The sequence below is a fragment of the Pollachius pollachius genome (assembly GCF_949987615.1).
Source record: "Pollachius pollachius genome assembly, chromosome: 9".
NCBI lineage: Eukaryota > Metazoa > Chordata > Actinopteri > Gadiformes > Gadidae > Pollachius > Pollachius pollachius.
In genome coordinates this window covers 7671496-7735265 of record NC_136942.1, presented here as the reverse complement: position 1 = coordinate 7735265, position 63770 = coordinate 7671496, and the positions used below count along the sequence as shown (strand labels likewise).

The 63770-nt window shown below is 45.2% G+C and overlaps 3 protein-coding genes across 4 annotated transcripts in view; all 3 read left to right on the top strand.

Moving 5' to 3' along the window:
• Positions 1-3200: 3200 nt before the first annotated feature.
• LOC307080163 (LHFPL tetraspan subfamily member 3 protein-like) lies at positions 3201-24415 on the top strand (the record flags this gene model as incomplete). The annotated part of the gene is made up of 3 exons (XM_079742795.1): positions 3201-3627; positions 23173-23409; positions 24390-24415. 3 exons carry the CDS (start codon positions 3201-3203, stop codon positions 24413-24415), a joined length of 690 nt encoding a protein of 229 aa, XP_079598921.1.
• Positions 24416-26950: 2535 nt separating this feature from the next.
• LOC307080256 (tripartite motif-containing protein 14) lies at positions 26951-32200 on the top strand. The gene is made up of 7 exons (XM_079742898.1): positions 26951-27260; positions 27716-28617; positions 28984-29079; positions 29392-29640; positions 30100-30122; positions 30597-30751; positions 31138-32200. The coding sequence occupies exons 1-7, from the start codon at positions 27020-27022 to the stop codon at positions 31695-31697; spliced, it is 2226 nt and encodes a 741-aa protein (XP_079599024.1). The 5' UTR covers positions 26951-27019; the 3' UTR covers positions 31698-32200.
• A 9247-nt stretch (positions 32201-41447) lies between these two features.
• LOC307080100 (tumor protein p53-inducible protein 11-like) overlaps positions 41448-63770 on the top strand; it is a 28618-nt gene continuing 6295 nt past the window's right edge. The window contains exons 1-4 of one of the 2 annotated variants that reach the window (XM_079742710.1): positions 41448-41581; positions 44771-44870; positions 58309-58448; positions 63321-63379. In XM_079742710.1, the coding sequence (XP_079598836.1) occupies positions 58320-58448; positions 63321-63379 (188 nt within the window). In that variant the 5' untranslated portion in view covers positions 41448-41581; positions 44771-44870; positions 58309-58319. The remainder of the gene's footprint in view (positions 41582-44770; positions 44871-58308; positions 58449-63320; positions 63380-63770) is intronic. The other variant, XM_079742711.1, reaches the window with a different exon arrangement.

The window sequence follows — 63770 nt, the reverse complement described above, 5'->3', positions numbered from 1 at the left end:
TGTAAATTCACTGTTTGCGTCAAGAAGTAAAATACAGATTCATACTTTTTTTGCAAAATGAATGAATTAATTTTAATGCCCATTGCCTATAGTTCTAAATCTGTGTATGTTATGTACTAAGGAGAGACTGATTATTTGTAAGTGATATGAGTACCAGAAGTTTCAAATAAATTGAAGAGTATTTTTTGTTTTTCTATTCGATTGTATTTTATTTTATTGATTTTATTTCACCTTATATTGTTTTGTGTTGTTACATTATGATTTGCATCTTCATGGACAACGGGTGGAGTCATTTGAATCGTGTTCGAGAGATAACATTAATGCTGCAATAGCACCATCTTCAGATGAAAACATATAACGGTAGAATAATTTGTGTGGCTCCTAATCTTTTTTGCCCAGTGCTTCCGTTACATAGTTTGATTATTTAAAAACTAAATCAATATCTTGAGCAGGTATTGAAGCATTTGGATCCACAATACGCTGTTTGTATTGATCGAGATATTAACAATTCTGGCCCCACTTTATTTAAATAAACGAGAGAATGTCCTTGTCATAACCTTCCAACTGACGTTGAGAGGTGGTCTTAGCAGGCATTAGAGGACAACTTCCGTGCCATTATGTTTCCTGTCCCTATAATTGAACTATAGGAAACAAGTTAAACCACTAACAAGATCAGAAAGCTGACTGTTACGCCCTCACTGCCCCCACGTGAAATCAATGTTTCCTTTTAAATAGATGGGTTCACTCTCTGGGGCTCCGAGTTATTTCCCCCCCGAAATAGGCCGTTAAAGCGCAGGCCGTTTAAAGCAGTCACTATTTGTCCCTCTGTCTTCTCTGTGTGGGAGGACTCCCACACATGATAATAGTTCATACAAAGTCAGGGTGTTTCCACACAAGACTGGAGAGTTATGAAACCAGGAACTAGACGTGTGTGTTCACAAGGCGCCTTTGGTAAAATAATACAATAACATATCTGTCATGTTTGAACTCACACCGTCGGAGGCAACTGCACTTACAGCCTGGTTAATACATGAGTAAATATTTGGATGGGGTTTACAACAAATAATGTGATATAGTCTGAGAATTCTACAATATTTATCCCATATCCATTACAGAAATAGCTCAGATAAAATCCCTTCTTGCTGTAAACAGTAAAACATTCCTTCATAGAGAGAAAAAGCCATTTAGATTTAATGGCTCTGGCATCCACACAAATGCTGGATTAGATGTAATCATGGCATGGATTTGAGTGTGTGTGTGTGTGTGTGTGTGTGTGTGTGTGTGTGTGTGTGTGTGTGTGTGTGTGTGTGTGTGTGTGTGTGTGTGTGTGTGTGTGTGTGTGTGTGTGTGTGTGTGTGTGCGTGCGTGCGTCCCTGTGTTCATGCATGCGTGTGTGTGCCTTATTCACGTATTTGCTTGTACTCACGCAACTAACATGAATTCATGCAGTGCTATCAATGGTCTATTTTTAGAATCCTAAAACAACACGTGACTTAGTGTACTGGCAACGGTCAGAGCTCACCGATAAAGATGCTTTCGGTAAGATTCGAGAGTTTTAAATAGAGAGAGAGAGAGAGAGAGAGAGAGAGAGAGAGAGAGAGAGAGAGAGAGAGAGAGAGAGAGAGAGAGAGAGCAGAAATAAGCCGGGAGCGTTCTGAAATCTAAATGTGCTCAAACGGAGGCAAGTGTAGTCAACTCCTAATTATCACAGCACATTTCACTCAGTAGAAGCTGACGGATGACCGTGCCATTAATAACCAATCAAATAAAAGCTTTTAAATCTTACATACAGCACCTTTAAGCGACCAACGTGGTCTGCCGGCTGTGGTCATCTTGTTTACCGCCTGAACCTCCACCACCCATTCACTGTAGGAGTGGACTCGTCTACACTATAGGCCTACTAGTAACTCCTCACAACTGCTATCTCTTGATAACCTGAGGACACCGGGATCAGACGATCAGCCATACATCGGAGTCCAAACCGTTGGATCAATTAAGTTTTGTTCTTGTGGACGTGATCATTAGCCTATACATGTTAGGTTAATTTAAACTTCTTAAAATTCTCTTCCGACAATAACTTTGAGGTTTAATGCTAACGACAATTTGTCAACTTGTTATGGCACAGTAGTAGCCATTCATGGCAATAGTATTGGTTCCCCGATCTATTTCGCCCCACGAGCTGGAAGAAAAACATTAGCGGTTTTGCGCCAAACAGACTGACCTGCCCACTAGCAGCCTAGGCTATTACAAACCGTTCTCATCACAGTCGTCTATCTGATCACATCATCACCAGGGTTTCCACAGCGCTACGTGTTGCCGCTGCGCCATCCTGTCGCTAGGGGAGCAGGTGTCGCTCGTTCTCTCATCGTTGCGTCTGCATCCCCCTCTCCCCCTCCCCTGTCTGTCTTCCCCTATCGGCTCCACTGGCCCCCACACGACCACACGACACAAACACGGACTATTCACTATAACGTTCAACGGTCTAGAGAAGGGGGGTCTGACTGACACATGTGAACGGATCACGTTCGATGCTGATGCGCGGGAGCAAGGCAGACGCGATCACCCATCCCTCCGCCAGGGGACATAATTACGCAACATCTGTGCGTCAGGGTTCGGCTCGACGACAGTGTTGCCAGATTGGGACAAATTTCCCGCCCAATCTGGACATTTTGTTTGCCAAATTTCCCGCCAGATTGGGCGGGGAATCTGTCCCAATCTGGCGACACTGCTCAACGAGCTGAACCGGCCACAGGATCCTCCCGTAGTCCGAGCAGTGTTTGTTCCCCAGGCAGCCCTGCGTGTGGATGGAGGCTCCTTAGGTATTCTAAGGACATCACCATCAGCGAGTGGCGTGCGTAACGTCGTGCGATGCGCACGTCCGAGTGCCACGGCCAGACGTCGGTGGCGCTCCACAGAAGCGGCAGGGAAGAAGCGTGTTGCTCGGTGCAGGGCTCGCTTCTGAGGGGGGGTTTCTGCTCTCGAGACTCGAGTTAATCGGAATGATTCTCGACTCGTTGTTCCTCGCGGTTGATGAGCTGCTGATCGCGTTCGTCAAACGGCACCGTTTCATGTTGCAGAGCCAGGGTTTATTTTTTGCGTGAGTCTTGCACCGTATGCATGGCGCATCTGTAGCTCGTCCGCGGATTGTACGCTCATCGACCGTGCAGAAACCTCCTCCTTAAGTCTCACGTTTCCCTACGATGATCCCAGGAGCTGCCGCATCAATGTTACCCTCCGCGGAAGCTGCGAAACTGTACCAAACCAACTACGTCCGGAACTCCCGTGTGATTGGGCTGCTGTGGGCCATCTTCACGATCCTGCTAGGCATCGTCAACGTGACGATCTTCTCGCAGCCCTACTGGATCGGCGATGGCATGGACACGCCACAGGCCGGCTACTTCGGCCTCTTCCACTTCTGCACCGGGGATGGCATAGCCCGGGAGCTGACGTGCCAGGGGAGCTTCACCGAGTTCGCTGCCATCCCATCCACCGCGTTCAAGGCCGCCTCCTTCCTGATCGGCATGTCCATGATGCTGGTGGTGAGCTGCATCGGCTGCTTCAGCCTCTTCTTCCTGCTCAGCACCTCCACCGTGTTTAAGATCTGCGGCTGGATGCAGGCTGCGTCTGGTAAGTGCTTGTTGTTTTGTTGCCGGGTTAGACCTGTACGGCGTGTCCTTTGGTGATAAGATGAATGGCATCGTGTAGGCGTCTTTTTTGGGGGGATGTTTTTGGGGATGTTTTGACGCTGCTAGTGACTTGGCCGTTACTTGAGGCAGCTGTAGTGGACCGTAGCCAGGGCGACCGCTGTCCATGGTGCTGATGAGGGGTGCGGGTGTTTCTGGGTCTCCGCGAGACTCCCTCGCAGAAATTCATCACACTGTTTGAGCGTTTTTGTCTAAAAGCAATCAATGTGTTAATGATGAATGGCACTTTGAGTGCTGTGGTGAGCGGTTGTCATAAGTAGAAAAAATCGATGTGGGTCAAATGTTATCGTATGGGCTTACAACTCACAATACCAGACTGCGATAGCTCAATAACAGAAAACCTCTCCCTTCTCAGCTGTTTGTTATGCTGTAGTAGCTTATACACCTCGACATGACTTTAAAACCCTTCTGAGATATAAAAAAGATCACCTGTTCAAATAAAGGTTTTCAATGGCCTGCACACGGACATGTTTTCAGCTGAGGTGGCGAGATGTTTACACATGGTAGATCATACCTAAATGCATGATAAAGGTCACCTATACATGTGACCCGAATGTGTGGTCACCTGTTACACCTACTTCCTGGTGACCGGGACAAACAGAGAGGACAGGAGTATGTGCAACAGTCCAGCTTGATGATCTTGCTGGAATAAAGGTGTGAAGCCATTTGAGGAGAGCAGCGCTCGGCCATGTGGCTCCAGGTGCAACAGGAAGCCAAGGAGGAATGACACCGGCACCTGGACCGCTAATGAGCAGAGCTGCCTGGCTCTGTCCAACATCATTACACTTAGCTCAAGGTTAAACTCATGCTGCTGTCACTGCTGCTGCTACTGCTGACACCCCCAGTGGCAGTATCATCATAGCATCACCACTATCATCACCAATACTACTACTAGTATCACTACAACCAGCACCACCACTACTAACATCACTATCTTCACTATTACCACCGCCATCATCGCTAGTCTCGTCACTATCAACACTACTACAACCACTGTCATCACTAGCACCACCACTATGCTCACTAGTACCATCACTATCATCGTTTTTACTGGCACCAACCCCACCACATCCAAGGCCTCCACCACCACCACCACCACCTTCACCACCACCACCACCACCACCACCACCTTCACCACCACCACCACCACCACCTTCACGTCCAGCTCCATCCCCACCACCACCACCACCACCACCACCACCACCACCACCACCACCACCACCTTCACGTCCAGCTCCACCACCACCACCACCACCACCACCACCCCCACCACCACCACCACCTTCACGTCCAGCTCCATCCCCACCACCACCACCACCACCACCACCACCTTCACCTCCACCTCCACCACCACCACCACCACCACCTTCACCTCCAGCTCCATCCCCACCACCACCACCGACAACCACAGAGGCAAATGCAAAAATAGAAAGCGGAGAGAGGGTGTGTCAGGGAGGGTGAGATTGAGAGTAAGAGACACAGAGACAGAGTGACGGAGAGGGAACATGAAGATGAGATGGGGAATGAGACACAGGGTGAGACAGACAGACAGACAGAGGGTGCTACAAAGGGAGACAGAGGTTGTGAAGGAGTGAGATAGAGGGCAAGAGAGATGGATAAATAAAAAATAAAGAAACACAATTTCCTTGGCAAAGGTCCGACTAATGTCTTCATTGCAATTAATGAGACTGAAATCCTTTTTGTGCCCATTTTCCAAGGCTAGCATTTTCAGATTAGACGTTTTCAAAAGGCACAGCTTTGTGTTGGTGGAAATCGCTGGTGCTTGCTTTTCAAGGCCAATACGGAGGAAGAAAGAAGCATTGTGGTGCATTTTTATCTACCAACTCATTCTCTGCCTTACTTACTACTACTTACCTAGGTTGTTTTTTTTCAACTCTCGCCTGGTGTTGTGATTTTCATCATACTGAATGGTTAATTAGTTTGTTGTTGTTGTCTGACAGTATCACAGCTTCTACACGGATATGCTTTCATGTCGGAATGTGTACGTGCCTTCAAGAGGCGCTCACAACACAAACTCAATGGCAGGGGCATGAGCCATGTTACTTGAACAGAATGAATGTCCCACACTTTTAAGATAAATCTGCCTCCATGAATCCCATTGAACAGCGTGTAAACACGGTTGTAAACAGACGCTCATCAGCCCATATTGCACACAGAGAGCGAGATCAGCAAAGGCTAGTTAGAGTCAGCATTGCAAGCATACGCCCACGCACGAACACACACACGCACACACTCAATTGCACGCTCGCATACACACATACACATACACAAACACACACGCACACACGCACACACACTCCCTGGTATGCAGTTTCCAGGGGAAACCAGGGTAAAGCCGCTGAATATTTGATGAGGGACGACCCCACTAGGAACACATGCGCTAGAAGCTCTCAAAATGTCTACCGTAGGGGAAGGTACTCTTGGGATCTTTCACCCTGCCTCACTCTCACAATTCAATGGAGCTGTGTCACGCAACAACACATCTGCTCCCGCGTGTGTGTGTATGGGTGTGTGTGTGTTTGTGTATGTTTTGGTTTTTTGTGTGTTTTTGTGTTAATGAACGACAATCTGGCATTGTCATATTTTCTCTGTCGCTTTTGTTTTTCTGTTGTCGTTGTTATACGCAACGCTCTCTTTCAACTCCTACTCGACTTGTGACTTGTGATGTGGAACTTACAAGCTCTGCCTTTTCAAAACTATTTTTCAACCACATTTCTTTCTTCTTAAAGAGTGCAGTATGTGCTTATCCTTTTATCCCATCCCCTCTCTCTCTGTCTTTCTGTTTCCCCCCAGCTCCTTCTTAGCCCTTCCGTTCACAGTCGGTGAGGCCAATTAACAGAGAGAAACACAAAACCAACCTTAGCACTGCCCTGAGAGGCACTACTAGGTCATCCATAATTACTCCTCCATTTTATCACCCTCCAGGCAGATCTTCATTCATGGTGCGTCCAGATTGGGTGTGTGTGTGTGTGTGTGTGTGTGTGTGTGTGTGTGTGTGTGTGTGTGTTTGTGTATGCGTGCGTGCGTGTGTGTCTGTGTGTGTGTGTGTGTGTGTGTGTGTCTGTGTGTGCGTGCGTGCTGCCTAACAACTTTAGGTTAAGATGACTGCTAATAGATGTAATGTGGGACATTAAAATGTGTGCAATACAGTGGTCCTATTTTACTTATCCAGGTTGGTCTTTCCTATCTGTCTAATGGAATTCAATGTTTTTCTCTGAAAGACCAAAACATTTGTAATGTTAATGGAAACAGTTAATGAGAAAGCTACTTGATTTAAAAAGGCAAGGCAAGGCAAGGCAACTTTATTTATATAGCACTTTTCATACACAAGGCAGACTCAAAGTGCTTCACATATAAACATTGTCATACAATAAAATAAAATAATAGATAAGTAAAAGAAAACATATGCAAAGAAATGAGTAAAATAGAAAGTGCAATGTATTTAAGATCAGATCAACAGTCTCTGGTACCCAAGTCGGGACTCCAACCCGACCTAAAGGAACTTGGTCCTTTCTCTGGGACTCCAACCCGACCTAAAGGAACTTGGTCCTTTCTTTGGGACTCCAACCCGACCTAAAGGAACTTGGTCCTTTCTCTGGGACTCCAACCCGACCTAAAGGAACTTGGTCCATTCTCTGGGACTCCAACCCGACCTAAAGGAACTTGGTCCATTCTCTGGGACTCCAACCCGACCTAAAGGAACTTGGTCCTTTCTCTGGGACTCCAACCCGACCTTAAGGAACTTGGTCCTTTCTCTGGGACTCCAACCCGACCTAAAGGAACTTGGTCCTTCCTCTGGGACTCCAACCCGACCTAAAGGAACTTGGTCCTTTCTCTGGGACTACAACCCAGATTCTAGGACTCTAACCCAGACAGAACTTGGGTCTCAAACCCTTATCCTTTCTCTCTGTTATCAGATCATGTATCTTTCTGGTAAAAATAGAAAATAAAGGGAAAGTTAAAAAGGCATTTTAGTAATAAAATAGAAAATAAAGTCAAAGTTAAAAAAGCTTATAGTAACTAAATCCTGCATTCCCATGCTTCGTGTTTACTCTGGGGATAATTAACAGATTGGTCTCAGAAGATCTTGGTGGTCTAGAAGGCTTATGTAGTGGAAGCATATCAGTTAAATATTTTGGGCCTAAAGCATGTAGGGATTTAGAGGTTAGCAACATGATTTTAAAATCAATTCTCTGACCTACATGAAGCCAATGTAACGATTTAAGAATTGGTGTAATATGTTCAAATTTTTTGGTCTTTGTTAGAACTCTAGCAGCAGCATTCTGAACAAGCTGAAGCTTCCTTAGAGTTTCTTTTGGGAGGCCTGTAAGGAGACCATTGCAGTAAGAGACATGAGCCCTCTAAGTCTTGCTGCATTTTTAAGGTGATAATATGCAGATTTTGTAACTGATTTGATGTGACTGTGGAAATGTAAATCTGAATCCATGATAACCGGTAGATTTCTGGCTTTGATTGAGGTTTTCAGGGACAGAGAGTGAAGGTGTTGGGTTACTTTAAGCCTTTCCGTTTTAGCACCAAATACAATTATCTCTGTTTTGTCCTCATTTAGTCTAAGGAAATTTCGGCACATCCAGTCTTTCACTTGCTCAATGCACTGGCACAGCAGATCTATGGGTCATTTGGTGATAGCGATACATAGATTTGCGTGTCAACAGCATAGCAATATTGTTATTTTGCCCTAGTGGGATTTGCCCTAGTGGGAGCATGTAGATGTTGAAAAAAGAGGGTCCTAAGATCGAACCTTGTGGGACTCCACATGTCACGTTGGTTGATTCTGATACAAAGTCGCCAATGGAAACAAAGTAGTTCCTATTTTGTAGGTAGGACCTGAACCAATTTAAGACTGTGCCTGAAAGCCTCACCCAGTTTTCTAACCTGTCCAAAAGTATTGTATGATCTACAGTGTCGAATGCAGGACTGACGTCTGGTAGCATTAGTATTTAGGTTTTGCCAGAGTCTGTGTTAAGACGGATGTCGTTTACAACTTTATTAAGGGCGGTCTCAGTGCTGTGCATGGGTCGAAATCCTGATCTGTAGTTGTTAATAATAGAGGCATCTAGGCTCTGCTTTTTAAAAAGGGGTTTAATAACTGCAGTTTTCAAGGCTTTTGGGAAATTGCCTGACTGTAGAGAGTTGTTAAAAAAAGCAACACTTATGCTAATTTGGGCAACTTGATGTTTTTTTTATGCATATATTTGGATGACATGTCTCAAATGAGAATCAGTAACACATTTTGAATCATTCAACTTTATTTAACGGAGCATGGGTTAAAGGCCTATTTGCTAGTTTGTTGAACCGTGGGCCCTTCTGTTTCAGTGCATGCTCTGCATAATCAGGGCCCCTAATTAGACACACTAGCTGTGTTTGAAATCGTACCTATTCACTCACTCACTATTCCTTATATAGTGTTTATGATATAGTGAACTATATAGGGAACGAACAAATGGGAATTCGGAGACTACGCTAAACATTTCTAAACGTTATTTGCGTCAGTAAATGACATTTAGAAAACATGACAGTATTGCATTGAGGTATACGGGAGGTATACGTTCCCTGGTGCTATTTTGCAGTTTCAGAAAACAATTCCGCCGCAAACCAGGAAATACCTGGTTTAAAGTCAGTGGTGCGTTGTTCAGATGCTATTTTAAGGGCGCATGCATAATGTTGCTTGTGCACCTTGCGCATACACTTTGCTTCTCTCATCTACCTAGCTACCACACATTCTTGGTAAATTATTTGGGAAAGAACAGCTGATACAGCGGTAATAAGTTGTACTTTTAAATCAATACATCTGCAAACACCATACAGCAAACACATATTTTCTTGACACAGACATCGTGTACAAGCCCATAACTTTTAGGATTGATGAGTATTTGATCGTGAGAAAACATTGTTTGTATTTGTATTTCTGAAGTTGTGGAAGAAAACGCTATTCCATGTGTGAATTAGGCCATATTGTTTGGCCATAAACTGAGCCATTTGAAGTTTGAAATTCATGTGGTCATGCAGACTGCAAACAAGCTGTCAAAATATCAACTCGTCAGATTCAAATGCGCTCATGGCTCTTAAAGGGGATTGGAGATGGCACTCTCATTGGTTTATTGCACGTTATGCCCAAACCACACCTACAGGTAATAAGGCTACTTCAGAGCAACCCTTTTTAGATTTGCGCCAGGCGCAAGAGTCATTTATGCGCTGGTAAAATAGCAACATCGGCATAGAACCGCCCACAAAGCTACTTGCGCTTGGATAAAATAGGGCCCTTACTGTATCTATCTGTCTACAAACACTCTCTCTCACTCACTCTCACTCTCTCTCTCTCTTACACACACACACTCTCTCTTTATCTCCATCTGTTTTCTCACTGACAGTATCGCATCCTTTCACCACCACTTCCTGGTGGTGGAATAAAGGAAGACCACTGTCTATCTCTATTTCTCAAACACTCTCTCACTCACATTCTCTCTCTCACTCTCACACTCTCTCTCACTTACTGTATCTCTCTCTACAAACACTTTCTAACTCTCATTCTCTCTCCCCCCCCTCTCACTCTCTCTCTCTCTCTCTCTCTCTCTCTCTCTCACACACACAAACTCTCTTTATCTCTGTCTGTTCTCTCACTGACATTATCGCCTCCTTTCACCACCACTTGCATCTCGTCTCGCGCTCCATTAGTTCTGCTGAGAGGTGTGTTTTTAAGGGGCATCAAAGCCAAGTGGAGAGCAGAGGCTATGGATAGTGCCCAGATAGTACCCTCACACACTTTTTCAGGTCTAACTGCACTTCAGTGCCATCCTTCTGAAAGCTGAATCAGGGGGATTTCTGTATATTGATTAATGCTTTTTAGTAGTGTGTGTGTGTATGTGTGTGTGTGTGTGTTTGTCTGACTGTCTGTGTGTGTGTGTGTGTGTATGTGTGTGTGTGTGTGTGTGTGTGTGTGTGTTTGTGTGTGTGCGTTTGCGTGTCTGTGTGTGTGAGCTTGTGTGTGTGTGTGTTTTTGTGTGTGTGTGTGTGTGTGTGTGTGTGTTTGTGTGTGTGTGTGTGGGTGTGTGTGTTCAAATTCATTCATGTGCACATCAGCGTGAGGGAAGCTTTATGGCTGTTTTTCCTTGTATTGTAACTTCAATGAGTGAATACTTTAACCTTTATGTCTTTTTTCCTTTTCATGCCATCTTGTGACTGAGTCAGATTGTGTAAAAGTGACATAACTTGGCACATTTCACAGGAAAAAGGTTAATGCATTCACATATTTTGCCTGCTCAGACGGCGGTTGTGTCGTATCGACTGTAATGACAAGCTGTAGCATAGCATAGCCGTTCTGATGACTCTGCAGGCCATTACCAGCTCGTCTTTGTACAAATTCTGACCTGAAGTTTTGATTTTCCTTCAGTTCTGTTTAATATCAGCGGAGGCCTTTCAGACACCGACCTTGAAAAGACATGAAAATGTTTGACTCGTTTTGAATGATAATGAGGCAAGAGAGGAGGACTTAACATTTGAGGCGAAAGGGATCATCATCTCCCACACAATATCACACTGACCTTCAACAAGCACGCCAGTTCACAGAGGTAGAAAAATAATTCACTTGCAGAGGGATTGTGTTTTGTCAGTATGAGAGTGCACACAGACAAGTAAAATGCCACAAACATGTCATCAATTTTCCAACATGTTTAGGAATAACCATTGTAAGAATAAATCATTTTGCGAGAAAACTACAAAAACCTCATGAATATCACTGTTTATGTGCAGACACATAACCATGAGGTTATGTTTTTGTTTGTTCCAACTCATCCACAACTTCCCTAAACATGTGTGCATAAAGTCTGCAGTGACCCCACTAATCAACCTGTATCTCTGTGGAAAGCAGCCAGGACACAGCAGCAGTTTGAACTGTTTTAATCCCATCGGTATGCTCACCTACTGTTGGAACAGTGCCACTGGATGGGAATGTGCTGCCCGCTAATTATATGTATATATATATATATATTTCTTTTTTTCCAGGAAATCAAATGAAATGGATCACTGATCCATAGCCCATTAATCCAAACCAGATTGGATGATATATATATCGGATTATATTATAACCTGAATTATTGTACTTCTCTTGTGTTTCTGTGCCCCACGATTTTCTATATGTGTGTTTTCCTCTTTCTGTCGTTCATCTTCCTATTTTTATAATATATATATTTTAATTCCCAACTAATTAGCAGGCGTTTGCATATATTAAGATTCATCAAGATACAGGTCATTAAAAAACAAAGGGGCATCCTGCTCAAGAAGAGGGCTTACACTTCCGACAATGGGGATAAAACCCGGACACAGTTGGAACTCGGGCACCCCACAGCCACTCCAATATCCTGTCCCTGCCTCTCCGTCCTCCGGTATGGCCCACAGCGTTTGATCGCTAACCGAAATGGACAAAATATAAATGGAAGCATTAGGGTGTTAACAACCTGTCGTCTCGTTTGACGACTAATTACAGTGGGGAACATGCAGGTGAGACAGAAGGCAGCTCGCCCTGCTGTTCGCCGCCCTGCCAACACCTCAGGCGGGGGAGAGGGCGGCGATGTTGTGACGGTTCATTTGCACCTTTTTAACACTTTTAACACATCCCGTGTTTATGAGTTTATAAATAGCCACACTCGTACTGTTCACCACCGAGACCAGAATCAATGCTTTTAATGGTGTGTGGTTAAGAGCTTGAGTGCATTCAGAATATCGATTGTTCGGGGGTGTTGTGTGGATGTTATGACCAGTACTGTAAAGTGAACGAGAGGTGAAACGCTACCGAAGCCATTATTGCTCTCTGGGGGGTCTTCCTGATGCCTTTACCAGTCCTGTTGGGTCTGGACCACCAATTGGCCGCAGTCTAGAGCCTCGGTCTTAGAAGTGGCCTCAAGTAGACGGGAACAGAGGCTGGTGTATCCCACGGACGAAGATGATGGACGATGAAGGCAACAACAAGGACGCTGTGACCCAAAACTGTAACTTACAAGGGTCAGTGAGGGAAAGAGAAAGACAGAGAGAGAGAGAGAGAGAGAGAGAGAGAGAGAGAGAGAGAGAGAGAGAGAGAGAGAGAGAGAGAGAGAGAGAGAGAGAGAGAGAGAGAGAGAGAGAGAGAGAGAGAGAGAGAGAGAGAGAGAGAGAGAGTGCAAATGCAAATGCATATGCCGACATTAATTACATTCTAGCAGTGTCGGCATGCACCTCTTGGATCATGCATGCACAACACTAACTTTGCATACATCTATACATCTATCATTCATTTCCTAAGGGGCAGAGCAGCGCGTGCCCTTACTTAACTTCCCCCCCCCCCCTACGCAACACATTCACATTCAGACAGAGCCCTGGCCCGTTCGGCTGTTCCAGGCGACAACCTTCTTTTCTGTGTTTCATTTCGCTCTTCTCAATATAATCGCTCATCAATATTCAGCGTCCTCGGCCAGCAGGGCTCTGTTATTCCGAGGCGCTGCACCCCTTTGGCCGACGGCGAGCCAGCCCCTCGCCGGGCCCGACGCGCTCACAGAGAGCCTCAAAGGCTGCTTTTGATCCCCAAGCACGGCCACGGCCAATCCTCGTCCTCGCTCAAGGTAGGGGGGGCATGGGGGGGATAGGAGGGGGGTGCATCTGTGCTCTGTTACATAAGCCCCCCCCCCCCCCCCCCCTGCCCCCACCAAGACCCCCACAAACCCCCACGCCCGGTTTCAACGGTTCCTCCGCTCAGCTGTGCTGTGCTCACTGCGGTCCACCCCTCACCCCCACCTCCCCTCTCACCCCTCCACCTCCCACCTCCCCCCCGCCACCCTCTGTACACCCACCTATGCACTCCTCCCCCCTCCCCCACACCATCAACCCCAGGACCCTTTGTTCACCCACCTAGGAACCTCTCACCCCTCTCCCTCACCCCACCATCACCCTACCACCCTGTATACCTACCTATGCACACCCCCCTCCAGCCCTCACCCTATCATCACCCCTGCACCCTTTGTACACCCACCTATGCACCCCTCACCCCCACCTTCATCCCCAGGACCCTTTGTACACCCAACTATGCACCCCTACCCCCCTCACCATCACCCTCACCACCTTTTGTACATCCACCAATACACCCTCCACCTCCTTTTCCTTTAACCTCTACTGTCAGAGGGGGAGCGGTGTGATCAACCCAGCGCAGCGCTGTGTTCCCTTCAACCCTTTGGTCCTTCGCAGCGCCCCCCCCCCCCCCCCCCCCCCAGCCCAGCCACTCTGCTCCACAGACACATGTTGAGCCCGGATAAGGGGGGTTGTCATTGTGATGGTGTTGAGGTGTGAGTGAATGTCTCGCCGCAATGTGTTTTCAAACCCCAGCGAAGCGCGCTCGCTAATGATATGAATGCTGATGAAGGGGTGGGTTTAATTAGGCTTGTGCTGATATGAGGGCGAGCAAGAGAGAGAGCGGGAGCGAGAGAGATAGAGCGAGCGGGATAGAGTGATAGAGAGACAGAGTGAGATACAGAGAGAGAGAGAGAGATAGATAGAAAGAGTGATAGAGAGAGGGAGAGAGATAGAGAGTCAGAGAGAGAGATAGAAAGAGTGATAGAGAGAGAGAGAGAGAGCGAGAGAGTCAGAGACAGAGAGAGAGTGAGAGCGAGATTGGGTGTTGCTCTATTTAACCCCGCGCTGGAGACAGAGGCTGCTGTGCCCTGCCTCACTTTCGGTTCTTATTACCAGTTTCATATCAGAGGAGGAGGTCTTCCTACATCCCATAAAACTCAGTATGCCGGAGTAGCATACTGCTTTAGCTGCAGGGATACTGGTTTGGAACAAGACAAAAAAAAGTTTCTCGTAAGTGTGAAATGTTTGAAAGATTTCTGTAACGCTTCCAAGAAGTTCCACTGGCACCGGGGAACAACAGAAGGGTGATGAAGTAAGACATCCCTGTTCTCCTGCAACACTCTGCTGGCTCTGATAGGTAGGCTGCTGTGGATCCCAGGGCAGGAAATAGCTGCTGAGGGTGTTGACAAAAGAGAGGCCCCCGACCGGTTAGATACTCGGGGCTCTCAGCCTTGTATCCAGTTGGGGGCCCCATAGGACCAGGAATAGAACGGGACAGGGAGACAGCTCATGATCTCCTCTAGCTCGGAGTGCAGCTCTCGTATCGCGGGGCAGATGGCTGAGATCTGAAGTTCGGAAAAGTCTGACGTTTTCTAGCACTCTACACACCCTCCCCCCCAACACACACACCTGCAGCGCTGATACTTTTGACATCTTTGTTTATTTCTCTCTTTATATTTCAAACAGCCGCGCTGAGGTGGTGGTTGCTGTCCACAAATGTCTGGAAGGCAGTGCATGGATCATGGGTGGAGCTGTGTAGATTCTCCCTGGTTCAACACAATTTGTGGGATTGTCAAGGTTTAAATGACAGCTATTTAGTTATTGCTTAATGTTTCGGTTGTTGTGAGTTTTATGTTATTTTCAGCACTATTTCTATTCCCTTCCTTCTCTGTTTGTATTGGTGACATCTTGTATATTTGTTTTTTCCAAGTTTCCTTCTTTTTAACTATTCTGACTAAAACTCACCTTTCTACATGCCAATAATATCACTTCCACTGTTAAAAGGGTGCTTTCACTGTACCCATTACAAGTTGAAACCTAACAATCAGATTATTGACTGCGTTCAACAGCATGGTGCACATTGTATGGTCTCATTCGTCTCAGCACTATGAGGGACATTGCCTCGACTCTCAAGTCTAAGTGGTAAGACTGCGGTCCTGTCGGGTAGCTGTGGATATGAATCTTAATTGCCCAGTGTGTGAACTCTATAGCCTGCCTCTCTTCACAAGAGCCAGTGTGTGGATGTTGAACAACACACCAGGCAATGAACACCATTAGATGTAATTTTCTCATTACGGCCGCTCATCATAATCATAATCATTATAATTTGAAAGATAGAACAAAGACTGTGTCTGTATGAACCAGGGAAATATCTCAGCTAGACGTTAGGTAGCATGTGAACAGATCTGGATACAAATCTAATGACAGGTTTCTCAATTAAAAAAGATTGCTTGCTGGATGCAGGTCTAAGCAAAGCAGAAACCTAGTCTGGTGTCAAACCCTAACAGGCTGTTATTTTTTAACAGAAAAAGACCATGTCTTGCCTGACAACCAGAAATCAGTCCTGTGGATAGCAAGGTGTTCTGGAAGTCAGCCCTTTTGTTTTTAATGAGCTGGAAATTTCTGTGTGCTGAAGCAAGATTAATGACGTCTTCCTTTCTTGCAGAACACCAGAGTCTTAATTACACGTTTCCAGCCTGTAGGGTCCGTGCGCTTCCTTTGATCCGCTCAAGTAACAAGGATGGTGCGGATTTCATTGAAAAGCACTTGAAGCTAACTTCGTAACTCGTGGTGGAGTGACACACACACAACCTTGAGGTCAAGAAGATGATAGTACAATACAAATATAAATATAGCATGGTCATTCAAATTAGCTGTTGCATGGCCATCTTCAGACAGAAATCAGGAATCTTTGTTTCTGATTGTAAGCATTTTGCTGCTACTCTCTTGAGGAGACTGAGGAGTCCACACACATATTATTGAAATGGGTCTTTATTTGGGTTCAAAGTCCAGATGGCTCGAAGCTGAATAATCCCCAGTTTGGGTATCATCTGTTGACACCTCAGACCCAAATCCTTCCCTTCTCAACTAACAACATTGACCAAGGCCGTGTGTGTGTCCATGTGCCTGTGTGTGTGTGCATGTGTGTCTGTGTCTGTGTTTGTATTTGTGTGTGTGTGTGTGTGTGTGTGTGTGTGTGTGTGTGTGTGTGTGTGTATCCGTGTGTGTTTGATTTCTGTTTTGCAGCTGGAAAGTGGGTGCTAAAGGTCTTGCCTACCTGGTGGAAGACACACACACACACACACACACACACACACACACACACACACACACACACACACACACACACACACACACACACACACACACACACATGCACAGGTCTCTTCATCAGGCTGTTCTTTCTGAATAAATAGAACTATGTATAGTGCATAAATAAATCATCTGTGGCTGGAAGTTGTAGAATTGTAGATAAATTCTCAATCTATATCCGGTCCTGTTCATTACAAGTAACACTAGGTTAATATGCTGACCTTCATCATAAGTTTTGTGTGTGGAGAGCAAAATGGGAGCTGTAGGTTGGTTTGCTTTGGCACGCACCATCTGCCCCCTGGTGGTCAGATATCAAGTAATACTGCTTTTGACCTATGATTGACAGGTGCCCTACATGGCCTTATAATGGTAATGACCGTGGGGAATACTGACGGAGGCTCCATCATATAACCATGATCCATGGCGCTCCACGCTTGGTGAAATAGAGAGAGATGATGAAGGTCTGTCTTATTCACAGATGCATTATTCATGCATAGCTTCTCCCAGGCAATTCAGAGCTTCCAAACAGCAACCTTTAAGTAAAAGGTCAGCAGATTTTCTACCTCTGAAACTCACCTGACTCCCCTTACTTATCCTGCATATTCTGCGGGCAATTACGTGTTCACGCCATTACCTACGGTGGAGAGGAAAGGAGGCCAGATTGGCCTCCTAGACTCTTATTCAGTTTTTTATCAGAGTCGCACCAGGGGCCTTTTAGATATCAGAGTGGTTTACTGAACATAAGCCAGGGACCGTTTTTATGGGCCCATGAAGCAGTATAAAATGGGTTCATTTGTGTTTGTTTATTTCATTGACTTACTGGGTCCTCCTAATAAAAATTAATCTGCCTCATACTGGAGGTCCTTGCACTGGAGGTCAGGCGATTCAGCTGAGGCTTTGACCTAACATGGTTAAACTGTAATGGAGGATCACCGGTCATTAGCCTTACAGCTCTATCACCTTGAGGTTCAAAGCCAACTATCTATCGATGTCCATTCATTTGGATGCGTAATTAAACAAGCAAACTACTGATATAAGCAACTTGTCTTGCGAGAATGCTGGAAAGGTAGAGAATGAAGGGAGTGGAATCTGTAAAGTGTTATTTCTGTGTCATAATGACACTTGACACCTGGTCTGAATCCCCACCAAATCTCACCAAGTAAAAAGCATTGCACAATCAATGTCAGCAACACAAAAACATGGTGGCTATTGCTAAAAAACTTCCCCAAATACCCAAGCCTAGATATGGCAGTGGTTTCTTTCTAGTCACTGTTGTTCCTTGTGACTTTTCTCTTCATAAATTCACACTTGACGTTGTTGCAGCATCGCAGCTTTTTATGACGAACCATGTGCAATAGGGACGTCTTTATTTTAGTTAGCGCCAACACCTTTTCCAACAACACAGTTCGGGTTTGAAGAACACTAAACTATACATATTCATAAGAGGCCCTGCTGGGATGAACACTAGACACTGCACACAAAACTCACATCTGGCCTTTTCTGTTTCAGTCGTCCTGTTGAACAACCACTGTCAACTCAGCTGTGTGAGCTTATACACCGGAGAGGTGGTTAGCTAGTAAACACTCTAAACACAGGGTTGTTAATTATCACCAAGAAGACCCAGGATGGTTCTCAACACATCCACCAGTGGACCAATGCTGCACTAAGGCGCGGTGTATGCATTGGTTTTGACACCAGCTGGTGGTGGGGATCCTGCTGTGCACTATAGAGATACTTATGCCTTTCGAGGTTCAAGTGCCTGCTAAATATTTCCCTTTATCAGCAATGCGATCGTAAGCAATGAGTCGTGGAGAAGGGATTGCTACTCTTGACACATTTGTTTCTATATAGGTCAATATATGTACATTTTGTGTGTTTGTGTGTTTGAATGTGTCTGTGTGTGTCCGTGTGTGTTTGTATGCGTGCAGCAGGGACAGGTCCCCTATGCATTTGAGGGATTTTAATATGTGTGCATGCAAAATTCTGTTTGTCAGAGGGAAAGAGAGCAAGTGGAAATTGGAACCACACAGGAATATGGAAGCAGAAAAAAATGCTAATCCTATTTCATGCCTCCTTAGATGTGCAGCAGCGGAGAGAGTGATGGGAAGACCAAGGTTATCTTGGCTGCAAAGAGAGAGTCCCGCACACGCACACACGCATAGACACAACTAAACACACACAGACACACGCACACACAGACACACAAACACATGCAGACCCACAGACAGACAGAAGCACACACACAGACACACATACGCAGACACAGTCACAAACACATTGTGCGCTTGCAAACCCACACTCACACACACGCACGCACGCACACACACACACACACACGCACATACACACACACACACACACACACACACACACACACACAAACACACAACCACATGTACATACTTGCATATCCACACACATTCAGCACAAATTCATTCGTATTCAAAGGCTGCGCTACGGTGCCTTTTTCTAGTTAGGCTCCAAAAAAAGACAGCGCTGGGAATACAAATGCTCAACAACATACCATCACATTACTGTGGGTAAAATGCTATCAGGAGATCCTCATGCCGTTGTGGAGCAGCTACAGAGCCGTGACTCGTGTCCAATCCAACGGGCACCGCTCAGCGTTGACACAGCCAATATCGGCACACAGGAGTCAGTCTGATGAAGCGTGCATTAACGGGATTCTTTTCAGGAAACTGAAAAGAATCGTGCTGAATACAAACCGCCGTGTCACAGGATTTTGGACCCCGTCCAACCCGGCGGCCAACCTTGTTCCTGCTGTGCCCTTTACACTGAATGAGTGTGTCTGTTTGTGTGTGTCTATGTGTATGTGTGTATTTGTATGTGTGTGTGTGTTTGCGTGTGTGTGTATGTTGGCTCACACTAGCTCTGCCAGGGGTTATGTGTGTGTTAATGTGTGTGTGTGTGTTTGGGAGTGTCTGTGTGTGTGTGTATGTGTGCGTGCGTGCGTGTGCATGCGTGTGTGCGTGTGTGTGTGTGTCTATATGTATGTGTGTATGTGTATGTGTGTGTGTGTTTGTGTGTGTGTGTTGGCTCACAATAGCTCTGCCAGAGGTTATGTGTGTGTGTGTTAATGCGTGTTTGTGTTTGGGTGTGTGTGGCTGTGTGTGTGTGTGTGTGTGTGTGTGTATGTGTGTGTGTGTTTGTGTGTGTGTGTTGGCTCACAATAGCTCTGTCAGGGGTTATGTGTGTTTGTGTTTGGGTGTGTGTGTGTGTGTGTGTGTGTGTGTGTGTGTGTGTGTGTGTGTGTGTGTGTGTGTGTCTATGCTCATGATGTTCATCCTGGTCCTGAGCCCTCCCCAAGGGGAAACAGGACCCCTTGGACTCCCCCACATGAACTTCCTGTCTTTCACCTTTTACTCACACCACTTTATATCGCTTCCATGTCCTCCTGTGTGGGCCTTTGGTGCCCTTCATACATACTGATGTCCACGGCCCAGTGAGCACCAGGCCAGGGAGAGCAGAGGAGGAAGAGCCAGATTACCTGTATTTCTATGATGAAGGGCGGTTGTTTTTCAGCAGGTTTATAAGTGGCGCTGCAGATTCGGTTGTTGGGATTGAGGACATCACGCCTTTTCCTTTTAACACCATCTAGTGATGTTTCCTTTGAGCAGGGCGGTTCAGAGGATGCAAACGTATACAGAGTTGCACCGACAACAACGGCTGTGTTCCATCACCCAGATGGGAATAAACACTTGTTAATGTAGCGCCTTTGTGTCAACACATATGCTCAACCATTCAGGGGCACACTTCAAACTGAACCCATTCATATCAAACATCAACATCAAACTGTTGTTTTTATTTAACGCTCACTGGACAACTAACAAGTAAAATATTTTAAGTTTCATTAATGCAATCCAGGTCTAATCCAATCCATTCACGTGTTCTGAATCCTGCCAGAAAAAAACACAAAGCCACAAATTTTGACTTTGTTCCTGCGACCGTGTAAAATTGACTTCTACACGGTTTGTTGTTAGTTGGCTATAGGGATGAACATTAAGCAATAGTTGGTATTCCAGGAAATGCTGAATAAGCCCCTGATGATGTCAGTGGATTTGGGGCAGCACTGGAGCAAAGACAGGAGCAGGTGCTGGCGGGCAGCTGTTTCTGTATGGCCCTGGATTCACTTCTGTAATGGACAGATGTGCCTCCCAGCCAATCCCAGGCCACGGTATTGGAAGATGGTGCTGGCTAGTACTTAGTTCTTTAGCCAGTTATTCCTATAGGGAATGTTGTGTGGCAGATGTTATATAATGTGCTGTATAATGTAGGGAGATTATTCCGTAGGTGTGCACTCTTTTCCCTCCCTTGTTCTCTCGCTCAATCTGCCCCACCTTCACTTTTATCAACCAGTTTACCCAACAGTTACTTCAAGGTAGCCTCTATTCCTTTTATTTATTCATTCTTCTCTTCTTTGTCACTTCCTCTGCCTCTATGTCTCTGACCCACCTGCTCTGGAACACTTTTCTTGTCTCCCCCCTCCTGTTTCCTCCCTCCTTTCTTCTCCCTCCTGTCTCCTTCATCCTGTCTCCTCCCTCCTGTCTCCTTCATCCTGTCTCCTCCCTCTTGTCTCCTCCCTCCTGTCTCCTCCCTCCTGTTTTCTCCCTAGTGTCTCCTCCCTCCTGTCTCCTCCCTCCTGTCTCCTCCCTGTGTCTCTTCCCTCTTGTCTCCTCCCTCCTGTGTCCTCCCCCTTGTCTCCTCCCTCCTATCTCCTCCCTCCTGTCCCCTCTCCTGTCTCCTCCCTCCTGTGTCCTCCCCCGTATCTACTCCCTCCTGTCTCCTCCCTCCTGTCTCCTCCCTCCTGTCTCCTCTCTCCTGTCCCCTCTCCTGTCTCCTCCCTCCTGTCCCCTCTCCTGTCTCCTCCCTCCTGTCCCCTCTCCTGTCTCCTCCCTCCTGTCCCCTCTCCTGTCTCCTCCCTCCTGTCTCCTCCCTCCTGTCCCCTCTCCTGTCTCCTCTCTCATGTCCCCTCTCCTGTCTCCTCCCTCCTGTCCCCTCTCCTGTCCCCTCCCTCCTGTCCCCTCCCTCCTGTCCCCTCTCCTGTCTCCTCCCTCCTGTCCCCTCTCCTGTCTCCTCCCTCTTGTCCCCTCTCCTGTCTCCTCCCTCCTATCCCCTCCTCCCTGTGGCTCCATGTATGATTCAGTCTGTTTAAAGCCTGTGTTGAGCCGGGGTCACGCAGCAGGCAGCTCGTCCTATAGAAATGCTTTCCTTACTATGCAGTGAAATAATTTATTCATGAGACGATAGAACTGTTGGTTAATGTATACAGTACAACTGGTAGTATACCTTTGAATCACTCAGCGAAAAACAGACATTGATACATGATATTTCCAGGAGCAAAATTCATTGAACATCAAGTCCATTCATCATTCTTGAGCCCCAGTCACTCTCTCTCTCTCTCTCTCTCTCTCTCTCTCTCCTTCTCTCTCACTGCACCATCACCTCACAGAGGAGAGGAGAACTTCACACACATTGAAGACGAAAGAGATTTCAGCCCTGGGGCCGAGAAAGAAATCGGAATAAGGGCGGCTGAATATTTAACGTGGAGCATACATAAAGGAAGGGGGAAGCCGATATGTTGAGAGCTGTGGGAAGACTGCAGACGCTCTCATCCGCTCAGGGGAAAGAACACCGTTGGCTTGGTACAGAGCAACAGCACACTGGCCATCGGGATCAGCTGGCGACCCAGCTATGGCAGAGAATAATGAATGCATGAACAGTGTTTCTAGGCCATTCGTATCCTCGCCCATTGGCTGAGGATGAGGGTCGCCTGCTGCCATAACAGCCCGATGTCTCTGATTACTGCTTATTTCCACACTTCTTCTTACTCCTCTCTGCCTCTCTGAGAGAGAGAGGGGGAGAGAAAGAAAGAGAGAGAGAGAGAGAGAGAGAGAGAGAGGGAGAGAGAGAGAGAGAGAGGGAGAGGCTTGACAATTTTTTAATGTATGCAAATATCACCATAGAGCGAACTCCAAGGGGAGGCAGATACGAGTGGACCGACCTTTAAAGCGCCTATAAAGCAATAACAGTCATACTTTCTCTCTGATTCCTTCAACAATCTGTCCCTGTTGCTCCACCTGTCCCACTCATTGATCGGGTTGCACTTATTCCTAAAAACACCTGTATGATAACCTTTCCTTTCCTTCCTCTATCGCTTCCTTCCTTTTCCCAACCCATCCTACCTTTCTTACTCCCTTCCTCCTTCTTTTTTGCCTTCTTCTTTCTGCGGTCATTCTTATCCTTTATTTTTCCTTCCTTCCTTCCTTCCTTCCTTCCTTCCTTCCTTCCTTCCTTCCTTCCTTCCTTCCTTCCATCCTTACTCCCTCCATCCATCCTACCTTCATTCCTTTTGTCTATCCTTCTTTTATGCCTCCTTCTCCCCTTCCTTCCTCCCCGCCTCCTCCCATCCTGCCTCCATCCCTTCCTTCCCTTCCCCTCCCTCCCTCCCCCCCTCCCTTTCTTCCATTCCCTCCTCCGTCCCCCACCCTCCCTCCTCCAGGTGTGTGTCTGGTGCTGGGCTGCATGATCTACCCGGACGGCTGGGACAGTGACGAGGTGCGGAAGATGTGCGGCGAGCAGACCGACAAGTACAGCCTGGGCGCCTGCTCGGTGCGCTGGGCCTACATCATGGCCATCATGGGCATCCTCAACGCGCTCATCCTGTCCTTCCTCGCCTTCGTCCTGGGCAACCGGCAGGACGGCCTGATGAGTGAGGAGCTGCTGGCCGAGAGCAAGGGTGAGCAGGGGTTGATTTGGTATGGCCGTGGGTTAATGGACTGTCCCGCTGAGTCCACGGTGAAGTGGGACTGAATCATGGTCATTAAGCCACATGTGCACAGTGTGTAATTAGTGGAGCGCTTGTTTAATTGAGTGAGCCGTTGAGCGGATGATTGTAGATGGCTGAAGCTGATGTCGTTTGGGGTAATGATTTGTCTCTTTGTTAATAGTGTGAAGAGTATTTTTGTATGTAGGAGAACATGTGTTGTTTTAGAAGCCTCTGTACATCATGAATGTATTTGAGGTCACATTTGTGTAAAAATATGTAATTAAGTTCATCCCTTTGGGGAAGTGGTTGTAGAAATGGTCAAACAAGTGAGACTAAAAGAGAGGTTGAATGGGTTGAACATAAGCAGTGTAATGGAATGCATCACAACCGTATCAGAGTTTTATGGTATATAGTTCTTCAAAAAGCACCCTCCAAAAAGAACCAACAAAATCGCCTTTCTTTTTAAATAAAAATTTAACAATTGTTAAAAACAACTTCAAAAGTGCTTCAAAGGTAATTAACAACACAAAAGGGATCTTATTTACTATTATACTATTAGTAGTATTGTTATATTATATTATATTTCTCGATAGATTATTCGTTTATTCTTACACCCTCTACTGGCCATTATACGTACTACAACCAGCGGCGCTGAATGCTGAGCGCTACAGATAGTACCGAGAAGATGTCTCTAAAAATAGCATGACCTTGAACGCCGATCTTTTAAACCGTTTCTAACTTTTTTCTGTATTCACAGAAGCAGGAAATGCCTAAATGTATTCATGGGTGAGTAATATTAATTGGATAAATACTTAAAATCTTCCTAAAAATGAATGCATAATTAAACATACAATCATAGACATTTTGAAAAAATACATAATTTCTTCTATTTCCTCTTCCCTGATACTGATAGGCTCTCTACGCCCCAGTTCCTCCACACCCCCCACCAGAAGAAGGAGGTTGCACTGGGCTGTAGAAGAGAAGAAAACAGGTGCATCAACCAGCTATTCCACCTACCAACCAACCAGCCAGCCAGCCAGCCAGCCAGCCAGCCAGCTTGCCTCTTACACCGACTGTACCAACTAATGAAATTATCCAATGTAACCAGTTCATCTAAAGACATTGCTCTCGCCACCAATTCATTCATTTCCTGGCTTCGTCCCCAGCACTTCCACAGAGCCCATAACCCTGGGAACACTACCTGAGTCTGCAGAGCTAACCCCTTGCGTAACACAGTGTAAAGGTTGTGGTGAGGGCATGAAGGACTGTGAAAGTCCTATTGAGGTGTGTAGGCTGCCCACTACCTTTGTGAAATGTAAAAATGGTTAATGGGTAGATGCACAGCAGAGAGAAAAAAAAATAAACAAAGACATCTACACAAGCTAGGATGGACATTAACATGCATGCATGTTCACACAGGCACAAACCGGTACCCATACACAGACACACAGACTCATAGATACAGACACACAAACACACACACACACACGCATGCACGCACGCACGCACACACACACACACACACACACACACACACACACACACACACACACACAGAAACACACACACACACACACAGAAACACACACACACAAAATCAGTAAACATATTTATAAATATTCCACTAAGTTAGATATGTGTATCACTTGTGTATGTGTTCTGTTTTATTTGTGAACAGAGGAAAGATTTTATCCCATTTAATATTGGGTTGGTGTGTAACTCTGTTGTCTTTTATATGTATAATTATGATGATGAAGGTTTATTCTTCTTCTTTAGCTTATATCACGCATTGTTTCGCTCTTGAGTTAGAAGGAGAAAATATACTGTCAACAGTTTTCTAACGTATTCGACATGGTTAGAAAAAAAAGAAAATATTGTACTACAAAGTCTACAGAATCTTGTACAGTGAGTGTTGAATATATTCTTCGAGTTTTATGGTGATCCATTCAGTAACCTGCTAGCTCACTTTGCACATTGCTTACGTTTGAACACAATCCCATCTCTTTTCTAGTCTGTGGTATCTTCACTGTGACGGGTCTCAGAGGAGAGCTAGCTCCTCAATTTGTAGCTGCTGAGAGAACTTAAACTGTGTGTGTGTGTGTGTGTTTGTGTGAGTGTGTGTGTGTGTGTGTGTGTGTGTGTGTGTGTCTGTGTGTGTGATCGTGCACATGTGTGTATAGGTGTGTGGGTGCGTGCATGTGTGTGTGTGTGCACACCTGTGTTTGTGAGTGTGTGTGTGTGTGTTCGGGCACGTGTCTGTGTCTGTGCATGTGTGTGCTTGTATGTGTGTGTCTGCGTGCGTGCTTGTGCGTGTGTGTGTGTGTGTGTGTGTGTGTGTGTGTGTGTGAGTGTGTGTGTGTGTCTGCGTGCGTGTATGCTTGTGTGTGTGCTTGTGCACATGTGTGTGTGTTTGGACTGTGACTGCGTACGTGCGCCGGTGCATGTGTGTGAGAGAGAGAGTGAGTGTGTGTGTGTCAAGGTATTTATTTATTTTTGGCTTGCACAACCATGAGCTCAATTGAGTGAGTTAACGTGTATTGTCTGCGTTAATGTCTGTGTGCAATATTTGATAGGCTAGCAAACCAATACATCCACCTCACACACACAATGATTATATTGTGTGGCCAGATGTCTCTATCTATCTCTCTCCCTCTCCCTCTCTTTCTCTCTCTCCTTCTCCCCTAGTTGTGACATTCATGGGGATTAGTATAGATCTGTTTGTGTTACCATCTGTTGGTTATATTGCAGTTCTGAATGTCCTCCATGTTCTCACCCTGTGGATATCTTGTGTAAATACTTAACCCATAGATACCAAACACTTAGAAAACATGAGGGTATACTTAAAAAAAAGAACAACAAAATTAGATTATTACTATTATTATATAAAAAAACAACATATATAAATGAATACTAAATAAAGATTTTCACAGTAGTTTTGTGTGTCTTGATTGTATGTTTTGCTGTCACAAAGCTCTTCAAAATATAAATTTATAAGCAAACTAATGCTGTTTGGCCATGTTATCAACACCCTACAATATAAATAGAAATGCATAGAAGATAAGACGCTCAATATATTGCTTGCAGGAAATTCTGGAAATATATGATATTGGGCAGATTTACGCTATAGGCAGGGGTGAACCACTTTGAATTATGATTATGAGAAATTATCTTTCAATAGGTCTGTCACATGCCTGGACCACCATAGGAGAAGGAATGTCTGGGTATTTGGATAAAGCTGATTTAGAAGCCTTTAATGGTGGCAGTCAACCAACTCAGTAAACCCTACCATGGCATACGCAAAGTTTTAAAACAGTGGTGCGAGTGCCATGCTCTATATTCGAACGATTATAATAAAAAGGTATACATGATGAGAAAAACAAACGGAAGCGTTTAATAAGCGCTGTCAAAGTGTCTGCAGCTTTAAGAGCAAGCACCAGCGTAGGGGAGGGGGGAGAGGGGCTAATTCAAACGTAGCTCCTCCCCTGAACTATTGCGAAAGCGGAAATAACAAAACATCGGTTAGGCAGGCGTCCATGCCCCGCATCGGAGGGGTTATTTTGAAACAGAAACACATGAAGAAATGGGTGCTGTGTTAGATACACCATCGGTGTGTCCTCTATGTAACGAGCTGGTCGGGGACCCGATTATTTTGAAATGTAAGCATCGTTATTGCCGACGCTGTATTGGGGATCTGTGGAGCATTACGCCGTCCGGACCATACAAGTGTCCTGAGTGGAGATGTAAGACTGTTTACAACACACTGCCCTTTGGGACGAAGAGCGCCACGGAGTCGGCTTCCTCGGGTCAAGGCCCCCCCCAAGGTAGATGGTGCAATGTTCTATAATGTGCTGTATGATGTATTGTATTGCTATGTAGTTCATTGGTAATAACAATGTGCATTGTTGCCTTTCTATTGCACACTTTGGTTTTTCGTTGTACGTATGCTTATTTTTTTCATGCTTTTATTACTATCCTTCTTGTTACTTACTTTATTACTTTATACTTCCTTGACGAGAGCCTGGAACTCAATAATTTAATAAATAAAGTCAAAACTTGATAACTAGACTTGATACTGAGATAGAAATGTGACATACTAGGGTTGTAACAAGCAGTCATTAATTATCGTTGTCATGAAATCATGAAAACCCATTTATTGTGTTTCCAAACATGCCATAGACCCACTATTGTGCCATGTAGTTCTTACAGCATGCTTCTTGAGTAAAGCCTGTTTCAGATTTACAACCTTTCCCAACTACAATGTTTTGCCTTCTATAAGGAACGTCAAGCAACCCTAAATGGGCAAAGCCTCCTTTCACCAACTTCTCCCTGGGGAAGCGCAAAGCCAGCGCTCCAGTGGACGACCGGCCCGACCCAAAACGACCAGCCGTGGCCCCTCCCCACTCCGCGGCGCCTTCCAATGAGCCGTCAGAGGCCCCGACAACCACCCCTTCGCCTGTCCTGTTGGCCCGCGACGAATCGCCCCCGTCCGCTGATGACGACCACAGCGAGGAGCCGGTTGAAGAGGCCTCCGAGGCTCCCGCCCGGCACGTCAAGCCGGACACAGAACCAGAAGAAGTGCTCACAATGGACGACTCCAGTAGATCCAGCAGCGAAGAGGACGCCTTCGTCCCCGCTCTGGCGGCTCCGCCCCCTGACCTCGGAGGGACGCAGGGGGCCGGTCTCTCCCGGGGGACGCCCGCCTCCCCCGGCCCCTCCCCCTACGGGACGGGACAGCCCTCCCCTCGCCGCGTCAGCTGGCCCTCGCCGTTGTTCGCCCACCGCCCCAAACTCACCGCCACCCGGAGGCTCTCCCCCGGGCCTTCGTCCCCCCACCGCTCCCCCGTGGCCCCGCCTCCGGCCGCCGGCCCCACCCCCCCCGTCCCCTGCCACTACTGCGCCGGCGGGGCCCAGCAGCCGGCCGTGAAGACCTGCCTGGTGTGCGGCGCCTCCATGTGCGCTGAGCACCTGCGGCCCCACCTGGACTCGCCGGTGTTCCGGAGCCACACGCTAGTGCCGCCCCTGGAGGACCTGTCGGCGTGGCGCTGCCCCGAGCACCAGGAGATGAGCCGCATCTACTGCCGGCAGTGCGCCGTGTGCGTGTGCACCGTGTGCACCGTCATCGGCTCCCACCGCGACCACGCCTGCGTCAGCATCCGCGAGGCCGAGCGGGAGCTCAGGGTGAGGCCGGGGGGCGGGGGTCCTGCTTGGGAGTTTTTTAATATGCATTCCTGGTGGTATTAGTGAATGATGCATGCTGGTCATTTTTCTGTTTTTTGCATTTCTCGGTTTTTCAAATGTTCCCAATGGTAAATTCATCTAAGAGACTATTACATTTCTTATATTCTGTTGCAAAATGTTATTCTCCAATTTATTTGCTGATGATATAGTTATTAATATAATATTAGTGATAATAAAGAGCTTTGATCAGTTTCCTTGAAGATATAGCTGTTTACATTGGCTAGAGTGCGTCATGCGATGTCCTCACGGATGTATCGATTTGGCCGCACCGTGTCTTTAAAAAGTTGCGCATGTTCCAATCACCAGGGAAACCTGAAGGAGGAGATCCAACAGCTGCAGGAGTCTGAGAACACACTGATCAAACGAATGGCCGAACTCAGGCAGAAGAAACTGGATTTCGAGGTGAGCACGGTGTTGTCTATTTGCACAGTGTGGTATAGTCTGTGAGGGGCAGAGCTTCAGCGTCGATGTATGATAATGTCAATGGGATATACACACGTCTATGTAAACAGAGTAACCAGGTCAATAGCGTGTAGCCCTTAAAAAAACAGTAGGAATACACTTTTAAAATCCCCTTCCTAAAGCTTTGTGTACTGCAGTCTCCCCCTAGAAGTTCTGCTTTCTTTTGAGAAGAACTGCTGTGTCCCAGGGGAACCTGACAGGAAACAAGCAAGAACAATGGCCTTGACTGACCCTCCCCCTCCCGGTCCATAGGGGGCGCTGGGGGAGGCTCGCTCGGCGGTGCAGCAGCAGTACGCAGCCATGAGGGAGGCCCTGGAGCAGGAGGAGCAGTTGGCCCTGCAGTGCGTGGTCCAGGAGGAGGCCAGGTCCGTCGGGGGCCTAGAGGGCCACCTCAGCAGGCTCCAAGGCTCCCTGACGTGTGTCCAGAAGGGCCTGCACACCCTGGAGGGCCTGGCCGACGCCAAGGGGGAACAGCGGGTACAGGAGCAGGCCTTCATCATGGTGAGACACGGGCCCCTGCATGGAGCTTAAGCTGTAGCGTGCACCCCCGGGGGCCAGAACACGGTCCAGGAGCATGGCCCCTGCATGGAGCTTTAGCTGTAGCGTGCAGACTTGGAACCGGGACAGGGTTTTGGAGCACAGGCCTGATTTGCCTTTCCGTAGCTTTGGGCAGGTGTGGTAGAAGGCGAGGCTTTTGACTATGTTTGAGGAGGCGGTTTAAGCCACTCGAGTACAGTGCCAGGAGAGAACCCGTTCTTAGTTGGCAAATTTTGAAAATCTGATGGAGATATTCCTCATTGGTAAAGATGTTCACCAAACCTAATAATATTCATGTATTGCAAAAGTGCATCTGTGTCTGGACATATATTTGGGGGGTTACTGCCTACTGCAAGTTATCTATTTATTAATTTCACTAATGCATTATTTAAATGGCATTTTTTATGTTTTTCTTTATTACAGGAGTACTGCAAGATCACCCAAATGTAAGCTGATTTAGTCATATACCTTATGATGTTTGCACATACATTTTGTCAATTGACCATGTTGTGTAGTTCTTAGGTCTGTTAAATACAGTTTAATTAAATGTATAATGATAGGTTATTAGCTATAACCCTGTATTTGAAATGACTAAATTAATTTATAACTTTAGTGATTAAGTTTTACTGTCAAATAATCAAATAATCGCTTTTCAGAAGAAAGTGATTACAAACCTCAACTGTTTAATGAAATGAAGGATGAAATGGTTCCCGTCTGTGTATATTTTGGCTGATTTCCAAAGCAGGAATAACACCGAGCACACGGCTCACTCAACACAAAGCGTGCTCCTGCATATCTCCACAAGAATCTATTGAATCGACTTCTCATCGTCGCCTAGCGCCGCAGCACCTGCAGCATACCCCTCGCCTCATTTACACCCTGACCCTGCTCTCCATTGCCCCCCCCCCCTTCCCGGTCAGGTTCAGTGAGGCTGGCCCCGGTGTCGTGGACCTGGACACCCCGGAGGAGGAGGAGGTGGACCACGCCCGGCTGCACTGCCTGAAGATCTGGACAGAGAAGAGGCTGAACACCCTGGTTATCTCTCTGCCCGAGAGAGACCCCTACCGACTGCTCTGTGAGACACTACTGTTCAACACCTTCACTTTCTTATCACGTCCCACCACGTTCGATGCTGTCACTTATCCGCTGATACTTGGGTTGGTTTGCTTCTTAAAGTTGCAGTGGCTAAGATTTGTGAGCTGTTATTTGAGTGTAATTTGTTAGAAATGGTTCAGCCGTCCGTCAGCTGTTGGTGAGTGAAATGCGCTCTGATATTTTGGGGGTTTTCAGTTTCAAAATCATACTCTTTCCTGCTCCTTCTTTAAAACTCTTGGTTCTTACCTCCAGCACCTCTAAGACTCACTAATAGTGCGCTTCCATCATTTTTTCTCCATACTTTATCTAGTCGATCTATTACTTATTCGCCTGTTCTGGGTCTAATTGAAGTCTTTTTTTGTGCAGATGGGACCGTTCCCTCTCTGGACGTGGACACGGCCCACCCCAAGCTGCTGCTGTCCCATGACTACAGACAGGTGGCCTATGGTGAAGTCCAGCAGGCCTATTCAGAGCAGGGGGCTCGATTTAGCTCCTTCCCTCAAGTCCTGGCCTCCGAAGCCATGGATCAGGGCCGCTGGTACTGGGAGGTGGAGGTGTCTTCGGAAGACGCCGGCCAGTGGAAGGTGGGGGTGTCTGAGGTCCAGATCGGGAGAAAAGGCCAGAAGGGAAACTGTCGTCTGGGCCTCAATCCCTTCTCCTGGTGTTTGGGAGCAGAGCGGGGCAAGGTGGAGGCCATGCACGACAGAGCGTCTGCCTCGGTGGCAGTGGGGCGGCTGCAGAGAATAGGAGTGTTCCTGGACTGTGACGAGGGCGTGTTGTCGTTCTTCAATGTGACACCAGGGGGCGCCCTAGCCTTACTTCACACATTCAAGCAGGAGTTCGCTCAGCCGCTGTACCCAGCCTTTTCTGTCTGTAAAGCACAGCTGACCATCTGTGATCTGTTCAAAATGTCAGACCCCGAGTGAGGGAGGGGGAACGACATCCGTGTGGCTCTTTGAGAAAAGGGCATCGCGGTGCTTTCTTTTATGTGTTTTTCAATATGTATCTGTATAAATACGTATGCTTCTTTGACATTTTGTTGAATCATTTCAATAATGTGTCAAATTTTGTCAAATGAAAGTGTGCAAGCATTTAATTCATACAAATAAGTTGTTATACAGCAGAATTTTACTACATTCCAAAAGAAATGCATTTCTATTTGTATTGTGCTGTCTTCCATATCAATGGCCTACGTATAGTATCAAGCTTTTGAAATCATTGTGCAAATCAATATATTTCTGTTTTAAGTAACTTTAAATAATTTCCCTAAAAGATGTGTTTTTATTGTTTTTCATTCACTTTTTACTCGATCCCTCAGAAAATAATAAAAGCCATGTGTCACAAAAAAACTGCAGAGGTGAGCGAGAGGTCAGCACAATGAATCACCGCCCGCTGTGCGATCGTTTATCCCACCTGACAGGACACCGGTATTGTGTCTGTAACTTTACACCCCCACTACCCCCCTCCCATCCATTAGCCCCAGACTGACCAAACAGCACAGTCAGCGAGATCTCGCAGAGCGATACAAACAGCTAGTGTTTCTGAACGGCACCCTCCTCTCTCCCGCACGAGCGGCAGAAGTAATTCATTCGGTCGGTGACCTCATTAAGACCGGGTACCACAGTCATGTTTATAAATATTTCTTAAGGGCAATACGGGCAGTAGAAGGACTGCTGGCTACTAGAGCTGCCAACAAACAATGTAGATGTCCAGAGGCAACCGGCCAACACTGCAGTCAATGAGATAGAGCTCCAGTGTTTATCAACGCATTGCATTTCCTTTTTTTTATTGTATTTTATCCACAGGTAGACTAGACACAGTATATTCATTTCCTACCCTTCTGCATTGGCTTCCTCTACCTTCAAATACGTGTGTACCCCTGTTTTTACAGTGTAAATCTAGATCTATAGCAATGACTGCAAGCATGTAGCCATGCCAAAATCCTGTCTGCCCCGCATTCCTCTCTCTTCACTTGTTGAATCAAGCAGTACAGATTCCTGACATTTCTTAGATTATTAGATTGGAGGAGCCCCGCTGAGCTTTTAGGGTCTCGTAAGTAGGCTAATTACATCCTTGACTTATTTACTGTGTCTTTTATAAAATCTCTCACAGAGCTCCTCTCAACTTGGTTGTGTTGTTAGGTCCTTATGAGCTCAGAAGCGAAAGCAGTCTGACCAACTGTTGCGTGATTCCCAGGCAGCATATCCAGCTGTCTCTAACAAATCCATCGAATTCTCGTAGAAACGTGAAGACGTGTAGTTGGCATTGGCAGTTCTGTTACTCTTTTGAATAAAACCTTCTCTATATATACCGGTATATTTATTGTAGTTCAGTCTCAATTGTACCCCAACCGCCCCTCCTCCCCACTTACTCTCCTAAAAAAACACCCCTCTTATGTATTTATTGTATGTTTGTACTTCCTGGCACTTATTGGACGCACTTATTGCATGTTGTACCCCCTGGCACTTATTGTACACACTAATTGTATGTTGTACATATTTGTTGCATACGGGGAATGGGGTTAACCTTGCAATTGTAAGTGGTTGACACTTCCTTACTGTACCAACAGCGATACATTGTTGTTTCTCTTTCTTCTGACAAATATATATACTTATTGTAAGTCGCTTTGGATAAAAGCGTCTGCTAAATGTTCTAAATGTAATTGTTATGCTGAGCCGTAGAGTGCTACATATCAGAGAGGACTGGCAGGCAACAACACCCAGAGGAGTGTGTTGTCAGTACACAACACACCTATGGGTGCTGAATAAGCTATCAACACCCCTGTCTGTGAATATAATGTGATGCGTGAAGTGTAATGACCTGGTGATTCATTTATTACTGAAGGGATCATATCACCCACACAGCAATTTCGATGTTTGACTATGTCTTTTAACTTGGCCTGAATGCAATCGCCCAGTTGACTGTTTCTCTCTGCCTGGTTTCCCAACCTTGTGTTGCAAGCTGGTGGTTGGTGAACCGTTACAACTCCCAAAGACACTGTGTAGGTTTGGCATCGCTCACCCCAAAACCCCCAAAAGTAAGACCTGACCTGCGGTCATTTATTCATTACTCTATCTTTAGATATGTCTTTTCTGCCTCCCTTCATCCCTGTCCCTGCGGGCTTATTACTGTCATCCCCCAGGATGTCCTATTCAACATGGACGCCTCCTTATCTTTCAGAAACAAGAGCTTCTTTTCCTGCCCGACGTCAGCCAGTCTCAAATAGATCAGTGATTTATCTCACCCTTTCAGCTTTATTTTCTGTGTAAAGATATTCTGATGTGGCTATACTTGCATGCATATATCTAGATATAAATATAGATAGGAAGAAAGATCCCATTCAGGGACTTCCTGTAACTTTCTTCCTGTCTGTCACAGTTGTTATTCCTATTTATGTCCCACTATTATGCCTCAAAGGTTAGTCTTTGTGCCTCTGGCCGTATCTCTCGCTGTCTATAAGAAAAGACTCCCCCACCCTTTTGTAAATGAACTTCTCATAAATCCTTGACATTGTCTTGTTAAGCCTCTGTCTATCAATCATTGCTCTTCTATTTATAATCCATGGCAATCTGTTTCTTTGCCATGTTACCACTGTCTTTAAATGATATGCTATTATCACTGGCTGATGCGAGGTGCAAAGCGACACATCTGAAGGCATAATTGATAGGCCCGCTTAAGCTGCCACTCAAAGAGTCCAACAAACCAAGGTTAAAATTGCATTTCATATGGTGCTCTGGTTTCTCCACGGTAGTCCATTGTGCTGCCTTTCACGTGACCTCTACTGGAAGTTTTAATCAAAAGATAATTGCCATGTGACTCAGAGATGACTGAAGGCCTACCCATGGACCCCAGACTGGGCTATGGCGCATTTCCACCGGAGGGTGCGGTTCGGTGCGGTTCGCCTCAGTCCGGTAGTGAGGGGGCGGTATAGCCCGGCTCAGTTACGAGGTCGCGTTTCAACCATCCACACGGTAAGTCGTTCTTCCACAATGTTACCACCTGTTACTCTAGGGGCACTTAAAACAAAGCTGCTACCTCCTCATCACTAATCCCCCCCCCCCCCCCCCCCCCCCCCTAAAAAACTCAAAGTAAAAGCTCAACCTTGGTCTTTTGGGTTTTTCTTCACTTCCTTATATTTTGTTTCAATGCACTGAAGGGTTTCTGTGAGCAGTGCTCAGATGAAAGATTGCGACGCTCACACACTAAGGGCATACTGGTGGAAAAACAGACGCACGGGTCAGCTGACGTGCTATTGTTAAGCGGTAAACTTGGTTGCCAAGGACACGGCAATTGTTCTGTGTGCTTGCTTGGAGCTTATCACGTTCACGGGTGTTCCGTGTCACTTCTGCTGTGTGTGTGTGTGTGTGTGTGTGTGTGGGGGTGGGGGGGTGGGGGGGGGGGGGGGGGGTGGTGGATGTGTGAATTGGGTTTGGGACTTGGGAGTTGATTGCTTGTGTGTCAAAACCCAACTTTCTGGGCATCCCTCTCTTCTCTTTGCTCTCGTTCAAGTGCCGCTACGAAACGGCACGAGAGGAGACAATACAATACAAAACATACAGGATCACACAGCCACACACCGACATAGAGTTAGTATGTATGCGCACACACACACATACACCTTACAGAAACTCACTAGCTGTAGGAATACGATATTAGGAGACAAAAAACTCTGTGACTTAAAGAAGAGATGATTATTAGGCCGGACAGATAAGGACAGAGTGCTCTGGGAAGACCTCCCATTTTGCTGGGAGGTTGGGCTCGCTGTATTAGTGACTTTATAATTCACTGGAACTGAGTCTTCAACCAATCGTCACGGCTAGACAAACCTCGCAAAGGTAAACTCACGCCAAAGGACGTGCCCGTGAGACCGCATCCACCAGGTGGCTGCTGGGAATTCTGGCATTCATTAGATACAGAGATTATTGTAGAAACTCGACACCACTCTCCTCCCTGTGGCCTCTGCTATGAACGCCTGGCTGGAATAAGCACAGTTTTTAGGATGGGATGAGTGGGTGCCGGGTTAACATTAGGCCAACTGTAGGTTGACATTGTTGCAGATGAAGACACAGCAATGTTTTGGGGAAATTACCCAGGCATTCTTGGGTAAGATGCCCAACCTCCCTACCTGCTACTCAAAGACACACTTCTGAATTCACTCTAAGTTGCTTTGGATAAAAGTGTCATCAGTGTGAATCATACCTCTGATATCTTTCATGATAATCACTTTAGATCATTTCAAATAATGTCCATATTTTCAATGAAAGAAAAATAAACTGTATAAAATATACAGTATGTTGTGAGACAGAACATCCATCCCAAATCCCAATTCCGGGGAGAGTACAGCACATCTTATCCTATGCTTCGTCACAGTGACTTGTGGAGGCGTAGTGGGGAGGCGTCTTGGTGTTTGTGACACACTATCTAAATGTCAGCCGCAAAGGTCTAAGCGTTTCCCAAAGGTCCCTGCTCCTCCCAAAGGCTACGGATTCCATGGGGAGACACAGGGTTCCATGCTTGGGCCCCCCTCTACTCCCCACCCACCCCCTAACTCCCCCCCCCCCCCCTCCCCACTACACCTCCTCCCACCCCCTGATTTCCATGGTATTTGGAAAAAGATTAAACTGAATATTCAGTTATTCGGTTTGAGTTTGGCTTTCAATAATGCAGTTTTTACGATGACCGAATTCCCGTGATTCAAAAGCAGGAATGTACATTCATCTTATCTCAGTAATTAAAATTTTTATCTTACAGTGAGCAGTACAAACATACGGGGGACTGTCTGTACAGGAAAAGCATAATTAACTCTTCTTTCCTGTACAGAGAACCTTCTGAAGAACATTGCAATTTGAATGACTCGTTCTCATCAAATGACATGTTCTTTTTACTATTAATGTACCATTCTCTCTCTCTCTCTCTCTCTCTCTCTCCCTCTCCCTCTCCCTCTCCCTCTCTCTCTCTCTCTCTCTCTCTCTCTCCCTCTCTCTCTCTCACACACACATACTCTCGCAGTCATCCCTGTTATCTGCCTGTCTATGCTATTTGAGTCATTCTCATCAGAAATTCACATTTTCCTAGAAAACTATCTCCATAATATGTGTCCGCACACACCTCACACACCTGATTAATTTCGCTATAGCACTCTCTAGAGAGTGTATTAATACTCTGTCCTACACGCTACAATACTTGGATACTTACCACATGATGTCTAAATTGTTTTTGTGATAGAAAGGTTTTAATATACAGGCTATCCATATGTTCATAATGCAGTCAATTTCCCTACTGTCTTTCTTTTTAACTCAATGTGTCTTCAAGGGTGCCATGAACATTCAGATACAATGCTGAGCGTACAGTAACATCCAAAGTATCTTGTCGTTTCCTGTGAGTGATATTCTACCTGACTTCATTGTGCGGTAGCCTTCAGCTGCTCCTCCAAGCACGCTTAACACCTGACCCCAAGCAGCAGAAGTTGTTCAGCTAAGACTTCTGAATGACTATTCCACCACCGCAGCAGCAGCACTGTCAGAAAGGAGGGGGATGTTTGGATTGGCTTTGCACCAAGCACTAGGTGTGATATTCCAGAGATACAGACACCCTCATCCGATCCAACACCCCCCCTCCCCAAGAAAAACAGCTTCTGCTACATAGTGTGTGTGTGTGTGTGTGTGTGTGTGTGGGTGTGGGCGTGGGTGTGTGTGTGTGTGTGGGTGTGGGCGTGGGTGTGGGTGTGTGTGTGTGAAGGAAGTTTCTGTCTTCTGCCTAACCACACGTTCTTGTTCAGTCTTGGGGCCTCACAATTTTAGTTCAGCAGCAGAACGAAAATAGAGAAAATACTTTTGATACTCTTGATACTCCCACGTTTGGCGTCAATACACTGGCCTGGCTGTCAGATGGACACAAGGAGTGAATCGACCCAGGCATCTTCCGGAACACATCTTGGATGGACTGTTATTGGCTCAGCCCCTGCTGAGCATGATATCCTGACAAAAAGTGATTATTGAGTGAAACAGGACTCAAGGATGAGCTCGCCTTGACACACAGTGATTGCATTTTTTATCGTGAGGTTAATACTTTTTATTATAAGGTGGTTCGTACTCAAGCTGAAAACATACATTTAAAATGGAGGCTTTGTTGTAAGAATATCCTTCTAATTGTGTACTTCCTGATTAGGTTTAATTAAACGTTCATTTTGATATGGGTTGTAGGTCTAGTAATATACTCAACTTTCTCGCAAATTTCCCAACGGCTTGTTAAATTATTCTTCACATCATGCCTTTTTTACTTTACCTCCTACTTTATTGTTCTATTGGATTTCTGAAGGCTGCTCTTGTGACACCATTCTACAGAAATATCCATCCACCCAAAATTTCATATCCTGAGTTGATTATCTCCATTTTATGACATCAGACTCCTTCTAGCCAAAGGAGGAAATTCTCCTGACGCTAGAAGGCTGCCTGTCTTGTATGTTATCAATGAAACAGGGCAAAAAATCTCTGCAATGTCCCGCTGAATGATATTTAGAGGCATGGAGGGCCCTAGTGTTTAATGCGGGATAGCCTATAGGCTACCAATGATGGGAGGAGAGGAGAGGGCTTGAATCAGCTGTCAAATAAGTTGTTTTCTGCGCCGATTCCTCCAGGTAAGCAGCATGTACCCTAACCACCAAGAGTCAGGACATCATATAGCCATGAGTCGTGCACTGTCCCCCAAGGGAAAGTGTTGCCTATGACGCATTAACGACGAGGCCTGCATTCAGCGCCGTTTCCAAGCACCAAGAAACAGGCGGGTGGCAATTAAATCGGTTCCTTGGTTGAGGATAGCATTTTATTGCTCGTAAATCATTGCGTATCAGAGACGGGTGTCATAACGTCCGCAGGATGCTCAGGTGTTTGTGCGTTAAGTCAAATTAATAATGACCTCCCCTTCCTCCCGACACAAGATAGGATGAATTAGTCACCTGTTTTTTAATGGAGTTTTCTGATAAGCCCGACCTATTGACACCCTACACAAAGCAGCCGGCCGGACACCATGTTCCCTCTTTCATCTCTAATTTCACACCATGGGCCAAATGCTGGTTGACATCAAACAAACACTATAGTTCTATATATAGCTCCATGTTCTCCGGTAAGATCAGGCACGAAGATGCTCTCGAATATTCATTAGAGCAACACGATGGGTCACTAAGCCTGATTGTCTCCCAGAACAACAAGGGCTATGTGTTCCTTAATATAAGATGGCACGACTTGAGATGACATTTAATCAAACGTGGAATGAACCAATGTCACTGTCGGGCCTACTGTAAGGAGACCAGATTAGATACTTTATAGTTTCATCCCCGCCAGAGTTCTGCGTGCCCTTTGTAAATACCAAAGCTTTGTATTTTAATACAACACATAGGTTTGGTATGCTGCTAACATATAGGATACAGCAAAATTAAAAGTTAATGTTTCAGGTGTTATTCCTGACCCTTCTTTACTCAATGTTGCTTTCTAGCAATCCCCTTCCCTTCACGTGTACAGCAATATTTCCCCATGTCTACAGGCCATATTATTGAACAGGAATGACTACATGATGTACTCCAAGGTTTTAATTTGAATAAATGAAAATAGTGAACTCAGATCTAGGCGAGAGAGACATATGAAAGAAAATACGCCACTGCATTTTAATAACGCTTGAAATAAATACCCACAGCTGGCCCTTCGAGGGAGGGGGACTGGGGGACCGCAATTGTCCCAGGTGGATAAACAGACAGACCCAGGGCCCAGCTGGTTAGGGTCTCTCGAGAGCCCCCACTAACCCTTGTCCTCTCTCTGTCTGAAGGCAAATGCTGAAGACTGACAACAGCCAGCATTACCATATCAGTACATCACGGCATGGTTTAGAGATGAAAGCAAGGAATAGGCTATAGTACCAAAGGAAACACAAAGACCTATATCTCAGGGGCCCGGAAACTTTATGCACAGGGAGAAAATGTACACCGAACGGTGGTTTGATCATCATTAGGCTTCTCCCCTCAGCATCTGCTTGTATAATAGAACAAATGGTTTGTTCCTGGTCCCCAGATACCTCCTCCGTTATTCCCTGACGCTTGGCTCGCCATTAGTGGCTGCGGTGGGTGCTAACTGCCACGGTTTCAAAGGAAGACCGTCTCATCATCATTGACGGTGTTGTCCTTTCCTTCCAGTTATGATGATGACCACCGCCTACACCCCCCACCACACAGGGCAGTGGTTGTGCACACTCAATTATTCCTGTCTCTTATCCGCTCCCATCCTATAGCCATTTAAGCTCTTAAATAGCCCAGATATTGTTATGACACAGACTGATAAGAGAGTTCTTTAATAGCCTCCATTTTGTTATGACACAGAATGATAAGAAAGCTCTTTAATGGCCTACATCTAGATGTAAACATCCATGATGTTGGATTGGATTCCTGCGGCTGGATTGAATGTGTTTTGACAGGCGTGAGTGTGTGTGAAAATAATGCCGTCATACTCTCAGCTCATTCCTAGAGCTTGGCACACAGTTCATTTATGTTGTCTGCTGCTAAGCTTGATGGGAGATGAAGGGAATTGTAGGCTATCTGAAATGTCGATTTCTTTGGCATGTCACACGTTGATGGCTTATCTTAGAAAGCTTAATATGTATTACGATGCATTTGGGAACGATTTTACAGTTGGTAAAAAAAATAGGCTAAGTTAAGACTAAGTTAAAACCTTCCATCCACTACAAACAACAATATATAGTTGCTTCAGTCTAAGCTCCAGCTGCTTTCTCTGTGTGTGTGTGTGTGTGTGTGTGTGTGTGTGTGGGGGGGGGGGGGTTAAACTAAATGTCTGCATAAGAGAAGAGTAAAGCAGAGTGATGTCTTTGTTGTCTTAAAGAGAATGGGCCATTACATTTTGCAGTATGTGATATTGAAACCAATAACAACACATTTGAAGCAAACAACGAATAAATACATCAAAAATAAATACTAAGCTCTGTTAGCAGTCTGTGTCATAACAAGATGTATGCTGTTAAAGAGCTTTAATGGCTATAGGAGGGGAGCTGATAAGAGCCAGGCATCATTTAGGCTTTCATTTAAAGCCTAGTGCGCTCATCTACACTGTTTGTTTGTTTGTTTGTTTGATTGTTTGACTACTGATTGGTTGTACACGCGATTGGAGGGAAATACGCATGGAACACAGCGAAGGAGACACACACACACACACACACAAACACACGGTTTTGGAAAATCGGTGAAGGCTATGATGTCAGATTGGATTCGTGGGGCATGGAATGAATAAGTAGCAAATTTGACAGCCGTGAGTGTGCGTGAAAATAATGTCATACCTGCCATGCCTCTATGCTTATTCCTAAAGCTTGGCACACAGTTCATATATGTTGTCTGTTGCTAAGCCTCAAATGAAATGTGGACTATCTGAAGGAAATGTTTTCATCGATGTCATGCCACACGTTGACGGCTTAATCTTTGACACCTTAATGTATTACCATGCATTTGCGAAAGAGTTTACAGTTGGTTAATGGCTTTGCATAAAAACTATAAACAAGATCGTTCCTCAGAAAAAATTAAAGCGGCTATAATACCTAGTACCTACAAGTTACGGTAAATGTCCAAATGTCCATGTGCGCGTTTAGGAGTGCGCATGTCTTTACGGTAGCCCAGCGGCGGAGCTCCATCGGATTGTTTGCTGACCGAGGTTTGAAGCACTCAGCGGAGCGATGTTAAACCTATCAAATGTGCGCGCTTGAAACACGCTTCTACGCGCTCACTTCCCTGGACTAAAACTGCAATTCTAGCTCCTGCTTCGTAAGTTGTTTCAGTTTTTTTTAAATTGTATTCGCTTTTGACACTCGTTCGTGATAGCTTCCACCAGACCTTGATTTTGGTGCGGACTAGACGCATGACTTGTTGAATTGTTTTTTTTTAATATATATTAAAGGTCTTAGAAAGTTAGTAAGCTATTTATGACAAACGTGTTACAAAACACGTTGCAGGAGGTTAATCTTTGCTATATTCAAATATCTATCGACAATGTATTTCTATTAGGTCCTACTTTTGTTTGAGACATGTGCTTGGCTATGCGAGATTAAACCAACACTGAATTGAATTTAAACGACCAATTTAACAATTGACGCACGTTTAAGCCCCCACCAATCACTCAGCCAACCCAATTAGGATACAAAGTTACAGCGTAATCCAGAAAACATGTTTATTCTCCTGAACCTAGGCTATTAGAGAAGGGGTTTTAACATCTGTAACGTTCTTCCAAGTTCTCATGTTTCGCAACTGAATGTGGGAGTGAAGAAAGATAAAATCGGTCTTTGACTTAAACATATAACTGCGAATTGTGTCAATTCAAAACTATTTCAAAAGAGGCTTCTTCCTTAAGCTTTATTTTTAATAAACAACGCATGTATTCTTGTGCGTGTGCGTGTGTATGTCCTGTAGCGATTACTGACATTTCGGAGGGTGTAAAACGCGGGAGCTGTCAGAGCTGCAAGAGGACTTTGTTTGCAGCAACAGTTTCAGAGGAGCTTGAATAACCACAAGAAACGCCTTTTCACACAGACTTTCAAGTGAAGAGCAGACTGAAAGAATGGCAAAAAAACCCGCATCACTTGTAAGCTAAGAAAGCGAGAGTACTATCTATACCTTACAGAGATGAAAGTGGTGAGATGCTTGATATAGTACTATAAGATGGTGTGTGGGTATCTGCTTGTTGTCAGACGTGGGTGTTTTTTTCGAGATAGAAGCACCCGGCACCACTCCACATATGCCTACTCTTTTATAACCATATAGGCCAACACCATTTGAAGAACAGTAACAAACATGTTTTAATGTTTACAAAAAACTAAAATAACAAAAATATATTTATAGCTTATAATTGTTTTTATTTGCTCAACATTGCTGACAATATGTTCCTGTAAATGTTGTATTCACATATATGGATGGTCAAATGACAAACAAGATGATCGTAATACCAAAGATACAAAGTTGCTTTCAAAGCTTCTTTCTTCAAATTATCGAGATTTTAGCTGAGTTGTCATCTTTTGGATCTATCCTCTGCAATCCTTAACGACTATGCAGTTGCCAAAGTTATACTAATTGGACCAACTAATGGAAAGCGAATTAAAGATTTGTATGTCTTGGGTGCCCATGGTGACCGAATTGGTGCATTGTGTCAATATTATAGAATGGATGAGTAGCTGTTTGGTAGACGTCTGTTTTAAAGATACTTCAAATTGAGTTTCCTTTCCTTTCTTATGTTTAACGTCAGACAATGGAACCATCACTAATGGAATAAAACAAATAACAGCCATTAGAGTAGCTATAGTTCTGATCAGCTCATTCTCAATGCTGAGGTAGACATAGTTGATTTGTAAGAACTATTGGCTTCTCAATTAAACATTATTTTGACTAGTCTCTCAAGCACCTCCAAATGTATCTTGTCGAATATGCATTGAAGAACCAATTATAACCAGTTATCTATAGATATAATTTAAGATTAATAATTAGTCATTTTTTGGAAATGCATAGGCCAGCCGTAGGATGTTAGTGAATGAAATGTTCCGTGAGAATATCTGTTTTCAAATTGACCTTGCCTTCCTCTGTATAAGCCAATTCAGAATTCAATCACAGGTGTACAACATTTCTAAATGGCTGAGTAACGTAGAGGGAGCGATGGCGGAAACTATTTTTGTGTTAAGCCTCAAAATCGATCTCTCTCCTGCTCTATTCAGCGCTCTCTCAGTCGATGCTATGAATCTAACCTACAGTACCTTTCAGTCAGGGTTGAAGAAGTTATTTAAAAAAATGTGTAGGAGAGAGCCTAGCTGTCGGCCATCTCCCACAAAGCTCTGGGGGGTCCCTGCATTCAGCAGGTGGGCGAGCCCAAACAGATGGTGACTCCCTTTTTAACTTTTAATCGCGAGGCGAATAAGTAGCATTCCTTCTCACTAGCCATCTCCGACTGCACGAAGACCTTGAAGTCTGGCCTGTCTGGAGCTATTTACAATGTGACAGACAATTGGGTCCTTACAATGTAAACTTATCACTTGAGCTGAGACGTTTTTGGGTCTGAGCTGAGACACGGTAGGCCACAGCACTTCACTGACCATCATGGTTCTTAGAAGGCTGGCTCCTTTCTATTCTGCATCTTGTTTTCTCGATGAGACGAAGAGGACCGGTTACTAGTCACGTGTCCACATCGTGTCAACGGCACGTCTTTGAACTCCTAGTTTTTTTTCCAATTTTCTTGAAAACAACAAAGCCAATTGTGTTATTTTGAGCCAAACAGAAATATGGCAACAGACACGTTTTATTCAGCCAAGGAATGCTTTACTTGGCTATATATGTTTTTTTTGGTTTATCTCTCATCTTCTCTCTGGGGGCTATGGCCAGCAGCGGTCCCATTACAGAGGAAGGCTCTATCCCCCGTTCCTCTTTTGACTCATTACCTTGGCATGGCGGGCGTGCTAGTGTGTCTCAGCGGTGGGATGAGGCAGAGGCTGAGGCAGATGTGCCTCTGCCTTCACCACAATGGGAGTCACAGACTATGTGATGTGTTGATCGGCTTTCTTTGTAGATATTGGCGTTTCATTGCACTCCCAGGGTCACCAATCTTTACTCGCTGGCTAGGGTGTCGAGAGGATGGGGCCACAATTCTGCTAGAGATGAGCAATTGAATTGTCGATGTGTAGTGAAGGGGAAAGAAATGTCTGGATCCAAAAGTATCCCCTCAGGCAGTGGCAGGTGTTGTGTTTCGCCGCCTTCCACATCTTCCGAGAATACTTTGATTTCCTATATTCCACCTGACGTGTGTGGTCATGGTGTGTAGCTTGGCAACCAATGTGGAAGGGAAGACATTAGACTAAGGCCATCTTGTCCATCCCCTTTCGCAACAAAAATAGTGGATTTCTGCTGGGGTACTGTAGTATTTGACCAGGTTTTTGGAATATGTTTTCTAATACGATTTGACCTTCATCTTCTTGACAGGTTCCAAGCAAAGAACCGGGGGTTTAGAGTTACCAGCAGCAGGGGTTAGGAGCTAGGCGCAAACCCCTCATCCCTCTTTGCCTGCGAGCCTTTCGACCCTGTAAGTCACACTTTTATTTGCCTTCCAATTTAGTCCCTCGTTCTGCATGGTCATGTGAGCCATCATTTTATTGTTATGTTCTTGGAGATGTGGTGTCACATTTCTCCTAACGTTGCTCATTTTGGACAAAGTACCCTTTCAGTGCTGTGTTACTATGCCCGGGCATTTGAATGCCAGGTCAAACGTTGTCATGACTGGTACACCGTACAACAGCATAGTGTTTATGCCTGGGCAAGCGCCAGAGAAGCTCGAAGCAGAGGCTTCCACTCATAGCACAGTAGGACTGAGTAGGCCCGAGTACCGACTAAAGAGTTTTAAAACACTGCAGTGTATTATAATGTAGTGCTGCTGCCCTGCTCTCAGTGGAAAGTATCTAAATGGTTAAACAACTAGAGGGACAATTTTTATCGATTTTTCACATATCTTCTTTTTATCGGGTAGCTTGAGTGAAGCATGAACGTATTTATTACACCAGTCATTGTGACGCATCTGAAGTCTGCACTGCCGCATGCAAAACATGGAAAAGGTGTGTTTTTCTGAACACCAGAGATGGTGAAAGAATATCAGACAGAGAACCGTGACAAATAAGGCATTTAGTCCAGTGTGAAAAGTATCCAATCAAATATTTTTATGAATCATTCATTTTTGCCTCCAAACCCCTGACTTGACTCGATATAATGTGTTGACAAACATATAAAACCACACATAAACGATCAACGGATACGTGTTTGCTAACGGTTAACTATTATGTGGGTAATGCAATATGCATGTCCTCACGTAATGTAGGTCACATAGTTTGTGACTGCGAACCACATAAACAACAATGTATTTCAATGTTGACTTGTTCCATGACTTGTTCAAGTCAGGACGGCATTTTCCCTCCCTTAATAGACCTCCTGCTGCTGGGAGGACTGGAGCAGCAGTGGTTCATCTCTCACGTTGGGCTCCCACTGTCCTGGGGGGGGTAGGCTGCTCTGCGCGGCTGCTAATGTGTCTGCCGTTTGCTTCGGTAGCGTTTGGAAATTATTGCGCGTACCGCGTGTTATGGTAATGTCTTCAAAGGAATGTATTTCTGAATGTCTGTCTGGATATTCAGTTCCACTGCACTCTGATGGGTCAAGGTTCCACTGCGCTCCGATGTGTTAGGGTTCCACTGCGCTCCGATGGGTCAGGGTTCCACTGCACTCCGATGGGTCAGGGTTCCACTACGCTCCGATGGGTCAGGGTTCCACTGCGCTCCGATGGGTCAGGGTTCCACTGCACTTTGATGGGTCAGGGTTCCACTGCACTTTGATGTATCAAAGAAAGTTCCACTGCACTTTAGTGCTTATAGGTTCCACTGCACTTTAATAGGCCAGGGTCCACTGCACTTTGATGAGATAGGGTTCCACTGTGTCAAAACTTTTAGTCTAATCAGCAACACCCTAATTCCCACAATATCACCTTAAACATGTCCATGCCAAGGTAACAAAGGAAAGCCTAGCTCCTCCTGATTATCCCTGTAAAGCCATGCAGTGGCTGCTTTCTCTTAGGCTCTTTCCCACCTGGTTGTTTCCATGTAAACACTACTGAGCCCTCAGACCTCCTCCACTCATTGAGTGAAAAGAAAATAACCTGATTAGCAAGATATGAGTGTAAACAAAGACTGCAAGCCCCTCATATCAGCATTGTAAAGCACTTAACCAGATACTCAATCTCAGTCAATTTGCATACAATGATCAGGATTTAAGTGTTGACAATCTGGGTGGCAATGAAAAATCAGTGATAATGTATTGCTAAGAGGTTGTGTTTTGGTTGTACGTGGCAGATATTTTAAGATGGCTATCAGGCATTCAGGGAATACAAACAGGTCTGATTAGGAATGAGGCACTATTGATTTCTACCGTAGCAGAACAAGAATGCAGTCCTCTTTGATGCTTTGTCTGACTGAAATTGTTAATGTTGCCTAGGCAGTGAATGCAGGTGGAGCTAGCAATGCAATTGTATTTTCTTTCATTGAACTTGCACATACACACAGGAGTGTGAGCCAGTATTTATAATAAAGTCATCAGTATGGGAAGCCGTCCTTTCTGCCCACCCACCTGAACATGCGTCACGTTTTTCACACCTTTTTTTTATTTTCTTCTGAGCCACAGGAAAGGGGCTTTTAAAACCGAATGAATAAATCAATTCTGTCTTGCGATCATTCAATGCATCTCATAAGCAGAGAAAAGGGATAGTTGAGGCAGGTTCGAACTAGGCATGTCGCAGTTCATAGCCCAATACTTCCTTGTTTGGTCTTGTTGTGTGGGTTACCTGCACACCGTGATGAGGACATCGCCTCCGTTGATCAGACAAAGCAAATAACAGATGCCTCTGCTATTGATTTTTTGTCGTCCATAACCTTTGATTATTTGCAGTGGGAGAGGGGGGAGGGGTGTATGGAGATCCCAATAATATGTGAGCAGAACCCTTTGCGCAGGTGTTCACGTTTTTTGGTGGTGTACAACATTGTTCTGCAAACCAGGAATGTGGGATGATGTTTTTTTTCCCTCCATCATCCCACAGGGATTGAACAGGGCAGAGATTGCAATCGGAATTAGATATGAAAACACGTGTTGTGGCACTTCCAACTACACCTAAAGACCACTCAACCACTTTAACTATTTGATGTTGACAGATGTTGTTCAACATCTTAATTGGTCATTTGGGAAACTCTGGTTGCAAATTGAGCCAAAACAGAAAAATCTGTATGCTTTGTGTTAATACGGGTCTTTGAATCTATCTAACCTCATTTCATTTAGAGCAACACAACACATCGGTGTGTGGAAATTGCCTTTGTGGGCTCGTCCTCCAGGTCCTCCTTAACCTAGAAACTACCAGACAAGAGAGGGGCTCAGGGAGGCAAAAGTATTCCACTGCCTCCCAACATGGCCATGCTTCCAATAAGACAAACACTCCATGACCAAAGATGCTCAGGCTCAAGGTGTGATTGTTTCATTGCCAAAGTGTCTCATTACATTGCCTTAGAATTGAGAGGGATATGTCCTTTCATCAAGGTTCATCCGATTGAAATATCTATGTTTCATTTTTATAATTATAGGGACTTTATCGTAATTAATGTACACATGAATGTAATTAGATTTAAACCATAGTGCTCTCATCGAAGATGTACGGACACTCATGCGCTTTCCAACGAAGTTCAAGAGTCTGGCTGGTATCAGTAACAGCAGAGTAATCTGTCAATCTGTATGCCTATGCACCTGAACAAACGTTAACCTTGTCAGATTTGTTTTCTCTGAGCCATAAGAGATCTATATATATACCGCATATAGTAATAACTTTACGTGTGTACCACTGTAAAGGAAACCCTCAGTTCAGTCTTAAAAGGGAAATGTGAATCTTTAACTAGCGTTGACATGAGTGAGACTAAAGGCACTAATGCGATGCGTCCTGCACGCCAAGCCAGGGGACTCGTATCATATTCTCAGCCAGGGTTTTTCGCATTTGGCGAGGAAATTAAATCGTTGCCGTCGTGCCAAGTGTGCCCTCGTTCGAAGGCCCTATGTCGTCCAACTGGTCGCCTAGCAACCAGGTGTCCGTTTAGTAAACCGGGTTCATTAGCAAACAACGACTTGTTTTCTGAATCCTCGGCATCTTCGACAGCGTTTCGCAGTAGAAGGTCACCGGACGGTTTATATCTACAGTGAGCGGTCGGTTTTCATTGACAGTCAAACTCTCCCGTCGATCCTATTATGATGAACTTGCCTGCTGACGCCACTACGGTTGAATGCCTGAACTGGCTAGTATTTTCTCCTTCAACTGCCCGCCTAGACTCAAACCGCTTCGTAGGGGATTACGAAGCAGCGTGCGGCCAGCCAGCAGACGGGGAGTCTGACATAATTGAGAAGATGGCGGCTCGGGGAGGGTTTGTAAGGAGCTGGACGTTGTCCAGGTTAGCAGGTACTGCAGACCCTAGAATCGACTGTCAACAGGCGGCTTGTGTCGCTCCCAGGGGGGTCGAGATGCTCCACTCTCTGCCGTCAGTTGGTGTCAAGGGAGTGAAGCCGATGCAGGTTTGTCTTGGCCTGTCATTCGAGCTTGTGGCACTTTTACAAGAAATTCTGAATTTCAAAGCCATTGAAGAGGAGGCTGAACAAATAATGGCAGTTGTAAATTATCCTCCATTAAACTGAAGAGGGTACTCAGCTAAGATAACACTTGTGGTGGTGTTTTGCGCAACCTGATTATAATTGGACCTAGTAGAGTGAAACTATAAAGGCAGTGTATACCCTAGTTTGGGTAAATTGGTATTAGAATTTGTTTTGGTTGATAATGCTCAAATAGAACAAATGGAACGATCAAGGAATTATATCCATTTATCAGCTAATGTCTTTAGAGTTCATGCTTACAATGCTCGAATGCTCATTGCACTGGTTGTACTTCACTGATATTCAGTTGATGGATGAAATCGTGCTCGCCCATCTGTGTGTATATTTGTGTTCATGATGGGAACCAAACATCCTGTACTCGATGTACAACTGTTAAGTGTGTTGTACCACAGATGTGCCCATATTGAAGTAGCATATCCTTATTACTTTATTAGGCCTAGATCTCTGCTTCGCTTTGAACCCACCACACGCTCGCAGGCAGGAATCCATTTTGAGTGCTTTTAAAGGCACCCTTTCTGTTATCGATGCTGCCTGTTTTAGAGGGACTATTGTTATTGGACTGTTGTCCAACATATTGTGATTTGTCATGCTTCCATTAAAGTCGCCTTTTTTAGCATGACACCTGTTGTTCCAGGTTATCTCTAGGTTTCACACTAATGTGTGTGTGGTCACGCACTCGTGGACCAGATTCTATCTGAAATGAGCTTCCAGAGTTTTATGGCCATGGACTTGTCAACATGTCCAGCCTTGGGTTACCCATTAGTCTAAAAATAGTAGTGGAACTTTTCATCTTGATGCAATAGTAATGGCCTATGATACAGCTCTACTACTAGTAGACAGCTATGCACCAATGCCTTGCTATTATTATTATTATTATTATTATTATTATTATTATTATTATTATTATTGAGTGCTGAAAGGATTAAACTGTGAATGAATCATCACAAATCCAATCAAATTGCTTCACAATGTTTCAAAGTACAATTACCAACCATTTGCTGCTTAACGCTTTAGAAATTCAGAGTAATTATTCATTGTTTCAGGTTTCTACAAAATGAGTTAATTTTGTTCTTCGTTATTGTCAAACCAAGCAGGCTATTATAATTCCTCACGTTGGGCTCTTTTAAAGTATGATGAAGAAGAATAGTCCCCTATTCTGAATACCCTGGCGCTGAAGTGTTAATGCACACAACACGTGAACATCCTTATACGGAGTCAGGGTTCGATTAGCCCAGGAATTTTCTCATACACAGGAATCTTGTCAGTTTGCTTGTTTTACCCCAGAAATTTGAGACACTGGAATCTAATGGACCCTTTTCACAGGTGGTCAATAGAAGGGTAAAGTCAAACAGGCCCATGCTATGTGCTACACCTGGTTTTCTCCCACTTGTGAAGCGGCCCTATGTTAAAAAAAAAAAAGTTTCCACCCTCACAAAAAAACCCAATGTGTTCCGCATCATTAAATTCTCATTAAATCAATGAATAATGAGACTTTCACTGGCTGTTACCAATGGCAACCAACATCTGACCTCTCCTGATGCCTGAACCTCTAGTTAATCACCACGGGGTGTTCGCTTTGCTAGCCGAGCCCAACGGACAATAACACTGGTAATCAATCATACGGTAGTAGCACAGATACATTCCCTGAATGTATGCACTAATCTCCCAGCCCTCTAGTGTCCTGGGTAGAATTTGCCCAACAATAAGGTCTTCTGTCTACAGCCCTTGACGGATTGACTTCACACACACACTAAGCCTGTATTATTATTTTTCCACTCTCGCTGTGAGGCTGCTATTATGTTATTGCTCATGAGCTTAAAATAATACCAGATATATAATGTAATTATGGCTGCATGTGTGTGTTTGTGTGGCAATGATTCTACCTTCCTGTCGATGGCACCCGGCTCGGTTTTGTTGTTCACGGCAGAGAAGGAGAAGGCCGAGTTCTGCGTCTTCACACCTCTACCAGTGGTCCCCAACGTGCAGGATTAGAATGGTGATTTCTTCTCTCACCTCCTCTCCCCTGTGGGCCTGTGTTGTGTAGGTGCGTGTGCCTTTACCTCTCGGGGGGGCCTCTGTCTTGTAGTGAGGATGAATCACCTCCCAGCTGTGTGTGTGCAGGAAGTGTCACTTGTGTTTTACCTCATCCCAGCCCCAGCCGGTCCCACGCTAGCTGTTTAGTGGACCAGCCGTGGGGAGCTGTAGCTCAAACATGATGGAAACCACAAACAATCACAGGCGGCCCACTCAGACGCAGCTGCGGCGGCAGGGGTGGCTACGTAGCGCTACTCTTGGCTAGTCCGAATCCACTGGAAGTAGTCGTCGCCTACATTTAGTAGTGCATTTGGCACCGGCCCATCTGAAACGGCATTCACGTTAGCTTTTTGAAATTACTATAATCCAAATCCAAGTGTCTAATGTTGGAGCAATTCCAATAGTTCTTTGCTAAACGGCAACACTTGTAAATAACTTGCTACAGTGCTATCACCTCACAGTTTTTAAGTAGACTAACCCTCATAATTAACACATCTTCCTCTCTGCTTATCTGGGTTGCTATTTGCGCTCGGCAGGGCCAGTCTCAACACGGTAAAGCAATTAAGCGATATTTCATCCCCGGCAGTCACAAAGAATCCATTATATCTATACAACAACAACATGAAACAATTGCAACATTTGCTGTATTGAGCTGTACATTGAGGTGTACGACATTGCTTTAATCTTGAGCTGGACTGACATGCCGGAAGAGGTGTTCAAAGTCAGGAGGCCCCCCCCCCCCCCCCCCCCCCCCCCCCCGGGGTGAGGGCTCAGCGGGGGTGGCCGGGCGGTGAGGCGGGAGTGGTGGTGTTGAAAACTACCAGCTGGGCTGCCGTGTCATCAACACTAGTCCCGTCGTCGGCGTCATCCATCCAGCTAAGCTCCTGTGAAGGCTCGGGAAGCCATTGTTCATGAGTGTGGGGAATTGGCACGGGATGTTCTCTGGCCCGCCAACAGGTGAGGAGTGTACGGATGTGCCTCTTAGTCGCCTCCAGATGCGCCCCGGGGCTTTTGGGGGCTGCGGTGCGTGACGTCCGTTACTCAGACACATTTTTTCTGATTAAATCCTCCACACTAATGAGCTGAATGAATAAAGGACATGCCTGATGAAGTTATTAACGTCCTAAAGCCTTCCACTAAATTGGATCTGTTTGCTTGCCTACAAGCCCTCGCAATAACTGTCTGGCTCGCTATTAAACAGGCGTAGTGTTGCTGAGCAAAGACCAGGCCAACACTGTCCTGTGCATCATTAACACAGGAGTCGATTAACAACAGCAGAATTCGGTCTTCTGCTGCCACGAGAAGAATAAGGCTGGGGAAGTCCCTGATCAAAATATTATAATTTTGTGTGGTTTATTGCAGGGAAAGTGGATTCAGCAGTGTTTAGCTAAACACCATAATGTAGCGTTGACAAGCCGATGCCATTTCCCCCCCCAGACGGCCTTGTGTCTGTCCTCTTCTGCGGAGCTCTGCCACTCGGGCCACGACAAGGTGGTCTGCTTTGCCTCAGGGAGGGATTCATTTTTTTTCCACCTAAAAGTATAGAACAACGCGTTTGTATATAGTAAAAGGCTAGGCGCAAATAAACCCAGATACTACACCATCTGCTGGAAGTAATTCCTCTGGACTGTCAAGCATCCGAATAAGTCTCTGTTTTATTTTAGTACTCTTTTATTGGACTCGAGTCCGAGGTTGTGTTTCCGATCAGCTCTCAGGATTTCACTGAACGCTAAGCCTGCAGACTGGAGGCGTATGGAGATGTTCCAATACTAGGAACAATTTCAACAATTTCACGACATTCTTTTTAAGTTGCCGCACTTTATAAACTTTTGAAAGATATGATCCAGACAAACCCCACATTTAGGTGACTTGTCTCCAAGGAAGGTGTTATATAATCAAACGAGCAGTGGTTTGTTTTGTTCTGACCGGGCCAACCACCCAACGTTGGCTGCTCAGGTTAGGCCATGGAGACTGCTTTGTTATGAGCAAAACACTGTCCTTGTGCTCACCCTCTCACCCCTATCCTTGGTCTCAGCCCCCCAGCTTTTGTTTTTTCACCCAACACTGTTAGAGATACTTATCGGTCTATCTGCTCCTGTTGGATTTTTCCATTTGATCAAGAAAATGAAACAAGAAATTAGGAGAAACTGGCAAAGGTCTTTTGTAATAAGGTTTCTCAGCAAGCTGTTTTATGCTTCACCCATGGCAATAATTTTAATTACAATCTTTTATCTTTATGTGTATTTGTTTGTGTATGTATGTATGTATGTGGATTGCTCTTTATAATTATTCATTCTGCAGAGGCTTTCCTTAATTAACAACCCATGGCTGTTTCCGTAGATAAATTTCCCTACAGCTACACAGTTAGCCTTAACAGAGGGCACATTTCAGTTCTCACTAAACCCTGTTCGCTTGAACTCAGAAGGTACATTTCCCTTTTTCTTTGGAAGGACCACAAGCAGATTAATCCTCATATCCGGCCCAAGACAATGCTTAATCTTGTCAAAGAGAAAAAGGGAACCCATGGTTTGACCACTGACTACATCCACAGCTGGCTTTGTATGTCATCAGTCCTCTGTGACTCATGCAGACATTTCTCCATAAAGCCATTGAAGCCGTTTTACAATCCTCATGAATGTATGGGCCCTGTGAAGTCTGTGTCCCTTGGAGATGCCTTAGTCATCACCTGCTTGTGTAGGTGACCCCAAGGGTCTTGTAAGGAGAGGAAATACTCAAGTTCTTTTCATTGTAACCCTTAGACTGATTTCTGTAGAAAATTATTTCAATTGATTGTTTTGACAATCAATGACAGTGTTTTTTGGGAACACCGCCATTGATTGTCAAAACAACATCACCAGTTTATTGTCCCCTGTTGCTGTTTCTCGTTCGTTCTAGGAGTTGGATGTTACTACTAAGGGATGTTTTGCTGTTCAATACCATCAAACCCCTTTGTTTTGAAATTATATAATTTATTATGCTACTTCCTTTGAATTACCCCTATTCCCTCTGTTTGTGTATCTCTATCATTACCGGTAAAAATATCCGTACACCTTTTGACGGCCTTGCATTTCATCACTGAATTCAACACTTTCAATTCAACACTAATTCCTTGGATGCGTCACAAGGCAATGGTTATAAAACCATGAACCTTGAAATAATCCAATAATGAGTTGTTTTCACACTTGGCCCGTTCCTGCGAACACACACCTCCACTCCAGCAGACTGAATACAGATTGAAGCCTTTTATTTTTCTTATCTCACTCTGGCATTATGCAGAACGGCAAAGTGACGGCCTGGGAATGTGAGGAAAGACCTCATCAACAGTATTTTCAATCACAACTAAGCCCCCGTTCCATTAGCTGTGTTGCTAGGCAACTGCATCAGGACCTTTCCATCTAGCGGGGAGACGGATGTGCATGTGTTGGCATCTGGGAGGAATCTTTTCCGCTTTGAAGATGCAGATAGACGGTCTTACTTGTGTCGTCACCTCTTTCCTTACCTTGACCACCACTGCATCCCATAATATTATGTTTTCAGCTTTTCTTTATTCTGGGAATGACTGGGGTTATTTATTTAGTATTGAGACGTTACTACATTTACATTTCAAATACAGCGTGGCATTAAAACAGGCCTCAGAGTTGGTGTGCTAAAACGATTCTTTCTTTTCATGGAGGACCAGTGTTTCCTCTTTTGGTTGGGTGTGGGTCTGTTTGCAACCCAGTGTCTCACTCAAATGTGTAATAACTGCTGGTCCACAGCGGAAATCAGTTTATAATGACGTGATGGAAGTCAAGAAGTCAAGAAAACTCCCAAGGTCAATTATTTTTCTTTGCCATAATGGCATTATATTTGTGAAACAAAAAAAAAAAAAAATCCTCTGTGGAGTCGGTGTGTGTGTGTGTGTGTCGGTGTGTGTGTGTTGTGCATGAGATTCCCCCGGATTACTGCCCTGCTCCTCCTGTCCTGTCCTTCTACGGCTGCGGCTGTCGTTCTGCGGTAGAGATGCTACAGAGGATGCAGAGCCTGGCTTCTCTGTGCTGTTTGGACGCGTGGGATCTGCATGTGGCATACTCAGCGACAGAAGGCCCAACACATGTTCATGACACTCTGCTGAACTTCAAATAGACTCTGTGCGTGCAAGGCATATTCATGGAGGAATGTTTCAGACGCCCTTACCATTAGCTCCCCTCGGTGTGGATGAGCGGATTAATGGAGCCGTACTGGTAGGAGGCTAACCTCCTTAGCGCATTCAAACCCAGAGGCTCTCTGTTCTGCACTTGATCTTGCTTGTTCTTTCGGTTGCTGATGCTCCCCAGGAAGTCCAATTAAACCAATGAATGGAACTTGGCCGTGCTAAAATGGTATCTGATCTAAGTGAATGCATCAGGTGGACGTATTGAGAGCACATGGCGGGAAATACTATGTGCCGAAATGTTCTCGTTTGTTCCGTAGCCGGGAACCAAATCCTATAATGAAGTCAATGCCGTCGTCCTTTTTAACAATTTCCCTATTCCTATCAGCCACCCGGGCTTTATTCATTACCTCTGATCAATAGTTCCAAGGCACTGTCAGACCTAGCAGTTCTTCACCAGCCCACAGAGACAGGCATCTGTGGCATAAAACGCTCACACTTTTTCAATAACAATCCTTGTCGCAGAGCGAATTAATTGGTCTGCTGTTGTTACGGATCAATATTATGATTCTATCTTGGTCAATTGGCACCATTGGTCATGCACTAGTTTAACAGAGGGAAGGGGGGTCTGTTAAAGGACTCCCGGTATACCAACAGGTGATTAGTGCGGGTGAGCTATAGAGCAGCTGGAGAGAGTTCCACCTCTGGGGAGGGGCGCCCACTCTCTGTGACAGAGCACGACTCGGGGTGGGCTCCGACGAGTGTGAAACGGCAGGAAGGCTGCAGGCCCAGATGGCGTATCTAGGCAAGGACTGAGGACCCGTGCTAATCAGCTCGACCCGGTGTTCGCCTCACTGTTATCCCTGTGCCTGAGAGTGTGTCTCCAGCATGCCTGAATGAGTACCCACCGGTGGTCCTGAGCTCAGTCGTCATTGAATGCTTTGGGAGGCTGATTACAGGATTACATCTGTGCCTTCCTCCCGGAGGAAGTGGCTGAGCTGTCACTCTGGTGCCAGACAAACGGCCTCCTCACAAATGTCACCCAGCCAAAGGAGCTGATTGTGGAGTTCAGGAGAGCACAACAAAAGAAACCGTACACACCACTGCGGATCAATGCCACTGTGTATGGTGCAAAAGGGAGCAGCTCTAAATACCTGGGAGTCCACAACACAGAGGACCTGACGTGTTCAACACACGCAGACACTCGGGTGAGAAAGTGCTAGGCAGCCTCGTTAGCACCTCAGGCTCCTGAAGAAGTTCAGAGTCTCCCTTAGGGTCCTTCAGCGGTTTTCCTCTGGAGCGGCAGAGAGCGTTCAGACAGGTAGCCACAGCTCCACTCATGACAGGAGCGCTCTGCAGAGAGCAGCGCGTTTGGCTGAACTCGCTCTTTGAACCGCCCGCCCCTCGCTGCAGAACCTGAGCCTACCCCAGCGTTGGAAGGTTGCGGTCTGGCAAGCGCCGCCGCCTCAGTCACGTGGAGACCGATGCAGGGTTTCTTTCCCCAGGCAATCAGCACTGTGAACACTGAAACCAACCAGCTCCGTCAAGCTACACGCGCAGATTATTTATGTGCAGTAATGTTGCTTCCTCTTTTCAACAATAACACAAGCAAAAATATTTGTATTATTGCTGCTTCTTTTAAGTCTAAATGCTGTTGTTGTTTCTGCACAACCCTGTATGAATTGCCACTGTCATTTGACTGTGGGACGAAGAAAGATCTCGCATGGTTACAACAATTTGAAGTGCTGTCTGTGTGTCTGAAATCATGCCCAACGTCATATCATTCTGAAACAAATTCTTCACAAACGTCTTCTCATGTTTTAGGGCTTTGCTGTCAATATCACGAGACTCTTCTCTCTTCTCAGCGTGACTACTTACGTAGTCATGCCATTGTTTATCACTGCTTATGTCCTCCACAGTCGCTCCCATGAATACTTTAAGCAATTGGATTACAGGCTTCATGATGCAGATATAACGGCCATGTGAGACCAATGTTCTTCCTAGTTATTGTAGGAAATGCAACAAGCAGTGGACTATCTTGAGACCATATAAACGTAGCTTGGGCAGATTAATGACCCTCATGTGAGGCCTGTTTAGTCCAGAAACTGGAACACAGGTTGGTACCCCCATGACCCGCATTGGAAATCTGTCTCACACCACAGTCTGTCTGTGTGCTCTCATATTGAGTGGGACCTCATGGATTTTGAACAGTGAGGAACTTCAGTGCAGCTAGCTCGAATTAGTGTGTGTGTGTGTGTGTGTGTGTGTGTGTGTGTGTGTGTGTGTGTGTGTGTGTGTGGTGACTTATGAACTCTCTGCAGCTACCTCTGGCCCTCGGGGTACCTGGAGGATGCTTCTCCTCAGCTTGACTGGGAAAACATGTTTTATTTATCTGTCTGGCATCTATTATCCAGACTCTTCTGCTATAATTATGTTTCGCATGTCAGGCCCTGCAGGAGAGTTAAAAGGAGATGGGTAGAACTCTCTCTCCCCCTCTTCCTCTCTCTCTCCCCCTCTCTGTCTCTCCCTCCCTCTCTCCCCTCTCTCTGTCTCTGTCTCTGTCTCTCTCTCCTCTCTCCCCCAGAGGACCAGATGAACCCCACAGTTCCTACCAGACCTGTATCCTTCAAAAACAATTCATCCTCTTTGGTTTCCCTCTCACTGCCCCAGAATGTTTCTTTCAGACCTCCAACTTTTTGCTACTTCTTCCCGCCGTCCCTCAAAGCTTCACAGGGCCAGGATAATTAAACTCTGGTTTAAATGTTTCAGTTTGGTTTATAAAGGAGGTCTGTATGATATATTTGACTCAAATCTGACTCGTATAAAAGTAGATATTTGTCTAGTCTGTGCGGCATGTGGCTCAGGAGGGGGTGTTGGCTAGTAACCGGAAGGTTGCTAGTTCGATCCCCGGCTCCTCATAGCTGAGTGCCGAGGTGTCCCTGAGTGAGACACCTCACCCTGACTGCTCCTGACAAGCTGGCTGTCGCCCTGCATGGTTAACTGACGTCGGTGTGTAAATGTGTGCATTAATGAGTCAAAGTAAAGCACGTTAAGTGGCCACTGGTTTGAAGAGCGCTATATAAATGCAGTACATTCACCATTTGTCTTTGCTCTGCTCTAGATCCGTGCACCATGAGCAACAAGCAGCACCCTCCACTGATGAAGAAGCACAGCCAGACGGACCTGGTTAGCCGCCTGAAGACACGCAAGATCCTGGGCGTGGGAGGAGAGGATGACGACGGCGAGGTCCACCGCTCCAAGGTCCCTCATCATTTATATCCTCGTTCGCACACTTATGTTTGCTCACAGAAATCCATCAGATTTCATTAATTATTCATACATGCATTACCTTTTCTTAAATTCATACGTATAGGAAAATCCACCATCGAGCCGGTATATTGACTCATTGTGTGTGTGTGATTGTGTGTCAGTGTGTGTGACGTGATTGGCCCCTTTGTGAGGTTACATTCCGCTTGGCGATGCCCCCTTCTGGACGTCCCCATCCTCTTTAATATCCCGTCACCTCTGATTTAATGTGGACACAGCCACTGGGAGAGGGCATGCTCCTTCATCACAGATCCACAGCCTGCACATTGGCAAGGAACACACAAATAATGACGGCACACTTCCACAGATCCCTCTTTGTTTGCGGTTTTCTTTTCCCATCTCCGATGTCATTTTGAGGACAAGTGTACAAGAGATTGGAGGGCTGCTCTCACATTTCTGAATAATGCATGATGTAGAGGAAGGGGAAGCTGAGAGGAGAGAATAGGGGGAGTAATGAGATGCCGGCTCCTGTTTTTCATCTCTCGGTCATGAGTTTGTCTTCTTTAACCCACCCCGCCTTGGAGTGGAGTGGAGCCCTTTCATTGCCTCCCGGCTTTAGTCTCTATGGTTTAGTTTCTTTCCAATCGCCATGAGATGGATAGAAGAGGAATAGTTGGCTGCCCATATCCTCCATACGCCACTAAATGATTCATGTGGAGTGTCTGTATCGATGAAAACATTTCCCCACTCGGCCGCTTACACCGCAACCCCATTTATTAGTTCCAGCGTTTTGGTTCTAGACCAGTCCTTACGAGGGGATACAAGGACAGAGGACAACACCGGTAATGGCGGACTCGGATGCACCGGCACTACAGTCTCTCAATTCAATATAAAAACACAGATTTCCACCACACATCCCTTAAACGCGTGCGACCGCATGACAGGGGTTGGGCTGGAGGGGTGGGGGGTGGGTCGGTGCCCGGGGCCCTTCTATAAACAATGCCGGGAAGGGCTGCAGCAGTCCTCTGCCCATCTGTCTTCCTGTGTTAACAGTCCACTCTGCGTGCTGATAAGAGCGACCGCGCCGGTCCTTGGGAGCACGCGTGTGTGTTCTGCCGCGAGGGTCCAGCGGGTAGGACAGAATTATGGTCTGTTGTTGGTTGTCACGGTGGTGACCGCTGACACTTTACAACCTGCTGTCCGCACAGCTTTGGTCATGTGACTGGTTTTACCTGGTAGCGTGTAATAATGTTGGTGAGGATGATGATGACGATTGTTGTGTCTCTCCAAGAGAAGAGGCACTGTCTACTTTAAGATTGTTGCCCCCAGCCATCCAACATCCATGATTAAAATCTAAGACGGTCTGCAATTAACATGTCGTTTGTAATCCACTAATCATTCATTTTATTGAGTGTCACTGATAATAGCTCATCTCTAGTTACCAGAGACAAATGAATAGTCGCTTTGTCTGATAAGCAGCAGAGTAAAAGTTTTTACTTGGTTATTTATATTCACTTTGATGTTGATGTGAAGCAGAAAAGTGCAACCAAATGCTTTCATGTTAAATGCTTTAAGCAGCATATATCTGATATTCCTACTTGATACGTGACTAAAACGATGATCAATCATCAAAGTTACAACCCATGATTGTGACTAATCAGCACTATTGAGTCTGTTCTCCCTGACTGGGAGGAGATTTTCTAACGATTCAGAGTTAAAACGGGACGCGTTTCAGCGGGTCCTTATTTAGAAAAACGTTCCCTTTGTTGCTGGGGTGCTGGTGTGTGAACCACAGCGCTCACTCCTCTGACGAAGCACTGTGGCTTTGTGTTTTCTTCCTCTTCCTATTCCCTCCTCGCTCTACAGCCCCCGGGACCGGACTTGTGCCTTCGGTTCAGGCCCGGTTCCTGTTGTGCATTTCTCATGGCCGTCATTAATATTTATGGGTTCCCGTCAGAGGCAGCCATCTGACAGTTGTGTGGCTGGAGGGATCTATTTAGCCAGACAGAGTAGATCAACAAACGTGGTTCCTATGCATGCGTATGTATGTACAGTATGTATGTTATGGATGTGTACAGTATAAATATTTATATGAACAGTATTTTTATTATGTATGTATGTGCACCGTGATTTCAGTGATATGGATTTCAGGCAAAAAAGTTTATATATTTTCCTAAATGTTAAGAAATAACCTTGAATTGTAATCTTTCAATCCTTGGTTGAAGTTGCTCCATATTCAAATACCTTATTCTACTTTCACATAAATCTCCCACGTTCTGTGTGTTTCTGTTTTATATTTACCTACATTTTGGCCAGCATACAACATAAAACTATATGCTCTTATGAATGTTGCACTTTGGTAATAGAATGTATAAATGTATGTTTTTTGCAGAGATAAGATTACACTTCACTAATCCCCAAAGGCAAATTAATGAAAGCAAATGCATGTTCAACATACATGTTCACATGCAAACCGAGTCGATAGTATCCGCAAATCAATTCCCCATGCCTTTAAATGTGTTGCTGTAAGCTTAACTGTTAACCGTTAACTGCTACCTGTAGGCTAATAGTGTTGGATTACTGCAGCCACTCCATACTTACTGTAGCATTATGGAGGATCTCATGGCATATAGCCTGCTCCTGCCCAGCAAAATACTCTAGCTTCCTGGTGTCGGTTGTCAAGGCTTAGCTCAAACCTTCCAGAGGCTTGGTGACTAACAGACATTATTATCGTGACGGAAAAGGTCATGTGTCTCAGCCCTATATTTCATGATTACCCCCTGCAAATGTATGCCATTAAAAAAAAAAAAACCTGGACACTGCGGGTGGGTGAAACTGACGCAATTCTATCACAATTTCCATTCCATGTTGGGGATATTTTGGGTGTTTAATTGGTCAGCTGTAGATTAAATTACCAAAGTATTTGGTACTTTGGTCATTTATTTAGACTCTTTCACTTAAAAATCAATCAATTACGTGGCTTACCTTCTCCATATCATGCGATGGGAGGATTCAGAATAATTATCAGTTAGTATTCCCCTTTGGTAGAGAACGATGGGAAAGCCGGTTCTTTTCATGGTTTCGGTCAATTCAATAAATTATTCCTTCACATTTACTCCTCATTTTTAATTAATTTGTACCTCATTCAGGAAACAACCTTTTGAACTATGGCAAATCTGCCAACCAGAAAATGACTTTTTACAGAATTGAAATTAGACCAGAATATCCCCAAAAAACAAATGTCATTGTATACTTGGAAAATGAATGAAAGCTCTTCTGGCTGCAGACAATTACACTGTAATTGTACATTGGTCCTTGAGTTGGCATCTGTTTACGCGTAAAACCAGATGTAGTCTCTGTACTTTCTCTGGGACTGTGTTCTGTCCCTGTAACGACGGTCACCCTAGGGAGGAACAAACTGAGTTTGACCCCATCCTAATATTTTGCCATCCAACGGAACCAGCCTTAGATCAGAGCTGACATCGACCAAAAGCAAAAATAAAAGCCTTCTTCATCACGGGATTCTAACCGGGTGTCTTGTTACATTCAATGCACTTGCTCGACATAGAGGGCTTTTTGTATCACTCCCAGTCCAGCTAAAGCACTGTGAAAGCTGGCAGTAACCCTCTCCCCTTCCCCAAACAAAAGAGCAATTAGGTTTAACTAGTTACTGCAGCACCAACTGATCTGTTGTCAGACTAGTCAAGTATCGGTATCTATATATATCCACTGGATCTATATTAACTGATGTTGAATTTGGACCCTGCTTTGTTTTTCTGGCTATGATTCACAAAAAAATAAAGACGATTAACCTTTTCTTTTTGATTCACTCACCCCAGTTGTTCAGGCAATTACTCCAATTTAGATTGTATGCTTTTTATGATTGTTTCTCAGCCTCGTTTCTTAATCCCTTCAGATTAAATGGTCTGCTTAAGAAGTCAATGTCAAAATGCCATGTATCAGCAAGTCATGTGACCACACAGCTGCTCCTGTGGCCTTATATTTGTGGGCTTTTAATATGTGCTTTGGGCCCCTGGCGGTGTTTCAAAGTCTCCGGCAGCCAGTAATTAGGCCCTGGGGAAGGATAGGATGACATTCCGACAACAACGGGGACAATACGTTAACTCAATGATTTGTAGATAATTGAATTTAATTCAAACGGGAATAATGAAGTATATTGACCCTGTCTCAGTTGACGCCGTTCTATTGACGTGTGGCAGGATTTCCCGGGCTTTTAATTGGCTTATGGTAAATTGATGATTACTTGGGCGCGGTCAATGCCGATATATCATTTGCTGGGCTGATGGTTAGATTGGGTATGGTTAGATACTTAATGAATCTTGTTAATTTATGTGTGGGCTATTGGCAGGCAGCTTTTAAGAGTTTTAGTAGTTTTCAGCTGCTGCTTTCATCTAAGGAGGAAATAAGTTCCATCCTCAGCTGTAGGTTATTATTTGTGTATTTTCTTTCAAACACAGGATGTGTTTTTGCATTTCTCAATACAAGGAAATAACCCGGTTGTGTGTCAGAGCATAGGCTGCATCAATCTACCGATCAATCATTGGCAATCGTGCACTGCGGCTAGAGTCACATGTGAGTCTGAAGCCCAAAGCGGACGGGCGTGTTGGGACAGATACAAAATGGCCCTCCTTGCATCATCGTCAGAGGTGTATAAACTGTGAAAAGTAACTCCTGTATATTGTATCTGTTTTGCATTCATCCGGGCAAATGGATGAGATTCAAACAAAGTGAAGACGGAGAGTGAAATGTTTCCTGATGTTAATCATTTGCTTTCCCCTCTCTCTCTGTCTCTGTCTCTCTCTCTGTCTCTCTCTGTGTCTCTCTCTCTGTCTCTTGCCCTCACAGATCAGTCAGATGCTGGGCAATGAGATTAAGTATACAGTGAGGGAGCCTTTTGGAATCAGGTGAGATCTGCACTCTGTTCTGTTTTACTCTGTCTCAGAACCCTTTAGAACAGTGGTATTCACTATTTTTTTCAGGAGAGCCGCACTGACAGGACGACGTCAACAGGAGAGCCATTTTTACAGCAAAGTATCAAAAGCTATAAATCCAGTCATAAATAAGTATGCCTGCTTAATAATATGTCCTCCCTGAAGCAGTGTTTCCCACAGAATTTTGTGAAACTGTGGAGGGAACCCGGTCCTTAGCGGGGTCCGGGGGCATGCTCCCCCGGAAGAAAATTTGGTACCTTTTAACCTGGAATGCATCAATCTGGTGCACTTTGAGAGGAAAATTAAGACTTGTGTGACTGTGTGTTATTTTCTGGAATAATGTGGAGACACTGGGTCACATAAC

Excerpts from the sequence above, each read along its gene's own strand:
- LOC307080256 (XM_079742898.1), top strand. The coding sequence starts at position 27,020 with ATGGGTGCTGTGTTAGATACACCATCGGTGTGTCCTCTATGTAACGAG. Across the intron at positions 28,618-28,983 it reads AGGCCGAGCGGGAGCTCAGG|GGAAACCTGAAGGAGGAGAT; the intron begins GTGAGGCCGGGG and ends TCCAATCACCAG. Across the intron at positions 29,641-30,099 it reads AGGAGCAGGCCTTCATCATG|GAGTACTGCAAGATCACCCA; the intron begins GTGAGACACGGG and ends TCTTTATTACAG.